Source organism: Onychomys torridus, chromosome 18 (assembly GCF_903995425.1).
Source record: "Onychomys torridus chromosome 18, mOncTor1.1, whole genome shotgun sequence".
In the NCBI taxonomy this organism is placed as follows: domain Eukaryota; kingdom Metazoa; phylum Chordata; class Mammalia; order Rodentia; family Cricetidae; genus Onychomys; species Onychomys torridus.
Window position 1 is genome coordinate 62,954,775 of NC_050460.1, and position 57,500 is coordinate 63,012,274.

Below are 57,500 nucleotides of genomic sequence, written 5' to 3' on the forward strand. Positions count from 1 at the left end.
GTGGTGTGTGAGCACAGACTTACAGAGGTGGAGATAGATGGCTTCCTGGAGGGGGCATTTGAGAGGTCTGCAGGGACCACAGATACTGATTAGAAGTGGCAGAGGGGTCTTGGGGAGGCAGCTACAGAAATGAGGCTGTATGGAAGACAGCAGCTTCAGCGGGCAGAAGAGACTGACAGCGGGAAGCAGGGCAGCGCACCACCTGGACAGGCAGGCAGTGTGTGTCTAGTCACAGAAGGGACCCACTCTCCCTCTCCAGGCCAGCGGGGCTCAGCTGTGGTGAGGGCTGCAATATTCAGACAGGCTGTAGGCTGCAGAAAGGGGGTCAAGGTCACCTCTCAGTGCCAGCTCCGGGTGGAGATCTACCTTAACATTAAAGCAGGCACTTCAGAGAGTGGGGATGTGGATTGGGGTGCATTTCAAAGCAGCACGCCTGTGGGTCACTCCCAGAGGGAGAGGCTAGGAAAGCCCACATCATGGAGAGGATGGTGGTGGACTGAGACTGGCGAGCTCAGGAGGTAGTGTTATGATGACCCTGAGGGGTTGGCGACTGGAGACATCTCTCTCAGGGCTGGCAGGAGGAGGGCAGTGTTTGAAGAGGCCTGGCTGGTGAGTCAGGCTTTAGCAGGGTCTGGGTCCAGGGAGGGGCCCACCCACAGCTGGCTTAGAAGTATTGTCCTGCCAAGGTGGCTTCAGGGTTGGATGTGGGGTGAGAGATTTCTTTCACACAGTCTTGACTCTAGCAAGGCCCTCCTGAGCCCACTTGGCCTCCTAGCGACACCCCTGGGGTTCAAAGCTGCCTGTGAGGCTGTGGGAGCTGACTGTTTTCCTCAGGCTGGCTGTTCTATCCAGGGACAGCACCGATGCTTCCCACGTGGCAGTGTGGTGTATTGTTGAACACAAAGAGGCAACCATCAACCTTGGAAAGGAGCCCATGCCATCTCTGCTTCCGATTCTCATTTTGCTTAAGATCTCACAGCCAGCCCTCAGGAGGCAGAGGCAGGTGGATCTCTGTGAGTTGGAGGCCAGCCTGGTCTACAGAGTGAGTTCCAGGGCAGCCAGGGCTGCACAGAGAAACCCTGCCTTGAAAAACAAAACCAAACAAACAAGATCTCATAGCCACTGGAAGGCAAACTCCAAGAGAGCTAACCACTCCATCCACTTGTTAAGATCCTCCTCAGGAGGCCAGAGAAAGGTAGAATCTGCCTTACCTGGGTTTGGGGGACTCAGGCAGCCAAGAGCAATGCATGGTGCTAGAGTCCTTTCCCAAAACCGTAGCTGTGGGGGTTGGAGGGACGGCTCAGTGGTTAAGACCACAAGCTTTGTCTGAAGACATGGGGCCCCTCTGAGGTCAGAACCTCAGGTCTTGGCTCAGAGACTCCTTTCTCTTTCTTCCTGTGGTGTGGGTGTGGGTGTGTGGTATGTGGCTATATGTAGTGTATGGGTGTGTGTGGTGTGTGTGATGTATAGGTATATGGGTGTGTTTGGTGTGTGGGTATGTGTGGTATATAGGCATGTGGGTGTGTGTGGTGTATAGATGTGTTGGTGTGTGGGTGTGTATGGTGTGTGGGTACGTGTGGTATATGGGTGGTGTGTGGATATGTGTGGTGTATAGGTGTGTGGTATGTGGGTATGTACAGTGTGTGTGTGTGTGTGTGTGTGTAGTGTGTGGGTATGTGTGATGTATAGGTGTGTGGGTGTGTGTAGTGTATAAGAATGTGTACTGTGTAGGTATATGTGTTGTGTAGTTGTGTGGGTATGTATGGTGTATAGGGGTGTGGGTGGTGTATGGGTGTGTGGTATGTGAATATATGTGGTATATGGGTGTGTGTCTGGGGGGGGGTCTGTGAAATGGGAACATGAAACCCACCTTATGAGACATATGGTAGTCCCCAGCCCCTCTCAGAGCTCCCATGCCCTTACCCTCATGACCCACACCCTTATGAGAACAGACTCCACCTGGTGCACCTCACCTCGTAGATGTTGAACTGACTCTGGCCCCGGGCCAGCTCCCGGTAGCTGGTAGTGAACTCTCCAATGAAGTCGTGGCTGCAAAGGAAGAAGGTGCTGAGGCTGGAGACCCAGGCTACGAATGCCTTAGCACATCCTAGCCTCTCCCACAGCCTCCCCCACCCCTGCCCCCATTCTGCCAGGGCCTCCACTCCAAGGCACAGAGAGCCCAATATGGGGGGCGGGGGAGCTCTCTGTTACTCATGGTCCAAGAAAGCCGTTTGGCAGAAGACAGGGTCCCGGAGGGAGGAAATGCAGGATTGCTTGGATTCTTACTTAAATGGATTAGCAAGAAAAGGCATTTGGGGACAGTCACAGCAGAGTGAACGTTGGTTGGCAGTCAAGCATTACTGCCCAACATGTCAGGTGGGATAATGGCATTCAGAGTTACGTGGGGAAAATGTGCTTATTTTTTAGACACATCTAATGAAATATTTGGGGGTAAAGCCATGAAAGAATTTCCTCTAAATTACATTAGTAAAATATAGATAAGGCAAATAGAGTGAAATTCAGGAAGTGTCAAATTCAAGTGGTGGGCTTAAAGACATTCATTAACTCCTCCCTGCTGAGACAGGTGTTCCAATAACTGGGCCTCACTATGTAGTCCTGGCCAGCCTGAAACTTTATAATGTAGGCCAGGCTAGCCTAGAACTCACAGAGCTCTACCTGCCAATGCCTCCTGAGTGCTGGGACTAAAGGTGTATCCACCATGCCCAGCTCAATAACACTTATAAAAATATTGTTTTTATTTTTTATTTGATTTCTCTTTGGGGCTTTTGGAGACATTGTCTTGTGTATCCCAATTTGGTTATGAACTTGTGTAGTCAGGGATGACCTTGAACTCTTGATCCCTCTGTCTCTACTTCCAGAGTGCTGGGATGACAGGCATGACCACTATATGCCTGTCTCGTTTAATTTATTCATTTTGAGATATCTCCCCATTGTATTGCCCAGGTTGGTTTCAAACCCTGATCCTCCCACCTCAGACTCCAGAATAGTGGCAATTTTAGGTGCATGAAACCACAGTTGGGTCCTTTCCAACCTTCCTTCTGTACTGGGATGGAATCCTGGGTCTTGAACATATGAGGCCAGAGCTCTGTCTCAGAGCTACATGCACGGCCCTCTCACTAACATTGGAGACATCCAGCCAGATGGCAGGGGTCTTTTCCAGAGTGTGTTTATATTAAACACATAAGAACTTGTACAAAACAGCACTCCCGACAGCCTTGAGTCCTTGTTAGAATGTAGTGCTTAGCACTCTAGCTGGGGCAAGTGCCCAGGTATCCCTGGGGCCATGCCCTGAGTCCACAGTAGTGTGTGTGTTTTGATTTAAGTTATATAAAGTAGTGGATTTCATTAGGACACTTTCATAGGTATGTACACTTTGGTTGGGGAGGGGAGTTTATTTAACTCTACTGGTCGTGTGTGCGTGCGTGCGTGCGTGTGTGTGTGTGTGTGTGTGTGTGTGTGTGTGTGTGTGTATGGAGGTCAGAGGACAATTTGATGGAGGTTCTCTCTGTCTGCCTTCATGTGGGTTTCCTGGACTGAACTCAGGCTGTCAAGCTGGTGCAGCGGGCACCTCTTCTGGATAGGGGTGGTAAGAGGAAAGGAAGCTAGGAGGCGGGATTCAGGCAAGCTTTCCCAGCATCCTTTGAGCCTCTCTGCTCGTTGCTAGTCTCAGGTGAAGGGACTGGGTCAGTGTTAGGCCCTCTCACGGACCAGGGATGACCAGCATAGTCTCTTTGGTGAAACCCAGGAAGTGGGGGTTGGATGCGGTGGGTCCTCTGGAGAGGGACCCAGATGCCCCATCCTGACTCCACTCTCCTGCCTCTCAGTTTGTGCCCTTCCGGGACTATGTGGACCGCACTGGCAACCACGTGTTGAGTATGGCCCGCCTGGCCCGGGATGTGCTGGCTGAGATCCCCGACCAGCTGGTGTCCTACATGAAGGCACAGGGCATCCGTCCCCGCCCACCACCGGCCGCACCTGCTCAGTCGCCAACCCAGTCCCCAGGCCACTCACCTCCTGGGTCCCCTCTGCACACGAATATCTGAAGCTTGAGGGACCAGGGGCCTGGGACCTGAGGCCCTACTCTCCTTGTGGTCGCCTTCCCAGACTTGTCGTGGAGGGCTGGCAGGAGATGGGGTATCCATGGCCTCACTCCACCTCCTGGCCTCAACTCCCCCCAAATCCAGGGAGCTGGGGGTGGTGTAGAAGACAAGGGGTACACAAGATTTTGGGGTTGAGTAGATTCCCCTAGCCTATGTTGGACAACCCCAAGACTCCCCTGTTCTTGCAGTCCAGCTGGCTTCTTCCAGCTCCTCTCCCCTCCTGCCCTAGCGTCTAGTGTCCCAGTCCCATGAGATCCCCTGTCCTGTTTCTAGGGAACCCCAGGCTGGTGGGCTACCAGGGATGGGTGTGACTGACCCTCTTAGGGACACCCTATGTAAGCAGAGCCTGTGGGCTATCTGGGACTGTGATGGAGGCCTGTTAGCATAGAGTCCCTTCACAATCCTCAAAGGCTCAGTGGTGTGCTAGAATGTTCTAAATGCAGATTTGCAGCCTCATTAGAGCTGTCACAGGTAGCTTGTGGCATTAAGATGTCTCTTGCTCACCTTGGAGGCCACTCACCTGCCGGGCACAGGGCCAGCCCCTGCACCCCACTCGCCTCCTCTCTGCCCTTCAGTGGCTCTAGGACCAGAGACAGGAGCCCTGAGCACCAGCCTGTCCCAACCCACATCCAGCAGGAACCCACCCAGCACAGCCTCTGCTCTCTGGGCCTCAGTGTCCACGCCTCTGTGACGACAGGATTGGTCAGGTGGTCCAGCGTTTCCTGAGCCATCCTGAGGGTCCATTCCATTCCACATCCAGCCTCCCCATCCCCTCCTCATGACCGCCGTCCACACCCAGGCCATCTCTACTCTGGGGTTACCCCCATTGCATCCTGTCACCCCACACCCCAGCCCTTGAGTCACCAGAGCTCCTGCCCCTGCCGTGGGAGGGTGGCAAGGAGCTTTTCACCTGAAGTCACCCCACTGGCCACCATCTTTTGTCCACTGGGGCAGGTCTTGCATGTGTCCCTTGTGCCGCATGGGGTCCCCGCCTGCCATCCCCCATCCCATCCCTCTGTCATGCATGGTGATGGTGGTGTTTCTGTCTGGTCCTGTGCCTGTCTGAGACCGTCTCTGTGGAACTTGCCTTAAACGGAAGTAAACCGGTTCTTTTAGTAGTTGCCCGTCTCTTCTCCTTAGAAAACAACTCCGCCGCTGGCCAGCATCTCTCCGCTGCCTTGGTTCTTTGGTTCAGCCATGCCTCTGTCAGACTCTGTGTGTGGCAGGGGATGAAATCTGCCCCCCACAAACATCACGGAAGGCAGGAAAGACAGACGCTCAGGTGGACACCAGTGACGAGATGTTTTAGATGAGACAGGCGATTCAGGAGAGCCCCGGGAAATGAATCGGGAAGCCATGCTAATGCCCGGGTGAAGAGGGCTCTGGTAGTGGGGTAAGGGCAGAGACCCTGAGGTAGGAGCCTGGTGTGTTTGAAGGGGGCACAAGGAGGCTGCTGTGATGGCAGCTAAATTAAGGGAGAGAGAGCAGGCGCTGACATCAGGAAAGGGGCCAGAATGCACAGGGCCCTGTGGTTCATGGCAAGGCCTGACATTTGCTCTGGGAGAGATGTAGCCACTGAGGAGGTGAGACAGACGTGGATCACTGTCACATTCAACCACTTACTTCATCTCTCGACAATATCTACTGAGCATCCGTTCCAGGCCTGCTCAGGGGTCAGAGGCCTTGGCTCACTCCTAGGGTCACCCTCCAGGCTAAACCAGCCACTACAAGACAGCAGTGCCAGCCAGCAGGAAGGGTTGGGAGCTGTACCACTAAAGAGCACTCTGGCCCCTCCAGGATGACCCCCCAGGCGTGTGCCCAGCAGAGTGACAGGGGACACAAGTGCATTTATGGTGTGACATACCCAGGGCCCTGGGTACTTTAAGCATCTTTCTTGGTCCCCCCTCACAGGTCAGGGCCATCACCACCCTGGATTGTGGGGACAAGGACTATACACACACACATACACACAAACTGTGCAGGTTGTCCAGTCAGCCCTCTGGGCAGCCATTCCGAGCCTGTACCCAAGAGGAATTCAGTGCTCATTACTCTCCAGTTCGGGGCTGTTTACCTCCGCCGACTTCATGGTAAATTACAGCTGACTCACAGTCGTCCCTATAATCAGATGCCCTGCGCCTCCCATGACGCCGCCGACCCCGCCGCTTGAGTGGAAATGGGTGGGGTCGTGGCTGTAGACAAGGGAAGTTCCCATAACCAGCAGCCTGTTTTCCATCTCCTTGGGCGCCATGGGAAAGTGTAGGGAGGAGATGGGTGCCCAGCAGGGGAGTCCAGACAAAGGGCAACTGCTCCTAGGGGGTGGGGACACAACACCCAAAGTAGCTTCCGTGTGATGCGGCTTCTCTGCTGGGTTCCTTTTGAAGGTGTGTTCTGCAGCACCATTACCTGACGTGGAGTCTGAGGCGGCTGCTTTCTCTGAGTCCCTCTTGGATAGCCTCCGTGGCCTTTGGGGCTACCGAGGCCCTGACAGAGTTCCATAGCAGGGACTGGTTTGACTTGTCAGTAGTCCTTGGGGTTTTTCACCAGTCAGTCCAGAGTCCCCCTTCCCCTCCCTGCTTCTCTGTGTGTGTGTCTCTGTCTCTGTCTGTGTCTCTCTCTGGGTGTGGTGGTGGTGGTGGTGTGTGTGTGTGTGTGTGTAAAACTGGTAGTGTTAAGCTAAACAAGCTGTCTTGAGAATGACAGTGGACACCACCTTCCTGGCTCCAGGGACAACATAGAAACTGAGACCACATGCACAGAGTCAGAGGAGGAATCTCTCTAAGATGGGTGGAAGAGAGAGGGGTGGGGTGGGGTTGGGCCCTAATGGGAAGGAGCAGGCCTTGAAAAAGGGCCCTTCCCAGCTACCTTCGTAAAAGAAGCCACACAGAAGAAAGGGCGTGGCTCAGTAATTCACAAGCCCAGGCTCGCAGCTCAGTCGTGGACTTTATTTTTGTTTCTGTCTGGGACTGAGGGTGTGTGGGACAGAGCTGGAGGCGGTGGGCAGGGACGGGCAAGGCAGATGAAGGGCTCTCTGAGACTCTACTGGCTGTGGCAGCCTGACTCTTAGCCCCTGGCCTGCAGGACCGAGGAGCCCAGGATGGTAGGCCCAGAGTGGTCCTCTTTCTGCCTCTTGTAATCCTCTCATCTCAAATGCCCTGAATTAGTCAATGGAAGAGGGTGGTGGCATCTTAGTTACACCTGCCACCCTCCTTGGAACCACCTTGGGAAGAAGAGATTCTCATCCCATTTTTCAGATGAGAAATCTGAGGCCCAGGATCACAAAACTATAAGGTCCCCACAGGTGTCTGAGTCTCACATCTCTTTCCCTGGGCTCGAGCTATCCTGGCTCCACCGGCTGCTGTTCCCTTGTGTGATCAAGGCAGTCTCTGTGACACCGTCCGTGTCCCCATGAGAAAGGGGAAAGGCAGCCTCTCCAGGACTAAAACGCTTCAGCCTTGAAGCTCGGCTCTTCCAGGCTCAGCCTGTCCTCTCAGACTCCTGTCCGTCACCATGGGGTCTCTTCCGAGCATGGGGTCCCTGTCACATCCAGATACCCACTACCCTAGCTGTTCTGGAACTTCGGAAAATGGCCCTGAGTCCCACCTGGAAAGGGCGGCAGAGGCAGAAGCAGAGGACAGGGCTAACCGCACAGTTGGAGTGGGCTAGCAGGGTGCACAGCAATGTCAAGTAGGTTAGTTGAGGTGGGCTGAGCAACAGGAGGCAGGCCAGGGCCTCAGGGGCACCCGCTACCTGCTCTAATACTATCATCCGCTGGAACATCCAGTTGGGCAGCGAGGTAGCCAAACCTGGTACCCACATAGCCCCACAGAGCAGCAGTTGGGCACCTGGGGCCGCTGGGAGAGCCATACTGCACCAGACCATGGCCACCATGCTTCAGTAAGTACAGACCATGGTGGTTGTGTTGGCAGCCTGGCTGGTGATGCAGATGGCAGGGCCCAGCCTCCAGCCCCAATGCAAGAAGCTCAGCAGCCAGGCAGGTACCACGAAGGATAAGAAGGGAAGGTTGGACAGTGCCACATCCACCATAAGGCTGGTGGTCAACACCAAGAGTGGGTGAGAAGCTCGAGGACCCAAGGGCCACCACTAGCAGTAGGAGCCCATTGGCCAGTGGCCCCACAAGCAGGAGGCCGCAGAACCCTGAGAAGGCCAGGGGGAGCCACCTCCCCTGGGTGGCTGCCAACACTGTGTAGAGAGTGGCATTCGGCTCCATCGGGGTGAATTCTGTAGATAATGATATTTCTGTTTTAGGAAGGAAAGCTCAAAAGTTTTTCTGGTTGTATTGTCTATAAAAGTCCTCATGGAAATCAGGAAGGGGTTGCCAGGGACTTGAGGCTTAAGTGAGGGGCTGATCAGGCCACATTCCATGAGTGGGCTCCCAGCTTCCGGCAAGCATCCTTGCTAGAGCCTGCCTGTGATTCAGTGACAGGCTCCAGAACTCCAAACCCCAGACCAGACACTACTCGGGTCATGCCCATCAGTAGTCTCCTCTCTTCTGTCCACACAGTGGATCGCAGGCTCCAGGGAGGGACACACCCACTGAAGAGCCTATGAGTGTGTCTTCACTTCCCACACCCTCAGTCAGGCATTCCTATCCCAGAATTCCCTCCACTCCTGCTCTTCAGGAATCAGACAGCTGGACTACACAAAGCGCCTACCCCCGCTTTCCTCTGAGACCTGTACGAGGGGATCCCCCACTCTGCCTCCTGGTGGACCTACTGAACTCAGAACACCTGCCATGCTGTCTGTGATCTGTCTGTTCACGGCATTAATAAACTCTTAACAAACGTCTTCCCCCCAAAAGACAATCTGTCCCCATTTCTCTTTTGAACCCTAAACCAGAGAGGTTTTAATAACAACTTAAAAGGTTGGGGGTAGGTGTGCAAGAGAGTGACCTTCCCTGTTGTACAATGAAGCCCTGGAATTAAAAAGAGAGAGAGGTAGGGGGTGTCACAACCATCTGTAACTCCAGCTTCTGGACCGGATGCCTCTGCTGTTCTCCACAGGGACTGCACATATGTCCACACTGACACACATGCATATACATAATAAAATAAACCTGAGTTTGGGGGGTTAGCACATACAAGCTTAGAGAGCGTTTCAGGAAGGCCCAGAGGCTGTGCTGTCCCCCCCCCCACACACCCCCTGGGCCCCTGCTCAAAGGCCCTCTCACAGGCCTTGGCCATGATGGCTGACCCAGCTCCGTTTGCCACTTTCAGACCTCGAGGCAGCCCAACAGGATATCTGTCTGCATTGCCTGGGTTCCAATCCTGCCTCTGCCACTCAGGAACTGGGAACAAGAGAAAGTTCCACAGCGTTCCTTGGTCTCTGTGTCCTCAGCTGTAAGGACAGAGGAAATAAATCAGGGGTCAACAGTAACTGTCCCTGTGCTGGGCCAGGGCAGCTCTCTGGCAGGGAAATGACACAAAGCTGCAACATACAGGCTTTCTCACACCCCCCGAGTGCACAGGCTGGGGATGTGGCTGGGCCCTGATGCTGGAAGCAACCTGGGGCCAACACCTGTCTGTGACATGCCACCCCAGGCATGGCGGGGGGTGGGGGTTGGGGGGGGAGAGGGGAACATACACACACACACACACACACACACACAGAGAGAGAGAGAGAGAGAGAGAGAGAGAGAGAGAGAGAGAGAGAGAGAGAGAGAGAGAGAGAGTGAGTGTATTCCCTCTGCTCTGGGTGCTGGGGGTTCAGCAGCAGCAAGCCAAGCCAGGCTGTCCCCTCCCTGTTTCCTGCTAGCCCTAGCCAGGGTCTCCCCCTACAATGGGGCCGGAGAAGCCAGGTTTCCCCTGCTAGCTTGCTGCTAGGCTGAGAGGTCCTCAAGCTTCTCCAATAGGAACCCTGACCTGGGAGCTTGTTTGGTGTCTGTCCATAACAATATGACCCAAGCTAGAGTCATTTTAGAAGAGGAAATCTCACTTAAGAAACTGTCTCACCATGTTGGCCTGTGGCAAGGCTGTGGGGCATTTTTTTGATTGATGATTGCTGTGGGAGGTATGGGTGGGGCCACCCCGGGTTGTTAGTCCTGGGTGCTATATGGTGGCAAACTGAGTATGCCATGGGGGTCAAACCAGTAGGCAGCATCCCTCCATGGCCTCTGCTTCATTCCTGCCTCCAGGCTCCTGCCCTGCTTGAGTTTCTGCCCTCATACCCCTCTGTGATAGACTGTGACCTGGAAACATAAGATGAAATAAACCTTTTCCTTCCCAAGAAGCCACACATGGTGTGAGAGGGCTGAGGGGCTGCTTATAGCGTGGTCTCCCACTCCTGCACAGCTTCCAGGGGGCAAGGAATAATGACAGGGTGAGTGTGTGTGTGTGAGAGAGAGAGAGAGAGAGAGAGTGTGTGTGTGTGTATGTGTGTGTGTGTGTGTGAAGGACCCATCTCTGCTCTGAGTATCCACATCTTTCTGTAAGAAATTCTGAATCACCAGCCTTCAGCCTGTGGGTGCTGGAGCCCAGCTTCAAGACCCTGCTTCAGGGCCATGGGTGTGGCTCCATTGGCAGAGGGCTTCCTTAGTGTGCACAAACGATGCTTTGAGTGTTTTCCCTGGGCCACATAAACCAGGCGTGGGATGGGGGTGTAGTTCTTGCCTGTTATCCCAGCACTGGAGGGTGGAGGCAGGAGGATGTGAAGTGCAAGGTCATCCTTGGCTACATAGCTGAAGATTAGCCTAGGACATATGACACCCTGTCCTGAAGAGGAGAGGAGAGAGGGGAGGGGAAGAGGAGAGGGAGGCTGGAATCCCCAGCACCCAGGTGAAAAACAGATTCTGGCTACCTGCAACTGTAACCCCAGTGTTGGAGGGTGGACACAGGCAGATCCCAAGAGCCAAGTGGCCAGCAGAGCTGAAATGGGAAGCATTTTCAGTGACCAACTCTTTCCGGTCAGAAAGGTGGCGAGTGGCCGAGGAAGACACCCAATGTCTGGCTCTGGCCATTGCATGCCTGGACATGGGCACAAACACCGGAACACTCACGGGCGTGCAACACACACACACACACACACACACACACACACACACACACACACGGAAAAGAAGAGAGAAACATCAAACCAAGGCCCAGTGGCAGCGCAGGTTTACAGGTACCCAGGTGGCTGAGGCAGGGGGATCACAAGTTCAAGCCTGAGCTGCAGAGTTAGTTCAAAGCCAGTATGGGCAACTTGGGGAGACCCTGCCCTAAAATAAAAAGAAGAAAAACTGGTAAAAGAACTCAGTTTGCTGCCAAGTCTGAGGACCTGAGTTTGACCCCTGAGCCCCACACTGTGGAGACACAACTCCAGAAAGTTGCCCTCTGGATTCTATACCTGTATCCCCCCCCCCACACACACACACACATACACACGAACACAAACATACACACAAATAATAAGTGTAATTACTGAAGTTTCTCAGGTAGCAAGAGGGCTAGGGTGTGGCTTACTGTAGAGCACTTGCCTAGCATGCCTGATGCCCTCGGTTTAATCCCCAGAACCACAAAGAAAATCAGATAAGTCTAGGCTTTCCTGCAGCATTTGGGAGTAGTGTTGTTTGTTGGTTGGTTCTTCTGGGGGGCCCACCACCCAGCTCCCAAATAAATCACACTCAGAGGCTTGTTATTACTTATGAATGCCTGGCCTTAGCTTGGCTTGTTTCTAGCCAGCTTTCCTTAACTTTAAATTATTCCATCTATCTTTTGCCTCTGGCCTTTTCCTGTTCTCTAACTTCTGTAAATCTTACTCTTACTCCGTGGCTTGCTGTGTAGCTGGGTGGCTGGCCCCTGGAGTCCTCCTCCTTCTCTGGCTGCTAGCTCTCCAATCCCTCTTCCCAGATTTCTTCTGTTTATCCTCTCTGCCTGCCAGCCCCGCCCCTCCTTTCTGCTGCCTTGCTATTGGCCAGTTCTTCATTAGACCAGGGGTTTTAGACAGGCACAGTCACACAGCTTCACAGAGTTAAACAAATGCAGCATAAACAAAAGTAACACACCTTAAATTAATATTCTGCTACAGTCCTGGCTGCATAGCAAGACCTGTGTCAATGACAAAAACCGAGATCTGGGGATGAGACTCAGGTGGTAGAGTCTAGGTAGCACAGTCTTGGTTGCTGACTTGTGAGCCCTTAGATGTCGGGAAGGGCTCACTCCCCAGCACAGCTGGGCTCTGTGGCACATGGTGACCCAGCATGCCGAGTTAAGTTTCTGAAAAGTGTCTTTTGCCTACCCCCCCCACCCCCCCCCCCCCCCCCGCTGAGCTGGCTGCCTGGAGACTGCTCTTCCTCATCCCCCACCCCCAACTAGCTGCTCGGCTGGTTCCAAGGAGTCCTGTTCTGCTACCGGCCTCATTAGCTTCCTGGCCCACAGAATGAATGTGTCCGGGCCTGCCAAGCTGGACCCCAGAGATGGCCTTGGCATAGCAGGACCTGCCCCTCCCCCTGTGAGTGCTATTGCCTGGAACTGCTGGAGAAGGGGGAGAGTCTGGAAGGAGAAGACAGTGAGGTAAGGGAGAGCCAGTGAGGAGCTCGGGAGAAAGGAAACAAGCCTGGTGGCTGGGGTCATTGCACCAAGGCTGGAGGGTATCAAAAGGGCATCTAACCCCATCTTCGGTGGCATCGGATGCCAGAACCTTCTGAACCTGACCGGGTATCACCGCTGCCCTGTGTGCCAGCTCCCTGCCTCTGAGGCCTCCCTAAACAGTCAAAAAGAGGTGCTGTCTTGCAACACGGGGACCGTGGCTAACAGATGAGAGTGAAGCAATGCCCCTGCCTCTTGCTAAGACTCCCCAGCACCTCTGCTTGTGCACTGGTCCTGCACAACACTGAGGCTTCTTCAAGTTCAACTCCACCCTGTCTCTAGAAAGGCGCAAAGCATGAACTGCCCCCCCCCCGACTCTCTATTCAGTGCTCAGATAACCACTGAGCTAGGCAGAGATGCCCCAGCTCAGAGGCCATCCCTGACCCCACCCCACCCCCAGACCCTGGAACCAGCTTCCCACCAGGTTTCCATGCTGCAGTCCAGGCCCCACCAATCACACATCCAGTGGCTACTGAGGACCCTGAGTTCAGGGCAGGAAGCAGGATCCTAGTACAACCCTCCATAGGAGTGCCAGAGGGCTCAGGGCACATCAGGGCCACCAGAATGTCACTGCTCTCAGGATCGGATTCTGCCAGGGAGAAATCCACATCTGTTTGGGGAAACGGAGGCAGACACAGGCATAGTGGGGAACTGACAGGCTGTGTGGATTCAGAGTTGACACCAAACAGACTCTCTGCAGGGTTTATTTCCTCCTCTGTGTCTGATGCCCCGATTGGACAAGGCATCCGTAGGCACTGAAGAAAATCCAAAAATATTCAAAAGGAAAGTAGCACCCCCACATGTGCCCTGTGCCCTGGTTAGTTTTTATTATCAACTTAACACAATCTAGAGTCACCAGCGAAGAGGGAAACTTACATGAAGAATGGCCTTTACCAGACTGGCCCATGGTGGGCATGTCTGTGGGGCACTGTTCTGCTTGAAGATTAATTTGGGAGGGCTCTGTCCACTGTGGGTGGGGCCATTCCTAGGCAGGTGGGCCTGGGCTATGTATAAAAGCCAGCTAAGCATTAGGCGGTGTGTGAACCAGCAAATAGCATTCCTCCATGGTTCCCACTCCAGTTCCTGGAAGTGTAAGCCGAAAGACCCCCTTTCCTCCTCTGAGCTGCTTTTGGTCAGAATTTATCACAGCAGAAATTAAACTAGAATATCCCGACATCTTGCCACCTGGAGTGAACGAAAGATTGAGGGATACTTTCCCTGGGTGAGGTTTCTAGACTGTCCTGCCATCCACCCCAGCCATGTTTGCTCAGGGGAGCAGAGGTGACCCTGTCTCCTGCAGGGCTTCTCTGTCACAGCCGTGTCCAGGAAGCAGAATTGAAGCCATGGGAAGGGGCAGTCCGTGATGGGACCAGACTGGTGATCAGCGGCAACAGCCAGCTCTCTTCGGTGGCTGCTGGTGGGCCACTTCCACCACCGAGGCCTTCAGGCGGTCTTCCTGCATCTTAAGTGACCTGTATGACAATGTCCCCAGTCACTCTTCCCTCTCCAGGAGCAGCAGCATGAAGGACTGTGGGGTAGCTGGGGTTCAGGCTGGGAGGCTCCACCCCTTTGTCCTCTCTGCTCATGGCAGTGGAAAGATGGGGCTGGGGGACTGTGACCTTCTGTCTCTTTTCCTGCCCCACTGGGTGCCAAGCAACACAGACACACATAGACAGACACAGACACAGACACAGACACACACACACACACACACACACACACACACACACACACACACACACGAGTAAAGAAGTCACATTCTGGGACTTTGCGCCTGAACTGAGACCTAGACCACAGATGGACCCTCTGTTTCACAGGAGGGAGGTGTGTTCCCTCGGAAGCCCAGACTCAAGGTCAAGAGCCAACCTGGAGCTGGGAAAGCACAAGAGATTATCTCCTGTAGGCACCACACGTCTACCCACGTGCCACGGACACCGGTGGACTCAGATGTCCTTCCCAGCACCCATCTCAGCCATTCACTGAGCCCACAGTGGGTGCAAGGCCCCATATGAAAAGGGTTGGACAGACAGATGGACTCCTCCCAGACAGCAAGAAAAAGACAGATATAAAAACAGTTAGTACAGAAGGGCACGGGACCGAGACGGAGACACAGGGAAAGTAGCAGGATGTCACGAGAGACAGAGAAGTAGGAGACAGGGACAGAGGGGATGGCTCCACAGGGCAGGACAGCAGTGGAGACAGTGCGGGCTATCGGGGGCATTTGGCATTCACTCTAAGTCATGAGGTCACCAGAAGGCGGGGACAGGAACCTTACAGAGGAGAAGGGAGGAAAGAGGGTGTGAACTGCTGTGAGGACAGAACATGGGGTCTGTAACCAGGGCCTTCCTTGGCCACTTCCTGGAGAGGGGCTGAGCAGGGCAGGGCTGCCCTGGAGCACTCTGGGTATGGGAAGCACTCACCGAGCCAGGTTCATCAGGGGCTCCAGGATGTTGTGACCCAGGGCCGCGCTGCACTCACCAAAGGAGGCCCCCAGCTCCTGCAACCACACAGAGTGGCTGAGAGGCCAGGTCCAGCCCTGCCAGCCCCTCACCATCCACCCTCGTTCCCCACCTGGACCTCTGCCCACCACCCACCCCTGTGCTGGCTACAGGACATAGGGGCCATCCTGGAGTCTTCCCCAGACTTTAGAAGACGGGTTTCCTGCTTGACTTGGAGAAACACACGTGCCTTCTTTTTTGTTTTGTTTTGTTTTTCGAGACAGGGTTTCCCTGTGTAGCTTTGCGCCTTTCCTGGAACTCACTCGGTAGCCCAGGCTGGCCTCGAACTCACAGAGATCCACCTGCCTCTGCCTCCCGAGTGCTGGGAGCGTGCCTTCTTTTTAATGCTCAGGGTTTTGTTTGTATGTTTTTCTAAAATACTTCTGGGCCGGGGCTATACCCCACACAAGGCCCTGGGTTCAATTGTCAACAACACAAAAAACATTAAGAGCCAGGCATTGTGGCAAATGCCTATAACCTAGCGCTGAAGGCAGGAGGATCAGGAATTCAAGGTCAGCCTCTGCTATGTAGCAAGTTTGAGGCTAGCCTGGGCTACATGAGACCTTGTCTAAAAAGCCAAATAAAGAGGCTAGGGAGATGGCTAGCAGGTAAAGGCATATACCGATCAGAAGTTGGTTTCCTTCTTCTAATACGTGTATCCGGGGATCAAACTCAGGTCATCAGGCTTGGTGGCATCTCTATCACTAGGCCATTTTGTTGGCCGAAGGATGGGATTCTTTTTTCTTTTCTTTCCTCCTCCCCTCCCCTTTCCCTTCCCCTTCCCCTGACCCAATGTCACTAATTTATCTTGAGGCCATGAGTCCTTGGGTTTCAGCCTCATTTCCTTTCCTATAGTCAAGGGATTTGGGTGACTTGAAGTTGGAGAGCAGGTTGAGGGGCCATTGGGACGCCACTGGGACACCACAGGGTTACCACAGGGTTCCAGTGGTGAGGGGCTGCTGGGACCCCACGTCCAGGTTCCAGGTTCTGAGCAGAACCATTCCAGGGAAAACCCCATCCATCAGCTTTGACGGGAGCCTCACGGAGAGCTTCAGAATTCTCTCTCTGACCCCACAGGACACCTATTCCCAGTACAGGATCCCTCATGGTAAACACTGGCCTCTCCCATGAACCTCCAACGTGTAACTGCCAAGCTCTGCCAACTGTCCTTCCTAGACAATCCTGGGAGGAGGAGGAGCCTCGGCATCTGCGGCATCTGCGCCCGAGAGGATGTCCTAGGAGGGAGTTCACTGTGTATTCCCTAAAGACTGCCAATTCTCAATCCTCTGGCAGCATAAATTCTCCGAGAAGGAACCCTTAAAGAGACAGACTGCTATTCTAGAGAGGGGATGATCTGCCAACCTGGAGCCACAGTGGTGAAGGGCGGGGCCGGGATTGACTCTCTCCCTAGGTTTTAAATTTTTAAAAAATTATTCATACACATATATGCATAAATATATATGTCTTTTCTAGAATGCGGTTAAATCTCATTTATAAATAATAGTATCCCCCGTCTGGCAGCAAAGCTTTTGATGTTGTCTTCCCAAGGAAAACATTTGAGTCTTAAAATAGAATAAATGAGAAGGGAGTATGTTAATTAGAGACCAGAGATAAAATTAAGATTTGATTGGGGATTTCAGTGACGCTTTTAAAAATGCTTTCACTCTGAAGATGTTTTTCACGTGGGTTGGGAATGTGTGGGAATCTGCTAATTCTACGCAGTGTTCAAGGTGGCGCCCGCCGGGCACAGCCTGGGTTTGAGCCCAGGGCCGATGGGCAGCAGTTGAGTGGTCAGCCACTATGGGGGGGGGGCAGGGACAGGGGGCAGGGAGCCCCGTTCCCCAGGTGCCAAGCAGAGATGTCCCGGTACTCACCTGGGCCAGTCTTCTCCCGGCTTCAGTGGGCACCTGCCTCTCCTCCTCACAGTCCATCTTGTTTCCCAGCAGGACCATGGCCACCCCATCTGCACCTGCACCCTGCACACAGGACATTTGCCCTCAGCTGCCCAAGATGCCAGGCCCAAGATGGACCAAGAAGTTTCTAGAAGCTATCAGGCATTCTCTCACCTGGACCCTCTCTTCTCCTTTCTGCTTACAAGACACTTTGCTTACTTTCATGGCTAACCTTGTGGGCACCTCCCCCTGGAAGTCTTTCTGGATTGTTCCTACCCACTCTTCATAACTGTGTGCCTCTGATTGCCTAGGCTTCCTTAACACTTGTCTCTGGTTGCTTTCTTTCTTTTTTCTTTTTCTCTGTGTGTGTGTGTGTATGTATGTGTGTGCGCATGCGTGCACATGTGCATCGTGTGTGTAAGGTGGCCACAGAGGCCAGAAGAGGGTGTCAGATCCCTTCTTGGAGCTGGACTTACTGACAGCTGTAAGAAACACGAAGTGGGGAGCCGACTGCCCATCCTCTGGAAGGGCGGCAGGAACTCTCAACCACAGAGCCCCCTAGATGCTTCTTAAATCATCTGCATCACTATAGGTTCTGGCTGCTGACTGTTCTCTTCCAGGCGCCGGAAGCGGTTAACGTGAGTAAATCTTCCCAGCTCCCCAGGAGAGAAACGGAAGTTCAGGGAGGTAAAGCCACATGTCCAAAGTCACAGAGTGGGGGCTGAGGTAGACAGACCCAGACTTCTCACTCATGTATCGCCTTATCTTGCTTTTTTAAAAAATCTTTTCTATTACACTAGAAACTTCTAGAGAGAGGCCGCATACTTCACTTGGTCCTAATTTAGCCTCATGTTGGGCTCGTGCCCTATGGAACCCCGGCATAGAGACTAGCTATGTGGGACATGGAGCTAGACGTCACTAATGGGACTTCCCACCTAGGAGATATCCCAGGCGGACCCGCTACTTGTATACAGAGCTGCTGTCAGGATGCAGGAGCAGTTGGCTTTGGGGGCTGTGCTGTGTGGTTGTGCTTTCTCTGCGATCTCCTAGCCCATCCACCCACGTGTCCCTCGCCAGCAGGGGCGGATGGTGTCATTCTTATAACTAGTGTGTCGTTTGTAACGCTGAGAGGAAGAAGAATGTGTGGGGGTGGATTCCAAGCTTCCTTTTGACTCCAAAACCCAGGGCCAGACGGCAGCCCCAATACACTCACCTGCAGACAGTCGAGCCAGTAACGCACGTGGGTGAAGCTCTCTTGGGAGGTGACGTCATACATGAGCACCACCCCCTCCGCCTTGCGAAGTAGCTGTGTGGTGAGGCTGTGGTACCTGCCCAAAGGGTCTGCATGAGGCCACCAGAGCCTGGGGACTCCCCCGTTACCCTAGGGGCGGGTTTGATGTATTTGGGGTCATTGAGGTCATCTCCCATGTTTTGTAACATCTGTAATGAAGCCTTGAGCAGTCGGGTCTCGGCTTTATGCATGAATTTATCTCTAGAACAAGATTCCAGAAATGGATTGCTGAGTCGAACCTACGTGCCTTTTAAGTTTCCCTCACTGTGGTCCATGTGTTAGATGGAAGGCCTGCTGTCTAGAAGGTTGGTCAGGGGAGAATCAACTGAGGGCAGTGCAGAGTGGGGGCACCTGAGCTCCCAGCCCCTTTTTCCTGATTCCCTGAGTCTTGGATCTCAGGGTCTCGTTGCTTCAATGGGTAGACCTTGTCCCCTGTCACCCAGGTTGTGGGCTACCCTTTCCTCCCACACTCTGAGCACAGCCCCAGTCCTTGATCGCTGGCTGGGACAGTCTGAATACCTCTCTTGTCCAGCTGTGTCCCACAGCTGCAGCGCAAAGATTTTGTTGTCTACCACCAGAGTTTTGGTGCGAAAATCCACTCCTAGGACACACAGAAAAAGACGAGAGGCCTTTACTGTCCATACAGGGAGGACAGCCCCAGATGACACAAGTGTGTGCCCACTCCCACCCCCAGCCATGGAAAGATGGAGCCACACGCCGGGTCACATTGTGTGTTCTGGGACTCTGGGGCTTGAGGGTGAGTCACCTTCTGCCTTGGAGGCTCCCTTTCTCATCAGCAAGGTGGTATTTTCATAATGGCCAGAGTGGAGGGTGAAATGGCCTGTACCTAAAGGCTCTATGGGGTTTCTGGCTGCAATCATCACCCCTCCACAGGCTGAGTCCCACAGCCCCACCCTGCCCCGGAGTCACAGCTGCAGGCCCGTTAGACCCTGGGATAGGGAGCTGATAATAAGAGTCTGTGCCCTTCCAGCCACCCCCCCCCCCCCCGCCTGTCAAAGAAGCCCTCTGGATGTGGAAGAGGCAAAAACTGGGGGGAAAGGGGAGACTGGAGAGATGGCTCAGCGGTTAAGTCCTTACAGCTGATGCAGAGGACCTGGGTTCAGGCCCCGGCACCCACATTAGGCAGCTCACAAGCACCTGTAACCCCAGTTCTAGGATATTGAACACCCTTTCTAGCTTCCACAGATACCTGCACAGAGATGTGCATATTCACATAGAGGCACTCAAAAATAATGAAATAAATTAAAAAGAATGGAAGGGGGTGCTCTGTCCCTGTCCCCAACCCCTTTCCTGTAGAGCCCACTGCTCCCGACACCCACAATCTAGGTGAGAGGTTTCTGGGGTAACCCCTGTAAGTACATGTTGCTGCCCCCTGGTGGTGGTCCACACATCCCGCTGGTATCCTCCAAGAAGATTGACCCTGCCGCTCCTGAGTAGCAAGTGATTTTTCTCTACAGCCCCTCCTGAGACAGGACTGCAGGATCCTGAGACTGTCACATTCAGCTGCACATCTACCAGGCCACTCACCAATAGCTCTCATGCATTCCTTCCTCCCCCATCGACTTCTGCCCCCTGTGTGCCCCAAAACTCTGTTCAGCTAAGCCACATAAACCATCAGATATGCCAAGTTTGGTCTTTGTTGGGCACTACTGGTTCAAGGGGGCAGCAGCCCACATACCTGCAACAATCAGGGGCAGAGCCAGGCACGCAGGGGCCAAGCCTTCCCAGGTAGGGCCTACACTTTGAAAGTGGGGGGCCCTGAGCTTGAACCTTGGGACCAAGTGAGGGCAAGAAACCTAACCAGGACTCGGTTCTCTGCCACCAGTAGGGACCACATTGAGAATCACACACATGGAGATCTGTGTCTCCACCCACTGCCCTCAAAGGCACTGGGCAAGAGTTCTGACGTTTTGAGAGAGGCTGGGATGGGAGTGGTGGGGGGAACCTGGCTGGAGGGCAAGCCTGCTCTGAGTCTGTGCGGTCTGATTGTGTGGAACTGGCACAGATGGGGCGTTGTGGGGCTGCGGAGATGGCTCAGGGCTTCAGTGCTTGCCATGCAAGCCTGAAAGACAGGGGATCAGATACCCAGAAACCCACATAAACACTGTGTGGGCGTGGCAGCCTGCCTGCCATCTCAGTCTCAGAAGTCAGAGATGGGACTCCCTGAAGCAAGACTAGCCATGTTGGCGAGCTCTGGCTTTAATTGAGAGACTCAGCCTCAATGAATAAGGTTTGGAAGAGCGACAAAGGACGTTTCCCAAAATCAGACTTGTGCCTCCACATGCACGCGTGCACACACACATGCACACACAGAGCAAAAACATGCAATAAACCCATGCTTGGGAGAAAGACAGGCAGATTCCTGGAGCTCATGGTCTGTGTCTTATCCCTTCCTGTGAGTACCTGTCCATTAACACCAGAGCTTAAATCTATTAAAACTCTCAATAAATGCTGACTCTGATTCATATTGCCTCCTAAAACTCTTTCCTGTGGCAAAGTCAAGGATCCCAGCCTCACGTGAGGGGAGGTCATGGAACCAGCTCTTGTATGAACTGGACTCAATGTAGAATCACCTGGCCATGGAGTCTCCATGAGGAACTGTCTAGAATAGGTAGACCTGTGGGCATGCCTGTGAGGGATGTTCTTACTTGGGTAAATTGCGATGGGAAGACCCATCCTGAATGCAAGCAGCCTGGTTTCACAGGCTGGGCCCTGAGCCCCGGCAGGAATGCATTAATTCATTGTTCTCCTGACTGTGAATGTAATGCGTCCAGCTGCTTCAAGCTCTGCCGCATGGACATCTCTGCAACCATGATCTGTACGTCGGAATGTGAGCTAAAATAAAGCTTTTCCCCCTTAGCTGATTTTGTCAGGGTGTTCATCACAGGCCTGGGAAACCAAGACAAGGAGGGTTGTTGTCAGGGGTAAGACATGGGCAGAAGATGCCAGGGACAAGTGGGCACTCAGCAAACATAATGGTGGCCATGTGGACCCTGTGGTCCACCAAACAGTAGCTAAGGTCTGCTATGGGTCCCTCTTTTTCAAGGACACTGAGTCTTTAACTAGATCCACTGTGTCCTGGGTAGTTTTTATTGTCAACTTGTACAAGCTGGAGTCACCCGGGGAAGAGGGCACCCCAATGGAAGAATTGCCTCCATCAGACTGTCCAGGTCCATAAATCTTACAGTGTAAGACAGTGTCTTGAAAATCAATATGGAAGGGCCCAGCCCACCGTAGGTGTCACCATCCCTAGGCAGATAGACCCGGGCTGCATAAGAATGTTAGTTGGGCATAAGCCATCGAGTAATTAGTCTTCCATGGTTTCTGTTCCAGGTTCCTGTCTTGAATTTCTGCCCTGTCTTCCTCAGTGACTGTAACCTGGAAGTCCAAGTTGAAACAAACTCTTTCCTCCTCTAAGTTTCTTTTGCTCATGGGGTTATCTCACCAACAGAGGTCAAACTAGGACACCTGGTAAGGATTCTTGGACAGAGAAAACGCCAGAGTCTGCCCTAGGCCTCTCTTACGACAGGGTAGTATTAAGACATCTGCTTGGCACTGACTCTTAATTAGCCTGTACCCTGGACTGGCATGAAGACACACAGTACTCCACCTTTGTCCCTCTTACGGGAGCCACTGGATTATCATGCTCAAATGTTTACTTATAATACGAGAACCATGGGTAACATGGATGGAGTGTATAATGCATGCCAGGCATTATTCTTGATGTGTGTGTGAACTGGACCTGGACTGTCTCCCTGCAAAGGTCTATGGATTTATGGCTTGGGGCCAGCCTGGTGCTATTGGGAAGTAGAAGAATTAAGCAGTGAGGCCTGAGGGCTGGAGAGATGGCTCCTCAGTTAAGAGCGGTTGCTGTTCCTCTAGAGGACACAGGCTCAGTTCCCAACACCCACAACTATCTGTAACTCCAGTTGAAGGTGATCTGACACCCTCTTCTGACCTCTGAGGGCATCAGGCATCCATGTGATGAACACCCACACACATAAAAGATTCATTTAGGCTGGAGAGAGAGCTCAGAGGTTAAGAGCACTGGCTGCTCTTCCAGAGGTCCTGAGTTCGATTCCCACATGGTGGCTCACAACCATCTGTAATGAGATCTGGTGCCCTCTTCTGTCGTGCAGGCAGACCACTGTATACATAATAAATAAGTCTTTAAAGAAAGATTAATTTTTTAAAAAGAGGTGAGATCATTTGGGAGGCAGAGGCAGGCAGATCTCTACGAGTTCAAGGCCAAGCTGGTCAAGTGAGTTCTAGGACAACAGCCAGAGTTATATAGAGAGACCCCTGTCTCAAAAAAAAAAAAAAAAAGCAAGGCCTGACTGGCACTGAAGTCTTCTGGTCATTAGGCACGTGCCCTCAAAGTAGATCGTGGGACCCTGGCTTCCTTTTCTCCCTCTCTGCCCCCCAACTTCCACCCATCTTGATAGGGTCTCTTGTAGCCCAGACTGATCTCAAGTTTGCTAAATAGCTAAAGATGACCTTGAACTTCTGATCTTCCGGTCTCTACCTCCTGAGCGCTAGGATCATAGGCACGTACCACCATGTTCTGTTTATGCCATGCTGAGATCAGACCCAGGGCTTCACCCGCACTAGACCAGCACGTTACCTCCTTGGCTCCCCTCTCTCACTCCCCTGCAGCACCAAGAGCATTTTGGTTCCAGCCTGTATTTCCCACTCCATTGCCACAGGCCCAAAGGCAACAGGACCAATGGTGAACCAAAACCTCCCAAATGGAGCCAGAATAAACTGTCCCTCTGTCTAGAAAACGATGCCTCGGGGCTCTGGGTCACAAAGCCGTCAGAGGGGTCAAACAAGGCGTCCAAGTTCACAGCCCCATGAGTGGTAGTGCTAGAATTCGAACCCAGGTCCCCAGGGTCCTAACTTGCCACACTCCGAATATATTCTACATGATACTCACCTTGTGATTTTTCTGCCAGGGCATGTGGGCAGACCTGGGGCATGTCGTGAGCATGCCCAGGCTCTGTAGGGAACTCTGCCTACCACGTGGGCAGAGACTAGTGTGTTTTCACCCTCCACTAACACCAGGACCTAAATGGCACAGTGTTTGCTCCTGCTGTGCCTTATGAGCTAGCCAGATCAATGCAGGGAAAGCAAATTACCTGTAATTAGAGACGATTAGTGAAATGCTGAGATTATGCCCATATAAAAATAATGCCTCATAAAGGCCCGTGGCCAAGGCAGAACCTGCCATGTCTGGGATGGCTTGCTCAGGGACTGCTCTAGCTTGCTGGCCCTGGCCCAGAACCTCCCCTCAGTGTTAGCTCCCCAGGGGACCTTACCTACAGTGGCTGTCAGCCCGGTGGCAAAGGCATCGTGATGTAACAGGTGTAGGAATGAGGTCTTGCCCACATTGGAGTCCCCCAGGAAGATGATGTGGTAGAGATAGTCGGGGTCATCCTGAGGCTTGCCAGCAGTGAGGTCCCCAGGTGAAGTCAGTTCCGCCTCCCCTGAGTTTGTTCCTGGGTCCTCCGGCCTGCTCTCTGCCCCTGGCTCCGTGGGCTGAAGGGTGCCTGGCTTGCTCTCCACCTGAACAGGCATGGACATGGACCTGGGCTGGGCTTCCAGTTCAGTCAAGGTGAGGAGGGCTTGTGTGGTCTCTGGGGCTCCCACTGCAAGCCCAGCCCCAGGCCCCATGATGGGAGAGCCTCTTGGAGGAGACATTTTGCCAGGAACAGGGCCTTCTGTCTCTGCAGGAGCCTGTGATGTGTCAGGCTCCTGCAGATCATCTCGGGGTGATTCTGGTTGGAGGCTGTGAGCCTCATCGGCCTGTTCTGACCCCTGGTGCTCCTGGCCTCTCTCTCCTGAGTTTCCTTCCTCTGGCCTGGGCTGCTCTTCGGGACTCTGGCAGAGGTGGGTAGCCAGGCTATCCAACCTAAGCACCTGGCCATGGGCTTCTTGGAAATCCCTAGGATGACCCTCCCGCCTAACCAGGCATGCCTCCCCCTGCACTGGTGTCTCTGTGGGTACCTGGCCCACAGGCTCCAGGTCCGGGGAGGAGGGCTCTGCAGCCCCCTCGGGGAGGACCATGGCTCCCTGGGACTCTAAGCCCAGCTTCAGGTCCTCTGTCAGAACCTCTCTTTCCAGGGGCAGCTTGGCTGGATCAGGTCCAGGCCAAAGGCTCTCATCACTGAGGTCAGGGGCCTGAGACTGTTCTCTGGACCCACTTGGGGACTGAGGAGGAGAAAGGCCTTGAGGAGGAGGCTCTGGCTCAGAAGCGAGCTGCACTCTGAAAGCCTCTGCTCCCACGCTCTCAGACTCCCCAGCCCGGGCTCCTGGCAGGGTCCAGAGGAAGGAGGATTCAGTTCTAGCTTCCAGGCCAGGGGTGTCCAAAGGCTGCTTAGAACCGCCATCCTGTCTGCCCTGACCCTCGGGGTCCTCCACCCCTCTCCTATCTTTGGTACTGGGAGGCACCCCAGCAGGGCTTCTCAGACCCGGGTCTGGATCTGAGGTTGGCTCCTGAGCAAACTGTAAAGCAGGCAGCTTGGAAATGGAGATCTGCCTAACAATTCGGGGAGTCTGGGGGCCTGAGGCGCCACTCGGGCTTGAGGGTGGGCTCCAGCAAAGCTGCAGGGTCCTGCGGGAACGTTCTCCAAAGCTGTTCAGGAGCTGGTCCCAGTCATCATTGTCCCCAAACAGCTCAGGCAGTGGGGCCTCCTCAGTGGGGACAGCCTGAGGGTCTGGGGCCTTCTTATTTTCTCTGGGGACACTGGGAAGGAAGGGGAAGTGAAGGTCAGGGGATGGCAGTTAGTGGTGTCCCCCAAATCCCGACAGCATAACCTTCCCTGTGGCTAGCTCCTCCAGAGCTGGCTGGAAGTCCCCCCCCCCATTCTGTACCTCAAAACCCACGTGACCTCCTCCAGGAAGCCTCCCTGACCAGGCAAGCCTTCTGGCCTCTGAGCTGTTACAGAGTAAGTACTTGCCTAGGAACTGTGTGTGTGTGTGTGTGTGTGTGTCTGTCTGTCTGTCTGTCTGTCTGTCTGTCTGTGTGTGTCTGTGTCTGTGTGTGTGTGTGTGTGTCTGTGTGTGTGTGTCTGTGTGTGTGTCTGTGTGTGTCTGTGTGTCTGTCTGTGTGTGTGTGTCTGTGTGTGTCTGTGTCTGTGTGTGTGTCTGTGTGTGTTTGTCTGTCTGTGTGTGTGTGTCTGTGTGTGTGTGTGTCTGTGTGTGTGTGTCTGTGTGTGTGTCTGTGTGTGTGTGTCTGTGTGTCTGTGTGTGTGTCTGTGTGTGTATGTGTGTCTGTGTGTGTGTCTGTGTGTGTGTGTGTCTGTGTGTGTGTCTGTGTGTCTGTGTGTGTGTCTGTGTGTGTTTGTCTGTCTGTATGTGTGTGTGTATGTGTGTCTGTGTGTGTGTCTATGTGTGTATGTGTGTCTGTGTGTGTGTCTGTGTGTGTATGTGTATCTGTGTGTGTGTCTGTGTGTGTGTATGTGTGTCTGTGTGTGGGTCTGTGTGTCTGTGTACTGAGATCTAACTAGCCCCACAGAGAACAGTTTTTCCTGGCTCCCAGAAGCCACTCACTGCTCTCTACCTGAGTCCAGAGAGGGCGGCTACTTGCCTTGGCTCTTCCTCCACCTGCCAGGACACTCGGCCCCTGGCAGTATCCAGATGTCCCCTTGTCACCTGCAGCTGCCCCCGCACCTCTTCCAGCTGTCCAGCCAGGCTGCGCTCAGCTTCCCGCAGCTGCACATTCTCCCAGCTGGCCTCCTGCTGGGTGCTGCTGAGGTGGAGGAGCTGCGCCTCCAGCTGTGGAGGGTGAGAGGAGAGGGTTGAAGCTGTCCTCTAGGGTGACAAAGAGCCCCAAGACCTTGGCAAGAACCCCCTGCCCCTGCCCCCACTGCCCAGCTCCTGAAGGCCCAGCTTAAATTGCATGATCGGCATGTCACCCTTCAAGCATCTAATTAGCTGCTTTATAACCCCACACAGTGAGACCTGTGACTTGTGGGTAGTGGGGAGGAACCGATAATCAGAGGGCAGGAGGTCCTCACCACCCCCCTCCCTGGGCCAAGCCCTGCAGCTGTTCCTGATTCTCTCTGGACTGTAGGAGCTTCGGACCCAAGATCCCACAGAGCAAGAGCACAGCCCCAGCAAGACCCATAGAGCACAGATTCTACGTTGGCCTGGAGGGTCCTCAGCCTCCCCACCACCCAGCAGGCGCTGACATGTCAAGAATCTGCCCAGCTTGCTCTGATGACAATGGAGCCCTGTGAACTCCTGTTGCCCAGAATGCCCTTTTCTTTCTCCCCACCCCACCCGCTTCAGGGTCTCACATGGCCCAGGCTAGCCTTGAACTCCTGATTCTCCTACCTCTACCTCTGAGGGCTGGGGTCACGGGCGAGTGCCACTGTACCCACCCAGCCTGTCCAAAGTTTTTCCTCTCCCAGCTGTGCCCATACACAACCTCATTTGACGCATGAGGCCTGGGAAATATCATGGACACAGGCACCTCCTTCTCACCGATGCTGAAAACCTGAGGCTAGGGTAAGTCCAGGCTCATTCCCCTGGGTCCGCCTGGCTCTTTGTGAGACCTGACCTGACCCATGGCAGTGTCCCCAGGGCACTGGGGAGGGAGCCCTGATCTGCCAGGGAGTTTTTGGCTGCTGGTGGCTTCAGGGGACCTGTCCATCTGGGAACAGTGAGAAGGTTGTCTGGGCTCCCCAGAAGGCCCGTCCTCACCTCTCTCTGGCCCTCCACCAACCGTTGAACCTCTTGTTCCTTGGCCTCCAGAGCCTCCTGCATGTGGGTACTGAGGGCCATGCCCCGGGAGTCACTCTGCAGAGAAAACAGGTCAGCCCTGCTCTGCAGATGCTGAGCCAGCTCGGCTGGGCTGGCCCTCCCCACCTCACCCCCACCCTGGCCTGGGGTTCAAGGGCTGGAAGGTATCCACAAAGAGGACTTTGGGATTTCCCCACTCGGGCCTAAACTCTCACAAGGACACTGAAGAGCGTAGAAATCAGGCCCGGGGACCGTTGATAAACACAGAGACAGAACACATGCCCAGCAGGTCCACCCCAACTCTCTGTAGCACAAGCTGCAGGGCATGGCCTCCCAGCGGTCTCTGCTACCCTGCTACCCCTCAGCCACTCCGTAGCCTGGGTGTATAAGGGCAGGGCCGAGGCCCAAGGCACTCACCTGGGCCTGCAGCTGCTGCTTCTCCCTGCGGATCTGCTCCTCCGCCTCCTCATACAGCTGCTTCACATTGTGGAGATGGTCAGAGTCTCGCCTGCAGCGGCAGGAGGTGGGCACCAGACAGCCCCTCAGAACCTCTGGAACTCTATGCCCGGGGCCCTTCTGCCTCGCTTGCCCGCGGCAGTCTCAGATGCTAGCATGCCACCCGGGGTCTATGACACTGGTCATGCCTCTACTGGTGTCCCACCCCCCACCCTATCTATGGTCCCCATTGTCCCAATCTCTACCTCCACCACTCTCAGTCACCATCCTGGCCCCCATGACTCAGGCCCCCATGACAGAGCTGTGACCCGACAGTTACAGGGTCACCAAATAGGCCCCTGGAGTTCCTTTTCCTCCTCAAACTTGGCTCTGTTTACCCGGCCGCTCCAGAAGAGAGTAGAACCTCATCTGGGGATCCACAGTGCGCCAGGGACATCTACTACGTCTCCACTCACTTCCTCAGCGTCCACTCCAGGGCCTCCCGGTCAGCCCACGCCTCCTGCAGACGACTGCTCATCTTGGCCAGGAAGCCCTCCAGATCGCCTGCCAGCTGGGGTTCCTCCTGCCGCAGCTCCCTCCACAGCTTCCAGATCTCAGCCTGCCTGGGGTACGGGAACCTCCAGAGATTAGATACCGGAGGACCAGGAAGTGGAGGGGCTTCTGTAGCCCAGGCTAGCTTCAGACTTGCTATGTAGCAGAGAATGACCTTGAACTCCTGACTCTCCTGCCTCCACCCCCCAAAGACCGGGATTACTGTGACCTAGTTTACGTGGTGCTGAGGATGGAGCCCACATGTGGGTTCGTATGTGCTAGGCAAGCGTTCAACCGACTGAGTCACATCCCCACCTCTAGTCCTCGGTTCTGACGACAACACTCCCTGGGACTTGGGGACCTGAAACACAAAATTCTACTAACAGTACTAACAAAGCTTAACTCAAGTAAGTGCCACCTCCTCCTGGGACATTTCTATGTGTGAGCTGGCCCTTGAACCCCATACCACTTGTTTCCTTGTGAGTCGGTGGCTAATGGGGGTGGGGTGGGGTAGATTTGGGAGTCCCACAGCCCAAGGCTTCCATCCACCTCCTCTCTTCTCCCGTTTTGAAGTTGCATGGTTTCTAGCAAGCCTTTACCCTCCTTATGCTCACTGGGAAACTAAGAAGGCCAATACTTGCCAAACAAGATTGTTTGGGGAACAAGAGACATGCCAAGGGTGAGTGCCAGCCCGTGGCCCTGCCCACGGTTGGCACTCGGTACGTACTACTTTCATATGGACTTAATTAAGTCATGAAGACAGCCAGAGGGTGAGGGAGCAGGGCCAAAGCGCCAAGTGGGTAAATGGCTCCCTGCTCCACCTGCTCTGCCAGCCTACGCCCCAGCTCCCTCCCAGCCTGTCCCACAGCCGCAGCCCCACCCTCTGAACCAGGGAGCAATCTCATCCTTCAGAGGCCTGTGGGCAGAGTAGCAAGTGGGAGACAGTGGCTGAGGAGGAGGCTGGTTCTTGTAGGCCTCAAGGTTGTGGCAATTCAGGAAGGGCCCCCCTTCCTGGGCACATGGGACAACTCTCATACACCCAGGGCCTGAGCCCAGGACTCACGGCAGAAATTGATCTCCTCTCTCCAAACCCAGCCAGCCCAGAGCACCTCCATGTTTGAAGTAAGTCACCCTACTGAGGGACCCTTAGGGAGTCTCCAGGTCTCCCCCAGAGGTTGCTCTTTCTAGAGAGTGTGGAGACAGGGGACCCTCTAGGCATGCTGTAGCAAGGAACAGAGGTCAGAGGTCACATACTGTCATGTAGACAAGCTGGAGTCTGCAGCCAGCCCTACCCTGAACCTTCACCCCTACCATCTGGCAGGGCCTTACTCAGAAAGGGAGTGGCCGGTCCCCATCTGTTCTACAAGCGCCCGGAAGGCTTCCTTCTCTTCGGCATCGGCCTCCTCGAGGGCAGGCAAGCTGAAGGTCACAGATACTGGTTGAGAGAGTGTGGGCCGCTTTCTGCGGAGCCTGTGGGTACTGGGGCTCGAACCAAGGACATTTTCTGGGGGACAGAGGGGAACAGAGGGGAGATGAGGTTCTGATATCCCTTGGACCCCACCCCCCACATTTAAACAGGGACACATTCAGGCATGCCTCAAATTAGCCTTGGTCGCCTCATAAAGTGGGAGTGCCCATTTCACACATCGCCTGAGGCCCAGAGATGCCTAAAGATCTCTGGAAGTCACAAAGCAGCTCCAGGGTAGCTAACAGGTTTTTCACCCACTCAGGAAGTATTCATTGAGCATTCACTGCGAGCTGGTGACGGAGTTCACCCAAATCCCAGGCCTTGGGGAGCTGACATTCTACCTCAAGGGCTGAAAAGGATATGTCCTCTCCCGTGTGTGTGTGTGTGTGTGTGTGTGTGTGTGTGTGTGTGTGTGTGCAAGCACACACATGCACCACAATGTGCATGTGGAAATCAGAGGACAACTCTCAGGAGTCAGTTCTCCCCTTTGAACAAGTGGGTTGTGGGGATTGAACTCAAGTCATCAGACTTGGTGGCAATCACCCTTACCCACTAAGCCATCTTACAGGACTTTTTTTTTTTTCTTCTTTTCCATAAAACAAATTTGTTAAGTGCCTCCACCTCCTCTCTGTCCCCCATATCACCCTCTGGGACCTGGAGCCTGGAGTTGCCTTGGCTGAGGCTGGAAATTGACTTCTTGGGGTGGGGGGTGGGGGCTGCCGCCGCCCCTGGTCTCACATCAAAGCCAGGAAGCTTTTATCCTCTGTATGAAAATACAGAGAGGGTTCTGCAGGAGTGGCTGAGAGCCCAACACTATTCTAGAAGCCTCCAGGGCCCTCCCAGACATACTGAGTCCAGAGCTGAATACTTCCAGCGACAGCCGGCCCCTGTTCTCGGTGTCTACCCAGTCAAAGATCATCTGCGGCTCCTTGCTACCCACGAAGCTGAACTTGGCCTCCTGAAAGGAAGGAATGAGTCAGTTGGCCACTGTTCCTGCAGGAAAGGCTATGCACAGGAGGGGAGGTCTTCAACCACCCCGCTTTCCTGCTTTCCTTCTTCCCAGGGGTGGGGTTACTCATGGCCTGCCCTGCAGTTCCCTAACACCCTTCAGTAGGACCCTGAGCAGGCTCCAAGTCACCTCCTTATCACCACCCCAAATCTGCACTTATGTGTTCCCCCCCAGCCCTTGGTGGGATGGCTTTGAATGCCACCTGGTACTTGTTTGTTTTTGTTTGTTTGCGGGGTGGAAATAGGGTCTCTCTCTATTATGTAACCCTGGCTGTACTGGAACTCACTCTGTAGGCCAAGCTAGCCTCGAACTCACAGAGATGCACCGGCTTCTGCTTCCAGAGTGCTGGGATCAAAGATGTGCAGCATCATGTTACTTAGCCACCTGACACTTGTAATGCACCACAACAGCATGTCCTTCCAGCGTGACCCAGGGACAAGGGCCATGCAAGCTTTGGCACCTGTGGCTCTCGGGTTGCATGACTGAAGGCGAGTGTGCACTGTGTTCATTTGAAATCACACATTCAGAATCTGAGATGCTTCTGGCAGAGCTTGCCCCCCTCTGCCATGTGACGTCACTGCAGCAGCCACAGTTCTAAAGACAACCTCTGCATATTGTACGTGCTGTCACATGAGGGCAGTGAACCCTGCCCAAAACACTGTGGCTCAGAGTGGAGGCCACACTATGTCTTGAACAGCAGTGTTCTTGCTTCTCGAGCAAAGTTTTCTGCCCTTAGAAAAGCCAAGACAAGCAGGAAGTGGCGGCGCCCACCTTCGATCTTAGCACTCAGGAGGCAGAGGCTGGTGGATCGCTCAGTGTGTTTGAGGCTGGCTGGAGCTATATAATGAGTTCCAGGACAGCTTATGCTACATGGAGAGACACTGTCTCAACACCACCACAACCCCAAAAGAAAGAAAGAAGGAAAGGAAGAAAAAAAGAGAGAGAGAGGGAGGGAGGAAGGGAAGGAGGGAGAGAGGGAGGAAGGGGAAAGAAAGAAGCCATAATGAAGTTTCAACTATGGAGAGACAAAGACATTTAGTATTTCCTTAGCAGCATTCTTTATCGTGTTAATATCAAATCGGTGTGTCTGGACTGTATCCTGTTAGAACGCTTCATTTGAAAAATTGCTGTTGTGTGTCAGGTGGTGGTGGTGACCCACACCGTTAATCCCAGCACTCAGGAGGCAGATGTAGGCGGGATCTTTGAGTTCCGGGCCAGCCTGGTCTACAAAGTGAGTTCCAGGATAGTCAGGGCTACACAGAGAAATCCTGCCTCATAAATAAATAAATAAATAAATGAATGAATGAATGAATGAACGAACGAACGAACGAACGAACGAATGAACGAATGAATGAATGAATGAATGAATAAGCAAGTAAGTAAATAAATGAATGAATGAATGGATAGATAGATAAATGAATGAATGAAAAATAAATAAATAAATAAATAAATGTAAGTAAGTTTTAAAAATTGCTGTTATTGGCAGGAGAGATAGCTTCAGTAACCAGAGCCTGAGTCGCTGTTTGAGAGGACCTGAGCTGGGTTCCAGCAGTCAGGGGGTTCACAAGAGCTCTAACTCCAGGGGATCTGACTCTCTCTTCTGACCTCCACAGGTACAGCAGCACTCACAGGCACATCCGTGCATGTGTTTGTGGAGGCCAGAGGACAACTTTGGCCATTGATCCTCAAGTACTATCCATCTTGTTTTGAGAGTCCCTGACTGTTCTGGGGCCCTCCAAGTAGGCTAGGAGGTCCTGGGGACCTGCATATCTCTGTCTCCCCAGATCGGGGACTATAAATGTGTCTCTGTAAATGTTTGACGCGTACATCTATTTTATAGGCCTATATTCCCAGATAGTGTAAAATATTTCTCTGGTGAAAAGAGCCAAGTGGAAAAAGTGTAAGAAGCCGTGTGCTAGACCACAGAGTGTGGCCAATTCACCTCACAAAACTGATCAAGGCAGAGTCATGTGTGAACTTGCAGATTCTGTCCAGGAACATTGTAGATAATTTTTGTCTGATGAGACAGATAACTCCAAGATTTATGGCCTGTTGGACTTTCACTAGCTGTAAAAAAAAAAAAAAAAAAAAAAAAAAAAAGTCTAACTCAGTGGTCTGGCTCTAATCTGTCTTTGTTAAGTTGCCCAACTTTTTAACGTGCTCTTTGAACCATGCATAACACTAATTAATGTGTTAAATAAAATCTCTGAGGGCTTGGCTTGGCATGTGGCTTGGTGATAGAGTACTCATCCAGCATGGAAGGAGAAAAAGTACCCCACTTTGACATGAGCCTGTTCAGTATTTGCCCATAGGTCATGATTTTACTTTCTAAACAATTAGCCTCTCGTTATCCTCAGAGGGTACAGGGTGAATTCAGCCACAGAGAAGTAGGAAGCATTACCACGAGGGCACACCTCAGGGCGCTCTGAGCCCCAGGGCTTCTTGGCTCTTAGAGGGGATCCTAAGTGTAACAGAGTTTTAGGGACTTTGTTGCTGTTGGTTTTGTTTTTTTCTAGATGAGATCTCTTGTAGCCTCGGCTGGTCTCAGACTCACTATGCAGCCAAGGATGATCCTGAACTTCTGAGCCTCTGGCCTTCATCGCCCAAGTGCTGGGATCACAAGTGTGCTGGACAGTTTCATGTCAATTTGACACACACTAAGAGTCATCAGAGGGAGCCTCAGTTGAGAAAATGCCTCCATAAGACCAGGCTCTAGGCAAGCCTGTAGAGCATTGTCTTAATTAGTGACTGATGGGGAACAGCCCAGCCCACTGTGGGTGGTGCCACCCCTGGGCTGGTGGTCCTGGGTTCTATAAGAAAGCAGGCTGAGCAAGCCATGAGGAGCAAGCCAGTAAGCAGAACCCCTCCATGGTCAATGTCTGTCTGCATCAGCTCCTGCCTCCAGGTTCCTGCCCTGCTTGGGTTCCTGTTCTGACTTTCTTCAGTGATGAACAGGGATGTGGAAGTGTAAGCCAAATTAACCCATTCTTCCCCAGGTTGCATCTGGGCATGGTGTTCCATCACAGCAATAGTCACCCTGACTAGGACAGCAGGCATGTGCTACCACCCACCTCTTCCTCCACTTCTGTGTCTGTCTTGAGTTCAAACCCAGGTCACCAGGTTTGGGTAACACACTCCCTTAGACTTTGTGCAGGTGGCCTGGGGTGGCCAGAGGCTTAGGACCCCTGGGGCTGCAGCACCAGGAGGGTGTGAGCCACCCGATGTGGGCGTTGTGAATCAAGCCTGAGCGCTCTCGGTGAGTGTTACAGCTCCTAACAGCTGAGTGGTGTTCCAGCCCCTCAGGGTCTAATCTTTAAAGACACAAAAAGCAGCGCACCTCCCTTAGGAAAGAGCTGAATCCCCTCACAAAAACGTCACCTTCTCCTGTGCTTATCTCCAAATATATTGTTCGCCTGTGCTCTCTTTCTCTTCCTCCCCACCCCCCTCACTTTTATCTTTGGCTGAGCATACTGGTACATGCCTGTAATCCCAGCATTTGGGAGGCTGAGGCAGGAGGATTGCTGTGAATTCAAGTCCACTCTCAGCCATACAGCAAGACACTATCTTTTTAAAAAAATCAGAAGAAGGGCTGGTGAGATTGCTCAGCAGGTTAGAGCACTTTCCATGAAAGCAAGCCTCAAGCCCTGACTTCCATGTCCAGAACCAACCATGCAAAGAGGGGCCCAAGTCCTGAAAGTTAACCTCTGACCCGTGTACCTTGACACAAGTATGCCCTCACTCACACATACATTCCCACATACACAATAATGATAATATTAATAATAGTAATTGTTAAGAAGCTAGGATGGGCCGGGTGGTGGTGGTGGCACGCCTTTAATCCCAGCACTCGGGAGGCAGAGCCAGGCGGGTCTCTGTGAGTTCGAGGCCAGCCTGGGCTACCAAGTGAGTTTCAGGAAAGGTGCAGAGCTACACAGAGAAACCCTGTCTCAAAAAACCAAAAAAAAAAAAAAAAGAAAGAAAAAAGAAGAAGAAGAAGAAGAAGAAGAAGAAGAAGAAGAAGAAGAAGAAGAAGCTAGGATGGGGTGCTGGGGGGGCGCGTAGAGTACTTGCCCAAAGTGCTGAGTCCAACCTCCAGCCCCACCCCGATAAACTGCATGGTGGTGTCTGTGACTACGCCAGAGGCAGAGGCAGGAAGATCAGAGCTCCAGGCCAGCCTCAGATACATAGTTAAAGGCTAGCCTGGGCTACATGAGACTGCATCTAAAAACAAAAGAAAGCACCATAGGAACAGCCATCACATTAGAAGGGAAAGTCTGTCTTCCCCAGGAATCAGGCTGTGTCAGGGTATCTCTCCTGCTCTGTGGGAAGTTCCAGAGAGTTCTGGAAGCTTTTGCCATCCACAGTCTCTTCTTGTCACCAGGGGAGCTACCTTGCAAGCCTATAGTTACGAATGTACCCTGTAGAAGATGCCAGGAAGATAAGAAACACACACACAGCCTGCCTGCTGCTGGCTAGACTCTGCTTCCCTTCAGTGGCCAGAAACCCTGCTGTGTGTGAGCTGCAGGTCTTAGCTTGCGGCTTCAAGCATGAAAGACAAGTCCAGGCCTAGGGAAAAAGGACTGTCCCAGGCTCTGCTTCACTTGGGTGCCAGCTTCCAAGCTGGCCTTGGGTGACCTTCACATTGGCCTAATGGATCATCTCCGACAGCGGATAGAGCGCGCAGCGAACGTGCCGGGCTGAGGGGAGACAGAGGGCCTTGGAGCTGTATGCGCTGGGGATCTCGCTGACCTACATGGGTTTATATGTTGTTTGTTTTTGTTTTGAGACAAGACAAGGTCTCACTTAGCCTAAGCTGGCCTTGAACTCGCTGTGTGACACCCTTCCTGCTGAAGTCCCCAGACTCGCCCTGATTTTTAGAGACAGGACTTCACTATTACCCAGACTGATGCTGGTTTTGAACTTGAGGCCCCCTGCCTCTGGCACCCAGCTGCCTAGAGTACGCCACCAAGTCTGGCAGTTCAGGACTCTGTCAATAGATCTGAGAGAAGTCTCTTCCTCTGACTTTCTTTCTTTTTTTTTGTTTTTTGTTTTTTTGTTTGTTTGTTTGTTTGTTTGTTTGGGACACGGTTTCTCTGTGTAACCCTGGCTGTCCTGGAACTCGCTCTGTAGACCAGGCTGACCTCGAACATTTTAAATTCTTTCCCATCCTTGGCTTGTTTTCTTCATTAGGACCTTGTTCTAAGCAGTCTGTCTGCTGCCCTGGACTTCCCAGTTTATGGCCCACACCCCATATTCCAGCGCCCTTCAGTCTTTGAAAAACTGAAGCAAAGCACCTGGAGTGTTATTTGAACCTCACTTTCCTTCAGAAACCAACAAACACTTTTACTGGCTCTCCTTACATTCCAGAACATTCTACGTTGTTTTCTGCACAGGTTCAAGGGCGTCGGCCTTCCTGTTTTACCAGGATAGAACGGAATACATCCATCATGCAACCCAGTACCTCTTTGGAGGGTCATTTTCTATAACGGTTCTCATGTAATCAGCTGTAACAGGCTGGCTCTCAGGGATAGCCTCGGAGCCCCTGCTGTGAAACCCTCTCAGGAGGCCTGGGGCCTCAGGAGAAGGAAGGTCATTTCCAGACAAGAAAACTGATCAAATCTGCAAGCCACCTGCCAGAGAGTGGAGCTGGGTGTGGAGCCTGATGTTGGATGCAGGCTGATGACAGACTGTCCCAGCATTAGCTCTCAAGGGCCCACATTCCAGGTGATCCTTCGGTCCTCAGCTAGTCACCTGAGAGATGCCTCTGGGTATTTCTGTGAGGGACTTTCCAGAGAAGGTTAGCCAGGGAGAGACCCACCGGGAGTGTGGGTAGTACAGTCCTGTGGGCTGGGGTTCTCAATAAAAGAAGAAAGCAGCCAGTGATTGAGGAGGAGAAGAAAGAGGAGGAGGAGGAGGAGGAGGAGGAGGAGGAGGAGGAGGAGGAGGAGGAGGAGGAGGCAGCAAGCTGAGCACCAGTGCTCATGTCTCTGTGCCCCGACTGGACACAATGTGACCGTCTGCCAGGCTCTCCTGCCCTGTGCCTCCCCACAATAAGCCCTTTTCCCCTTAAGTTTCCTCTGTCGGGTTTCATTTCAGGTTCTCACTGATGTGGCAAAGGAAAAAGGAATTCAAACAGCTGGTCGTCCAACAGAAACATCAGCCACGGAGGCTTTGAAAGTTCCACCTATCCACATGGAAATTTCTAGACAGGAACTAATTTTGGTCTAAGTGTTGATTTTGCAGCTTAAATCTAAGGAGGCTCATGTGTTTATACCCTGGCTTCACCTATGGCAATAACTAAGGTCAACCCAACCATCTCGTCATACATCAAGAAACACAGGGAAATTATTTATAACCACAAGAAAAATGATCTGAAACTGGAGAATAAGACAAAAAGGTAAGATCAGTCTGTAATTATCCAGAGGTGGCAACTGGCCACACACTAGCCAGAGGAGTGGACTGTCACCTCCATGTTTTTCGTTTGTTTTTGAGACAGGATCTCACTATGAAATGCCAGCTAGCCCAGAACTCTGTATGTAGAGAAAAGGTCTCGACTCAGGCCAAGAGAAGGCTATGTGCGGTGTAAAGCAATCTCCTCTGAATCTAAACATTCCTCCCCATAGGCAGAGGAAGTCATGAGACTCTCCTGACTTGAGTCACATGTCTAGAAAAGCTGACACTTGGAAGACTCTGGAGGGTCCCTCCCTAGCTTTACAGAAGAGGTAAACAACTCCGGAGCAGTCTGCTGCAAAGTTGGGGCTCCTGGACTCCGGCGCTGCCTGTAAATTGTGCAACGCTCCAGGGCTGCAGCTTTTGTGAGCTGTCACCCCTGTTGGGGTGGGCTCTTAGATGATGCAGCTGCTCCTGGGTCGTCTCTGCTCCTGTCGGCCCTCACCCTGCTCCTGTTAGACACCCCAACACAAACTCATTGGTTCAACCAAGTTGGCTCTTGGTCTGCTGTGGAGTCCCTGCTTGGAACTAGTAGTGCTCTGTGTGTGTGTGTGTGTGTGTGTGTGTGTGTGTGTGTGTGTGTGTGTTTTACACCTCCTCAGAAAAAGTCTGTCACATACTGTCAAGCAAGCCTGATGACCTGAGTTTGATCTCAGGAACCCATGTAAAAGCAAACTAGATTTGGGTGACTTGTCTGTAATCCCGATACTTCAACTCCAAGATAGGAGACAGAGACAGGAGAATTGGCCAGAAGCTCACACAGCACAGAGGCAGAAGCAAGAGAGGCCCTGCCCCCCACCCTGACACACAAACACACCCACGCATGAACAACACACACAATCTTATTTTTAAAAGTCCCAGACTTACTGAAGTCACTCATTAACTTAAGAGTTTCATCTAGGAAAGATGAAGTCAGTTTCTGGCAAGGGTTTATGAGGTGTTGGACATTAGCCATTTTTTCAAATGGAACTCAGCAATCTTACCCTAACACCTTCCTGTCAAACTGCCTGAGTATCCAAGTGCAAGGGCTCTGGGCACTAGTCATGACATTTTACTGTAGTCCCTAGTTAATAATAAATTAGATAAGATCTTTTGGGGCTGGTGAGATGGCTCCCCAGGTAAAGGTGCCTGCCTCTAAGCCTGACAACCTGAGTTTAACCCTGGTGGATGGAGAGAACCAATTCACACAGGTCGTCTTCCGAACTCCACACGTGCACTGTGGTGTGCAACCTCCTACCCACCTACACACAGATAAATAAATGTGCTCCATGTGTAGCTCAGGATGACTTCAAACCCCTGACCCTCCCTCCTGCCTCCACTTCCTGAGTGCTGGGATCACAGGTGTGTGCTCCAACACACAGTTTATCCGGTGCAAAACTGAAGCTGGGGCCTTGTGCATGCCAGGCAGGCACTCTACCAACTATGCCACATTCTCGGTCTCTATAGCAACAGTCTTAATGGGGAAAGGACAAAAGAGACTGAGGAGTGACACCCAGAAGTAACATTAGACCCATCAAGAGAGCAACCCACACAGGCCCTTTTGCAAAGAAGGAGAAGTCATCGGCCAGCTTGGTCTGGACCACAGGCTTCCAGCCTCCTAGTGGGACACAGGACTATGGCCACTCTCGGGGTTTACACTCATCAGCCTTCTTTGGTTCCCAGTGCTCTGACTGTTCCCCAAGATGAGCATCTCTGCTCTAAACACCTCAGTCAGGTGGGGCGGAGCCTGTCTGTCATCCCAGCAGTGAGGAGGCCAGGGCAGAGGTCTGAGAGTTAGAGGCCAGCCTGAGCTACATAGAGAGACCTGTCTCAAAAATCTCTCACAGCAGAGCGATGGTGTCATACGCCTTTAATCACAGCACTCGAGGTGGGGGGAGGCAGAGGCAGGCAGATCTCTGTGAGTTCGAGGCCAGCCTGGTCTACAGAGCAAGTTCCAAGACAACCAGGACTACAGAGAGAAACCCTGTCTCAAAAAAACGAAACAAAACAAAAATTCTCCCACAAGAACTGGGAAGACAGCCGGCCCAGCAGTTAAGAGTGAATACTACTCACCGGGCGGGGTGGCGCATGCCTTGAATCCCAGCACTCGGGAGCAGAGGCAGGCGGATCTCTGTGAGTTCGAGGCCAGCCTGGTCTACAGAGCGAGATCCAGGACAGGCACCAAAGCTACACAGAGAAACCCTGTCTAGAAAACAAACAAACAAACAAAGTGAAAACTTAAAAAAAAAAAAAAAAGGATTTACCTCAGTGGTAGAGTGCTTGCCTAGCAAGCACAAGGCCCTGGGTTTGAGCCTCAGCTCAAAAAAACAAAACAAAACAAACAAAAACAAAAACAAAAATAAACAAAGTGAACACTGCTCTTGCAGAGGACCCAGGTTTGTTTTTCAACATGCATGCTGGGTGGTTCACAACTGCTTATAACTCCAGAAATCTCTTCTGGACTCTGAGGACATCTGTACATCATCATACACATATCTATACACATATACATATTACTGAAAATAATAGAAATAGCTAAGCATAGTAGTGCACTCCTTTAATCCCAGCACTTGGCAGGCAGAGACAGGCGGATCTCCATGAGTTCAAGGCCAGCCTGGTCTACAGAGTGAGTTCTAGGATAGCCGGGGCTGCATAGAGAGACCGTGTCTCAACAATAATGTCTCACACCACACCATTTGTGAGTTACTTCCGTGGTATAAAGCTTTCTCCTTTGTTAAAATGCAAGTGTTTTGGGGGAAAGGGTGCTATATCAAGCCTCATCAGTCACCTACATGTTGGTATAAACAAATTCCTAATGTTTTCTGAGAGTGAATTTGGATGCAGAGGGGAACAGGCAGGCCAGCCAAGCCCTGGTTAAAACAGGAAAACTTGAGAACCTGCTCGAAAGGGATTCCAGGAGTGAAGGGACCTCATGCTCACCTCCAGGTCCTCTCGGGTGACAAAGCCCCTCTCTTTGGCACCACAGTCTCGGAAGAAGGACTGCAGCTCTTCATCAGCATGAGACGGCCAGGTCTCGGGCTCTGGGGCCGCGGGGGCATCCTGACCATCCGCCGGTTCTCGGATCTGCCTCCGGCGACTGGATGCCAACCTCCGGCCTTTTCTGGACCCTCCCTTTCCATTCTCCATGGTGCCTCAGACCTGGGGACGGAGGAAAGTTAAAAGGATGATGAACCTCAGTGCTGAAAACCCCTGGCTCTGAACCCTGCTGAGCACAGCCAAGGTCTCCCATCCTTCCATGGTGACAGCCTGCTCACCCGCCATGGCCTGGTCTACCCACCATGATCTCAACACATCCACCTGCTCAGGCCCCTGCCCTGTGGAAGATCCCCTCAGCCTGGAACACTCCTGAGCAGTTCTCAACCCTCCTGTGGGTCTCAAGGCCTCTACTCGGGGCTGCGTGAAGGAACACACGACAGGGAAGGTCCTGCCTTGTAATTTAGGGAGGCCTAGAGTCCTTGGGACTTTGTTGTCTGGAGGCAGGAAGAGCTCCTGGGCATCTCTTGATGTCCTCCCTCCAGCTCAGGTCCTCACTTCCAGCAGCAACAGAGTGACTGGTCTTGGCCTCCATGGTCCTCTGCTCTCAGCCTCAGCCCACCATTTCCCCCTCTTCTCAATACACTGTGTGTGTATGTGTGTGTGTGTGTGTGTGTGTGTGTGTGTGTGTGTGTGTGTATGTGTGTGTGTGTGCATATGTCTGTATGTGTGTATGTTTGTATGCATATGTGTGCATATGTATGTGTGTCTGTGTGTATGTATTTATATGTATGTGTGTATATATGTGTATGTGTGTGCATGTGTGAGTGCATGTGTGTGTGTCTAGCACCCAAAGAGGACACACAAGGCCTTGCTCTCACTGTCTGCCTTATTCCACTGAAGGTTTCTCATTGAACCTAGAACTTGCTGTTTTTCAGCTAGGCCAGCCCCAGTGATCTCCTGTTACTGCCTGCCCAGTTGTGAGTTAGCGTTACAGGCACATGTGGCCAAGCCCAACTTGTATATGAGTTCTTGGGATTTGAATTCTTGTCCTTATGGTTGTGTGACAAGCCCTGTCATCCACTGATCCTAGGCTCTCGTTTCTTCCTTTCACACAAATGGAGGCATCCCTGCCTCCCCAGTTCTTAGGGCCCCACATGACACAGTCCCTTTCTCTTCCTTCCTGGTGCCCTTGTGGTTTATAGAAACCATGGATACCAAATTTCCTCCCATCCCAGTTCCCTCCATCCCAAAGCACCACCCCTATCTAGCTAACTAACATCTCCCATCCCCACTTCATAGGCCCTCTCTGAGTCACCGCCATGCTTCAAGCTGGAGGTTAAGGCTAGGCCCCTTGTGCTGCGTGCAGTGGGGTTCCCAGTGTCTAGGGTGTCAGGACATGAGCAGAGTCTCCAGGAGGCTGGCCGTGTTTGAGAAAGAGTACAGCATTTGCAGAGTCGGGGAGGGGGAAGTTGATTTCACCTGAGCCCAGGATGGAAGGAGTCCTCTGTGGGGACCAAAAGTCACAGGCTGAGAGGAGATCAGGTCTTCTGTAGGGATGGTGGCCCATCCAGGGACAGGTAACAGTGGCAGGTCCTCCCCTGAGACAAGCATCCCACACAGCAGCACAGGGGTTCAGAGAAAGCAAGCCCTCAGCCGTCTAGCCCCAACTCTTTAACAAAGTTCTCTCTCTCTCTCTCTCTCTCTCTCTCTCTCTCTCTCTCTCTCTCTCTCTCTCTCCCCAAGCTTACACTGCAGCCAGAAACAGACCCTGGACCTCTGGGCCTCTCCTTGCCAAAGCACATTCGCAGCACACGCCAACACTTTGATAAAGATAAAGAGTAAGTAAGCCAGGACCCGTTTAAGAGACTCGAGAGAAGTGAACCTAAAGACAACATACGATCTTAACTGGATTCCCTAGCCAAAAAGAGAGGACAAGAAGGGTTTGGAGTCCTGAGCAGAGGTACACTCCTGCCATCTCATCACTCAAGAGGCCGGAGCTCAGGAGATGGCGTAGCACATGAGAGGACGTGCTGTGCAAGTGTGAGGACCCGAGTTCAAATACCTGACACCACATAAAAGGACTTCCACCCTGTTGGAGGTTTCCTGGCGGCTGTACCTAGCAGGACTGCATAAGAGGTTGATTGGACCACGGCCTGGGCACCAGGGGACTGTAACTAGCAAGGGGGAGGTCTTTTGCTCCACCCCTTGGCATTGTGATAAATAGACCTTTGGAATAAAGTTCTGGGCCGGTGGATAAGGATCCAGGTCCACCTGCGTCTATCCTGTGTTTTCTCTCTGTTTCTCTCTCCTTATTTCTGACTAAGTCTCTTATCCCTCATTCCTCAAGAGTTCCTGGGGTAAGTAAGTGTGGGGGCTGGTCTCCCACACCACCCAAGGACAGGGGAGGAAACAGGTGGACACTGGGAACTTGCCTGCTGGCCAACCTAGCAAAAACAGTGAGCGTCTGGTTCAGGCCAGGTTCCCTTTTTTCTTCCTCCCTCCCTCCCTTCCTCCCTCCCTTTCTTCCTCCCTTCCTTCCTTTCTTTCAAGATTTATTTATTATTATGTATACAGTGTTCTGCCTGCATGCCAGAAAAAGGCACTAGATCTCATTACAGATGGTTGTGAGCCACCATGTGGGTGTTGGGAACTGAACTCAGGACCTCTGGAAGAGCAGCCAGTGCTCTTAACCACTGAGCCATCTCGCCAGCCCCAGGTTCCTTTTCTTAAGGAAGTAAGGCAGAAATAGAAGAATACACAAGACATCATGCTTTGACCCATGCATGTGTGTGCATGAACACACATACCCACACACTCATGATATGTAACACATGTACTACTGAAGCAGGAGGATCACTGTCAGTTTGAAGGCAGCCTAGACTACATAGACAGACCCTGCTTCAAAAGATACAAATGAAAAAGCTGGTGAGATGGCCCAGAAGATAGAGGCACTTGCCGCCAAGCATGACGACCTGAGTTTGAGCTCCAGAATCCACCTGGTTAAAAAAAAAAGAACTGACCCTGTAGGTTGCTCACTTGCCTACACACACACACACACACACACACACACACACACACACACACACAATTTTTTTTTGAATTATTTTTTTGGGGGGAACAACTAGGGAAATGTAAAAATATAGGTTGTGTCTGGAAGCCATTGCTCCCCATGAGGTGACCCAGAATGCTGAAGGTTTTAGGGTCATCTTTTAAAAGACATTGATTGAGTCAGGCAGCGGTGGCGCACACCTTTAATCCCAGCACTTGGGAGGCAGAGGCAGGAGGATCTCTGTGAGTTAGAGGCCAGCCTGGTCTACAAAGTGAGATCCAGGACAGGCACCAAAACTACACAGAGAAACCCTGTCTCGAAAAATCAAAACAAAAAAAGACACTGATTGAGCCAGATGTGGTGGCACGTACTTTTAATCCCAGCACTCAGGAGGCAGACGCAGGAGGATCTCTATGAGTTCAATGCCAGTCTGGCCTACAGAGTGAGTTCCAGGCCAGGCCAGCCAGGGCCACAGGGTACTTCCCTGTCTCAGAGATCAACAACAAAGGTATCTGATGGGGCGGGGTGAACTCTGACCCTGCCATCTACCTTCCAATGGTTACGATAAGCACACAGACAGCAGAAGGTGTGGTGGGAGCAGTGGGGCATGTGAATACGGGGCAAAGTGTCTCCATCTCACACTGCATCAATCACAGTACTGTTGGCTCAGTTCTGCAGATTCCGAAGTCTTTAGGAGAAGGCTTGAGGGGAAACAAGCAAGAATAGTTCTGGGGGTGTCCCTGCACTCAGCTGCCTGGATGTCACCAGTGTCACCCCACACTGCTCCATTAAACAGTGATGGGACATGGGCCCCTCCTTGGGCCCCATCCGTCCACACCCAGAAAGCCACTGTCTACCTCCATGCAACATCCCCGTTAGAGGACAGCCCCTCCCTCCACGACCACATGACCCTCCATGGTTAGGGGCAGCTCTAGCCTCGAGGTTACAGTCAAGGAAAGACCCTCTGAGTGAGGGTACCAGCAGCGGGTAAGGCCACCCTCATGACCTAGAGATGAGGGTAGGGAGCTCCATGAGGACAGTGACGTCAGGACGCTCTGAAGTCAGGTGGACCTCTTTCCCTAACCGGGCAGCCTCAGGCAAGTCACTGACCCTCTCTGTGCCTCAGTCACCTCACTAGAAGCGGAGAAGTATCTGGGTGTGGTGATGCCTGCCAGTGATCTCTGGGGACGCTTAGACAAGAGGATCACTGTGCATTGAAGGCCAGCCTATTCTACAGAGTGAGACCTTCATACACATACACACACACACACACACACACACACACACACACACACACATACACACACGATAAAAAGAACTATCAGACTAACATCTGACCACCAGAACCATGTGAAGATTCAACATGACAATTAGCGTTGAAGCCATCCACCCCCAGCATGACGTACCCCCTTTCTGGTTCCACTTCCTCTCCATTTCCATTCTCAGAAATGCCTTTTATCATTTATTCTGTAAATTCGAATCTCCTTTTACTGAGCTGTAAACCAGTGCTTGGCATACAGCTGGCGCCTAGCAATATTTGTTGCCTCTGAGCAAGCACTGTGTCTGACCCTCAGGGACTGCTGGGTAAAGGCAGCAGTGGTGGCAGGGGTGATGTCACTGATGAGGGTGGGGTTCATAGCAGTCCCAACAGCAACTGCGTTCCCTGCAGATCCAAACAAAAGCTGGGGACACTGGCTGCCCATCTGTCTCATCCAAGACATTCTGGAGCCGTGACACTGCAGTTGGGGACGCAGATGCCCAGGGAAGCGGCCCTGGGAGTGACAAAGATTTCACAGCTGTCCAGATGTGGTCCAGCTGTGCTTCCTGGGCAGCAAGGGCTGGCCCTGCAGAAAAGTCAGGGTAATTTCACAGTACTTCCTGCGAGCTGATTAGCACACAGAACCAGCTAGATAAGGCTCCCAGAGCCCATGCTGGGGGAGAGCCCTCATGAGAAGCATAAGTGTTACCAGCCTGGTTCTCACAGCCAACGGAGGTTGAATCCCAAAATGGGCCCCCTGGAATGTGGGCAACTCCCCTCTGCAGTGTTCCCAGGCAGGGACCTCCGTGGCTAGACCATCAGGAAGTCCAGGGAAGGGAGTCAGCCTGTCCCCTGCAGCCAGTGAGGCCTCCAGAGCACTGGTCACCATAGATCAGGACATCTGTGTCAGTCACTGCCCCATTCCCGTATTCCCTTACAGCATACCCTATAATCAGTCTGTGCCCCTTTCACAAGCAGGAATGGCCACTGAGAGACAGTGGGGCCCTCCTTTGGTGAGTCCATGAGTATATGGACGTGCTCTCTCTCTGTCTCTCTCCTCAGTTATCATCCATCTCCCCTCATACTTAGCTCTCAGACACCCTTTACTCTTCCTTTGGTGACTTCAAAGGACACTTGTAGTCACCCAGGGCCAGAACCGAACCCTTAGAGGCAGCCGCAGGGTGCTCTCTGACCATGCCCCGTCTCTGCAGCAGTCTCCTGCACACCCTGCTCAAGGAGAGGCCCCTCACCACCAGTAAAACACACACAGCCCCTCAGCACCCAGGTGTCCCCCGCATTTCTCCCGAAGTCTGAGGAAAACTCGGCAGCCAGCCTGCGAGCCCTGCTGCCAGCCACCTTCAGGACCAGGCTCCACGATGCTGGAAAAGCAGAGCCCTGAGGCCTCCCATCAAGAACTGGAGAGAAACTGAGAATGAAGGAGCAAGGGACATCTGCCAGAGCTGACACAGAGGGCTGAGAAACACGTCAGCTCAGTGTGAATCTTACCTTAGGAGAGGCCGACCACGGTCACGCCACCGGCCCTGAGAACCACCTAGTCCTAGTGGATTGTTCTGCCGGCCTCCCCACCTTCACCCACTAACCGCTAGAGAAACCGAGTGTCCAAGAAGCCAGAAGACCTGCCCGCTGTCACAAGTCCACAATCCACTTCTCACTCATTGGATGACGCCCACAGCCGGGGCCTCTCCGTTAGACAGTCGGGAAGTACCAACACTCAACTCTTCACCCTGTCACAGAAGCTAGATAAGAGTTGGATGTAGCCGTCTAATCCCAGCACCCCAGAGGTAGAGGCAGGAAGATCAAGAGTTCAAAGTCATCTTTGAATACATAGTGAGTTCAAGGCCAGCCTGGGCTACATAAGGCCCCATATCAGGGGGAAAAAAAGTGCAGTTTGGCAGCATATGCCTTTAATCCCAGAATTTAAGGGACAGAGGTAAGTAGATCTCTGGGAGTTCAAGGCCAGCCTGGTCTACATAAGGGAGACCCTGTCTGAAAGAAAAGGAAGAAAGAAAGGAAGGAAAGAAGGAAAAGAAACTTCACGGGGCCGGGCGGTGGTGGTGCACACCTTTAATCCCAGCACTCGGGAGGCAGAGGCAGGCGGATCTCTGTGAGTTCGAGGCCAGCCTGGTCTACAAAGTGAGTTGCAGGAAAGGCACAAAGCTACACAGAGAAACCCTGTCTTGAAACCCCCGCCCCCCCCCCAAAAAAAATAAAGAAATAAGGAAAGCTAGCTAGCTACTGCATGGGGCCCATACTACCACCCTCCCCCCCCAGCCCCCGCAAGCAGCAGCATTGCCTGTTGGGGTGGCTCCCACCTCTCAGCGGCTGCCGTTGGGGTCCGGTGCTCCTGGACCCTGTGAGTAGGTCACCGTCCGCTGCCCACAGAGCCCACGCACTCTGCAACCGTCAACGGTCTTGGCTCTTGCTCAATTGCCCCTTTCCGCTCCCTCGCTGCGCATCTTCTGCTGCCATCTAAGGAACTTCCTGTAGAAAGGGGCCCTGGCTGCACTTTCTCTGTCTTGCCCGATGCCAGGGGTCCAAGTATGTTCCACACAAGGCCAGAACTTGGGCCTCAGTTTCCTCCAGACTGTCCTCAGCCCGGGAGAAGTGTCAAGAGAAACCACCGTGCGTAGGCACTGGTGCAGAAAATGCTTCAGGGGGACAATACCCCTCCTCACCTCGGGTTCTCACTCACTGGCAGCCTATTTGACCAGGAGAGGAGGCTTACTTAGATCAAACTCCCTTCTTAGGAAACAGACTAAGCTACTGTCAAAATAGGTTTCAGAGACACAGTCACAAGAACAGTGTGGTACATGTGCATGAAGAACTGGAACATGAAGACAGGTGAATGGAGCCAGGTGGGGTGCCGCAGAGCTGTCAGAACCTGAGTGAAGCAGGAGGATCTGAGTTCAAAGCCAGCCTGGGCTACATGACTAGGCTTTGTCTCAGGGATAAGAAAGAAAAACAGAAAAAGAAATACGAAGTAGACAGCAGTAGATTTGAACATGTGTAAGAACTTCATGAATTGATAAAGACATCACTTCAAATAGATGAAGAAATTATGTGTTTGTATGAGCCATTGGAAGACTGGATTAGGACCCCAAAAGCCAGAGCCTTCTAATTTTAAAATCATCCTAGGTGGATTTAATTTTTAGACATTTTAATAAATTGTTGCACTTATTAGCTGGGTGATGGTGGGGCACACCTTTAATCTCAGCACTTGAGAGACAGAGGCAGGAGGATCTATGTGAGTTCGAGGCCAGCCTGGTCTACAGAGTGAGTTCCAGGATAGCCAGGGCTACACAGAGAAACCCTGTCTTAAAACAAAAAGAAAAAGAAAAAAATTATACTTACTAATTTATTTTGTGTATGCAAACATTTGAGTGTGGATGTATATATGTATGAAGGCATGGAAAGGGTGTGTAGGTGTATGTGTGTAGATGTGTGTGTAAGTATGTGTGTGTATGTGTATAGGTGTGAATGTGTGTGTAGGTATGTATGTGTGTGTAGGTGTAGGTGTGTATTGTGTGTAGGTATATGTGTATAGGTGTGTATGTGTGTGTAGGTATTTATGTGTGTGTAGGTGTGTATGTGTGTGTGTAGGTATAGGTGTGTATTGTGTGTAGGTGTATAGGTGTGTGTATAGGTGTGTATATGTGTAGATGTAGGTGTGTATTGTGTGTGTAGGTATGTATGTATGTGTAGGTGTGTATTATGTGTGTAGGTGTGTATTGTGTGTGTAGGTGTGTGTGTATATAGGTGTGTGTGTAGGTATGTATGTGTGTATGTGTGTAGGTGTAGGTGTGTATTGTGTGTGTATGTATGTATGTATGTATGTGTGTGTGTGTATAGGTGTGTGTGTAGGTATGTATGTGTGTATAGGTGTGTGTATGTATAGGTGTGTGTGTGTGTGTAGGTATGTATGTGTGTAGGTGTGTGTGTGTATAGGTGTGTGTGTGTGTGTAGGTATGTATGTGTGTAGGTGTGTGTGTGTATAGGTGTGTGTGTGTAGGTATGTATGTGTGTAGGTGTAGGTGTAGGTGTGTATTGTGTGTGTAGGTATGTATGTATGTGTGTAGGTGTGTGTGTGTATAGGTGTGTGTGTGTAGGTATGTAGGTGTGCAGGTGTAGGTGTGTATTGTGTGTGTAGATGTGTGTATGTGTGTGTAGGTGTGTGTGTGTAGGTGTGTATACATGCTACAGCTTATGTGTGGAGGAACTTCCGGGAGTCAGTTCTCCCCTCTCCCATGTGTCCCAGATCCTTGGGTGCAAGCCAGTGTGCACATGTGCCAACCACAGTTGGAATGCGGTAGAAGGCCCCATGTAAGCCAGGCAATAAAAACTAAAACCAAGATCCGGGCGGTGGTGGCGCACACCTTTAATCCCAGCACTTGGGAGGCAGAGGCAGGAGGATCTCTGTGAGTTCGAGGCCAGCCTGGTCTACAGAGTGAGTTCCATGACAGGCACCAAAACTACACAGAGAAACTCTGTCTCAAAAAAACAAAACAAAACAAAAACCCAGGAAATAATAATAATGAATGTTTTAAAATCCAGTGTTTATGGGAATAAAATCTTCCAGAACGGAATTGATGAACAGAAACAAGAGGCCATGAGATCATCTTACAACTAGCAAGGCTTCCAGACGCACTTTCGGTTCCTCATAGCTGCCTGACTTCACGTCACAGTATGGTAAACCCTGATGCAGACACCGTCTGTTCCGAGGTGCAGTAGAGAGAGCACCCAGGGTCTCTGCCTCCAGCTGTCAGTTCCAAAATATGTCTAACAGGAGCTTGGGTGGGTAGCAGGGCCACAGGGGAAGGGACCAGGTAGCATCTGGCAGCCTTCTGGAATATTGAGAAAGCCTGGGTTACGTCTAAGATTCCAAAGTGGTACAGTCGGTCCCCGTGGGTCCCTGCTTGGAAGTATCACCATTCTCCTTTCAGGTGTGTCAAGCAGGCTGTGTGACCTGCAGACCTCATGAGGATCTCAGGGCTCTGACCCTCCAGAGGGGGTGGTGACTTTGGGCTGGCTGGGTCTTCAGTTTGTGGCCATGGGTTGTTTTGGGTTTTTTTGTTTTTGTTTTTCAACTGTGAAATAGAGGTTATAACCCTGAAGGTGATTGAAATGGTAAGAACAACCTAAGACAGGTAGGCAGGAGGATCAGGGTTCAAGACCAGCCTTGATTACATAGCCAAGTGGAAACCAGCCTGGACTACACAGGGAGACCCTGTCTCAAAAGACAGGAGCTGGAGAGAAGGCTCCAAGGCTGAGAGCACTTGTTCTTGCGGAGGAGCTGGGTTCGGTTCCCAGCACCCACGTGGCAGTGTACAACCCTCTGAAATGGCAGTTCAAGGGGGCCCTCTTCTGACCTCTGCTGGCACCAGGTACATACATGGTACACAGATATACATGTAGACAAATACTCATACACATAAAATAAAATGTAAAAACCAAGTTATATTTAATATTTTTCTATTTATTTTATCCTAGTTAGGTTTTCTATTGCTATGATGAAACACCATGACCAAAAAGCAAGTTGGGGGGCTGGAGAGATGATGGCTCAGTGGTTAAGAGCACAGACTGCTCTTCCAGAGGTCCTGAGTTCAGTTCCCAGCAACCACATGGTGGCTCACAACCACTTGTAATGAGATCTGGTGCCCTCTTCTGGCCTGCAGGGACATATGAAGGCAGAATACTGTATACATAATAAATAGATAGATAGATAGATAGATAGATAGATAGATAGATAGATAAAAAAAAAGCAAGTTGGGGAGGAAAGAGACCATTCCACTTATATTTCCACATCACTGTTCATCATCAAACTCAGGGCAGGAACTCACACAGGGCAGGAACCTGGAGGCTAGAACTGATGTAGAGGCCATGACTGTTTACTGGCTTGCTTCCCGTGGTTTGCTTTCTTATAGAACCCAGAACACCTGCCTAGGCACCGCACCACCCACAATGGGCTGTGTGGTGGTTTGAACAGGAATGACCCCATAGACTCGTGTGGTGAATGCTTGGCCCATAGGGAGTGGCACTATTAGGAGGTGTGGCCTTGGAGTGGGTGTGGCCTTGCTGGAGAAAGTGTGTCACTGTGGGGGTGAGCTTTGAGGTCTCATATATGTTCAAGTGTGGTACACAGTTGCATTCTTGTGATATTTTGGTGAAGAAAGTGGCTGGTTTTTGCCCTTGTCCGAAAAGTCTGCCTGGCGGTAAATTGAAGAGTTTTGGACTAATTCCATTGGCAAAGGAAATTTCAAAACAGCCTAGTATTGACTTGGTTGTGTGGTTATTAGTGTTCATTCTTATACAGATCTAGAATCAAAAGGAGCAAGCTGAACAAGAAAAAATACAAAATTTACAATTTGAGGAGAAAGGGGTACCAGAAAGTAGAATGGATCTAAGTTCTGTGTTCAAGGAGAAAAACAGATTAAGAAACGGAATAAAGGGAGTTGTGACCTCAGAACAAGATCCCACCCAGCTAAATTTCCAACTTGTGCAAAGGAATTAAAGAAAGTCATAGTGTAGTGGGCAGCCATTCCAGCTTTGACCTGGAAGTTCCAACCCTCATTGAGGCTTCAGCAATGGTCATGCCTACAAGGCGGGGCTGAGAGAGGACGATGAAGACCTGGGTTCCAGAGGCATGGGCTTTCTTGGTTCCTGGACCCTGGATGCTGGAGGTAGACCAAGCAGAGTTCTCCAGAGAACACCGCCGGACTGCGCCACGCCTTTCCCAGACTCTGTAATCTATCCCTTCACTTGTAAGTTACCCACAAAATAAACCTCCCTTTTAACTACATGGAGTGGCCTTAATAATTTCACCAGTGTGAAATTATCATAGAGCCAGCTGTGGTAGGGCACACATTTAGTCCCAGCCCTCAGAAGGCAGATTCAGGCAGATCTCTAAGTTTGAGGCTAGCCTGGTCTACAGATGGACAGCCAGGCTTAGGCAGTGAAGGAAACTGGAAAAACAGGAAGCTGGTGAAGATGTGATTGAATGGGGGGGGGTCATGTTCCAGCCCTAACAAGCAACAGAACTTGGCAACTTTGGCCATGTGGTTCTGGCTCTAGAGTCAAGGATAGGAGAAACGGGTTATGGAATCTCCCTCTGAGACTAAGAAAAGCCACTGAAGCCAGGTGTGCGTCAGGGGTGTCCCTGCATGGAGGCCCAGAGAGGAGGCCATTGTGTGAAGCTGTGAAGGTGAAGCCTGGATTGCCTTGGAGACCCCCAAAATGTTGGTGATGCCAGAGTCATGGGACACCTGCCGAGGAGAGCTGCTATCAGGGAGTGGAACCAGCCCAAGAGAGAAGTGTGTTGCCGTCAACCAAGGTTGGTGAAAGGAGCTGGGGATCTGAAGAGTGCTTTGACGTCAGACACGGAGGTGCAGAGTTTGGAGTTTGCCCAGCTGGTTTCAGTCTTGCTTTGGTCCAGTGTTTCCTCACGATGCTCCCTTTCCTCCATTTTGAAATGGTAATGTACGCCCTGTGCCATTATATGTTGGAAGTACGTGATCTGTTTTTTTATTTTGATTTTATAGGGGATTACAGTTAAGAGATTACATGAGTCTCAGAAGAGACTTTGAACTTCAGACTTTTAACATTGTTGAGACTGATAGACTACGGGGACTTTTGAAGTGGAACTATATGCATTTCATATAATGTTATGGCTACAAGCCTATGGGGGCCAGGGAGTGGAATATGGGGGTTTGAATGTATGTGGCCCCATAAACTCATGTATTTGAATGCTTGGCCTACAGGCAGTGGCACTATTAGGAAGTGTGGCCTTGTTGGAGTGGGTGTGGCTTTGTTGGAGGAAGTATGTCACTGTGGGGGTGGGCTTTAAAGTCTCATATATGCTCAAGATACCTCCCAGTGTGACACACAGTTGCTTCTGCTGTCTGTGGATCAAGATGTAGGATTTTCAGCCCCTTCTCCAGCACCATGTCTGCCTGCATGCTGCCATGCTTCTCGACATGAAAATAATGGGCTAAACCTCTGAAACTATAAGCCAACCCCAATTAAATGTTTTCCTTTATAAAAGTCGCCATGGTCATGGTGTCTCTTCACAGCACCCTAAGACAAGCTGGACCTTCTCCTTTGATCACTAATTAAGAAAATGCCCAACAGCGGCAGTTCTCAACCTGTGGGCCACAACCCTTTGGGGGTTGCCTAAGACCATTGGAAACCACAGGTATTTACATTATGATTCATAACAATAGCAAAACTACAGTTATGAAGTAGCAATGAAAATAATTTTATGGTTGGGGGTCACCACAACCTGAGGAACTGTATTAAAGGGTCGCAGCATTAGGAAGGTTGAGGACCACTGATCTAAAGGCCTGCCTACAGCCTGATCTTATGGAGGCATTTTCTTAATTGAGGTTCCCTCCTCTCAAATGGTTTTTTTTTTTAATGTGTCAAGTTGACATAAAACTACCCAGCACATAGTGTGTGTGTGTGTGTGTGTGTGTGTGTGTGTGTGTGTGTGTGTGTGAACACATGCATGTATACACACATACATGTGGTGTTCAGACAACTAGTGGATAACTCATACGGGTCAGACACTCCTTCCATCAAATGGGCCCTGGGGATCAAACTCAAGGGGTCAGGGTTGACCACAAGTACCACCCTGCTGGCTCCGAAAATAATTTTAATTCTAAAGGCAGCTGGGTTGATGGCAAGAGTCCTGTAACCCTTGGGAGAATGAAGCAGGGCCACAAGTTCAAGCCCCATCTAAGCAACTTATCGAGGACCACAGGAAATGAAAAAGGACAAAAATTCACTATACACATGTATGAAACTGTTGAGCAATAAGAAGCTAAATTATTAAAAATTAAATTGAGATCTTTCTGGGGCCAGTGAGGAAGCTCCATGGGTAAAGATACTTGCCATCAATTCTGTCTACCTGAATTTGATACAGAAGCCCCATGAGAGATGCACGCTGGAGCACACATGCACACACACACACACATGTGCGCGCACATGCCCACGCGGGCACACACACAAATAAATAAAATATAATTTAAAAACATTTTAAAAGAACCATTTCTGAAAAATTAAATTGAAAATGAGAACTTTTTTTTCAAATGGAAAAAAAAACAACCCTACCAACCTTGTCTGAAAATGAAAAATAAAGGGGCGGAGCTACTGCTCAGTGGTGGAGTGAGTTCTTGCCTGCCATGCTCAAGGACCTAGGTTCAATTCCCATCACTGAGGGGAAAAATTATTGCATGAGTGTGCACTTGTAGACACACACAGAGACAGACAGACAGACACACACACACTCACAGCAAACAGCCGTCTCAAACACTCCCCGCATTTGTTCTAATGACAAATCATTACAAGTCATCAGGAAATATTTATTGAGCACCTGCACTGGGACGTGGTCCCTGCTCTTCGGAGGTTTACCCTCTGAGTGGATTCAGGGAAGAGGCCAAAATACATATTCGGGAGGGAGGCGGGCAGCGAAGGGCAAACAGTCCAGACCAGAATGTTACAGAAACAGAGGTGTTTGGGGTCAGACCCAGTAAGTGCTTCGACACCCACAGAGACTCAATTCTGGGTAAGGGTCAGCCATGGCCGGTTAAGTTTGCTTAGCCCTGGAGGCACCATCCTGGCCTGGCTCCTTGTACACCTGCCGCTCAAAGGGCGGAGAAATGGGAGGGGTCACTGATGACTTCAGCCGCCAGGGTCCCCACCACACACTGGTACCACAGGGATGCTCACTGCTCTGGGAGGCCTATCTCACCACCAGGGACCCACCCTAGAACCACGAGGAGGATGGCTGTCACTGGAGCTGCCTGAGGTAGAACCAGGGAACCCCATTTAGTGTACCCCTTCCCTTCCAGGTGCCCAGAGATGCCTCCTGCTTACCTGGGGGTATTGGGGGGGAGAGTCTGGAGAGGGAACAGCAGCAGAGTGCCAGGTGAACCCTCAAAAATAGAGGGGCAGCTGGCAGAGGGACTCACAGGGGAGGCAGGCTCCCCAGGGGTGGCAAAAGGTGGGGGGCATTCCCTGTCTTCACAGGGCTGAGCGAGTGTCGAGGGTCAGGACACTACAGTTGGGTCCTAACCAGGCTAAGCCTCATCCCTGTTCTAAGCTATGATCACTTCACTGTCACCCTGGCCAGCCTTAGAGGTGGTGACAAGGAGACCCCAAAGTCTCACTCAGTTGGACCCCCTTCAAAGTGCTATTCAGGCCTGAGGATCACCCCCATGAGACAGGTGGAAAGAACCAGGCCATTTAGGGAAAGTATCACCCAGATAGGGGATGGAGGTGGGTTGGGGGAGGGGTGTAGCTGGCATGAAGCCAGTCCGACCTTCCCTCCAGGATAGGGAAAAGAGTTTGGGTTCAGAAGAGCTTAAATAATAGTCTACATAATAAAAACCCCACCACTAAGGGGCCTAATATCATACTACTTTGGTTCTTTTAAATAACGCTAAGGTTGGAGGCTGGAGGAGGGCAGGCAGAGTATATACAGGAGAAGTTTAAATTAAAACACAAATAATAATTAAGACACACAGAGTGAAGGAAGGCCTAAGGCAGAAGGTGGGGAAGGAGCCTCCTGGCCCACCGCAGAAGAAGGTGAGGCCTCCTGTGCGCACATTAGGGCTTCCTCTTGCAAAAGACCAGCCGGCGTTTCGAATGATAGAAATCTGTGCAGAGAGAACAAATGTCAGGCCAGAGGCCACCCTTCCCGAGAGTCAAAGGGACATGTGGCTACGCTGGGGAACTGCACCTCCCTACAGCTGGGGGGGGGGGGGGCTGCCTCTGTCTGCCTAGATCAAAACTCTAGGGTCTTAGATCCCCTAGAACTGGAGTTATAGGAGGTTGTGAGCCATCCCACATGGGTGCTGGGAAGCGAACTCGGGCCCTCTGCAAGAGCAGTGAGTGCTCTTATCTGCTGAGCCATCTCAGCAGTACTGAGGGGTGGTGTGGCCATACCAAGCCAGCACTCTATTGCAAAGGCACGCCCCCAGCACTTCCCTAGCGGGTTCTAGGCCAGTGCTCTGCTGCCAAACCCCACGCTACCCTGGGCGTTCCTCCTGTCAATGCAGAGAAAATGCCCAGATCTTGTGAGTGCCATCACCACCTCTCAGCCGGGGTTCCCTTCCCTCACCTTCGGAAGCAAGGCAAGAATGGTTCGGTGCTGGGGGATGTCTGGAATGTTCTCTGCAAAGGCTTTGATCTACAGCCACTGTTATTGAGAGCTCCGAGTAAGATTAGTACCCCATCAATATCAGCAAATTGGGCTTGGCTGCAGACTTGTGTGACCCTCAAGTCTCCCCTCTCCAGATCTCCTGCAGGATCCTCCCTCCCTGTACCTGTCCTTACCTGTCAGGCTGGTCTGCCTCCGTTTGCGGCCCTGAGAGGTTCCGGGTCCACCTGGGGAGTCCTCAGGCCGCTCGGGGGCGTGAGGCACCAGAGTGCAGGACAGAGACAGGGCCACGTGGTCCTCCGGAGCTGACCCCTGCAGCAGGGCAGAGGAGGTACCAGGCCGCCTGTCTCCTCCCAGGTCGGCACGGCCACGGGACCCAGGGCTCAGGTAGAGCTTGGGCAGCCCTAGGTCCCGGACACGCTCCCAGGCATAGTTGCCCTCCAGCGGTGTCTCGGTGACAAAGTCGAAGTTCCACCGTTCCCGGGCCTCCTGGAGGCAGCTGGCCATGAGCGCGTCACAATCACGGCTCAACTGCTCGCTGTCCACGGGACCGAAGAGACGACGGCACACCTTGCTCCTGTGTGGGACGGGTCGGACATCACTGGGATCGGACATGGTGGTGCCTGTGGCTGAAACCCAAGAAGACCCAGGTCACTATGGAAACCGCACCACATGTCACAATCTTCCTGCTCCCTCTCCTTCCTCCCAGGCGCCATTCCACCACCTTGTAGAACCCCACAGCACCAAGAGACCCAAAGTGGGTATTGAGTTCAGCCAGCCCTGCGCCTCAAGGTCACAGCTGATGTCCACAGAGGCCAATGCATTGCAGAAGTAGGGGGATCACAGTCCTGTTTACACCAGGGCTACTACCCGCTAAAATCAATGTCTTGTGCTAAAATGTCCTTCGTGGGTGTGAACACCCCAAATACGTGTGGATTGCCAAGGTCCAATGGTTTCCCAAACACACCCCATACCCCCCACACCACTGGCAGCTGGGCCAGTCTCCTATCCTGCTACCCTTTGCGGGGGTAATTCCCTCCAGCCAATCAAAAGTGCTCTGGACTTTGGGATAAGACACATAAACTGGGGCTGCTACTTAGCACCACAGTTAAAAGGTTACTTGGTGTCTCCGGCCTCAGTTTCTTAGCCAGTATAGCTGTGGCAGCATGCTCGGGTAGCTGGCAAGGTGGCTGGGAAAGGGGGCGGGGGACATTGGAGTCAGACTGCCTGGATCAGAAGCAAGCCTTTGCTGGGTGACCCCAAATATGTACCTTAACATCTCTGGGCTCTGTTTGAGAGCAGATACGAGGATGCTCGAAATTAGCGTAGGCGACCCTGGGAAATGGATGTGGTGGCATGCCTGCCTCTCTGGCCCCATTCTGACAGAGCTGCCTCCTCACCCCTCCCCAGCCCCTCCTCCTTCAGTCTGCAGCTGACAGGTGCTACCTGTGGAGGCATTATCCTAAGGGTGCCAGGAGGCAGTAGCCTCGGGGAGTAGGGCTCCATCTCTCTCCCAGGCTAAGCCACATCCTGCCAGGCTGATGGATAATCTGCAGTCTAGACACCTCCCAGGCCTGCCTACCGCCTGTGCCCAAGGAACTCGTTTTACAGGCACAGAAAATCAAAGGTGGCTGGTTGAGGGAGCAAGGGATACCGGAGGGGCCCGGGCCACTCCTGCCTGCTCTGGCCCGGCTCCAATGCTGGGGGATGCAGGTCCTAAGGAGGACTGGGTTCTCCTGGGCAGTCCAGCCCTCCAGTCTTTGAGCTTGCACGGTCTGCCCAGTAGCTTCCTAGGCTCTCACCACACACACCCTCAGCTCCTCAGGATTTGCCCAACGCTGCACTCAGATCAGAATAAGGCAGGAAGCCAGAAGAGATAAAGAGACCCACCCCCAAGGGTCTGGGGCTCAGATGCTAAACCTAGCAAGCAAGATGCTCAGTCAAACTGGGTGTGGTGGCACACCCCTGTAATCACAG

At 52.1% G+C, this 57,500-nt stretch overlaps 2 protein-coding genes across 2 annotated transcripts in view; both read right to left on the minus strand.

Moving 5' to 3' along the window:
- Positions 1–14,084: 14,084 nt before the first annotated feature.
- On the minus strand, positions 14,085–40,190 carry Rab44 (RAB44, member RAS oncogene family). The gene is made up of 13 exons (XM_036167177.1): positions 39,984–40,190; positions 30,455–30,563; positions 29,467–29,641; positions 28,062–28,208; positions 27,568–27,658; positions 27,112–27,207; positions 25,994–26,181; positions 23,724–25,150; positions 18,904–18,985; positions 18,307–18,421; positions 17,076–17,177; positions 15,124–15,200; positions 14,085–14,175 (listed from the first exon to the last, which is right to left on the minus strand). Exons 1-13 carry the CDS (start codon positions 40,188–40,190, stop codon positions 14,085–14,087), a joined length of 2,907 nt encoding a protein of 968 aa, XP_036023070.1.
- A 13,520-nt stretch (positions 40,191–53,710) lies between these two features.
- Positions 53,711–57,500, minus strand: part of Cdkn1a (cyclin dependent kinase inhibitor 1A) — a 6,964-nt gene continuing 3,174 nt past the window's right edge. Inside the window, exons 2-3 of the mRNA XM_036167946.1 lie at positions 55,700–56,152; positions 53,711–55,020 (exon numbers count right to left, since the gene is read on the minus strand). Of these exons, the coding sequence (XP_036023839.1) occupies positions 54,971–55,020; positions 55,700–56,138 (489 nt within the window). The 5' untranslated portion in view covers positions 56,139–56,152 and the 3' untranslated portion in view covers positions 53,711–54,970. The remainder of the gene's footprint in view (positions 55,021–55,699; positions 56,153–57,500) is intronic.

Excerpts from the sequence above, each read along its gene's own strand:
- Rab44 (XM_036167177.1), bottom strand. The coding sequence starts at position 40,190 with ATGGAGAATGGAAAGGGAGGGTCCAGAAAAGGCCGGAGGTTGGCATCC. Across the intron at positions 30,564-39,983 it reads TCACCCGAGAGGACCTGGAG|GAGGCCAAGTTCAGCTTCGT; the intron begins GTGAGCATGAGG and ends CCTTCCTTTCAG. Across the intron at positions 14,176-15,123 it reads CCCCTGATGAACCTGGCTCG|GTCACTTAAGATGCAGGAAG; the intron begins GTGAGTGCTTCC and ends ATTGTCATACAG.